The sequence below is a fragment of the Bombina bombina genome, chromosome 1 (assembly GCF_027579735.1).
Source record: "Bombina bombina isolate aBomBom1 chromosome 1, aBomBom1.pri, whole genome shotgun sequence".
In the NCBI taxonomy this organism is placed as follows: Eukaryota; Metazoa; Chordata; class Amphibia; order Anura; family Bombinatoridae; genus Bombina; species Bombina bombina.
The window spans coordinates 333,610,275-333,682,363 of NC_069499.1; positions in this window are offsets into that span (position 1 = coordinate 333,610,275).

The following is a 72,089-nucleotide window of genomic DNA, read 5'->3' on the forward strand; positions in this document are numbered from 1 at the left end:
GCTGCTTACCTGTTCTTCTGACACCCTGCCCTCCTGACTTTGATTACATACTTTTTTTTGTCACTGATGCTGATTTGTTTACCTGGCTTCCTGACGCCTGCTTGTTTCTTGGTTTCTTGTCCTTATTTGTGCACCTAACTTGATTCAGCTTTTCAGGACTCATATTTTGGATTTTTCTTCAAACTAGCTGCAGATCTGTTCTTCTGACTCCATAACCTCAGCTGTCTCCTAGATGTATTTGATTAAGAACTGTGTTTTCTACTTTATACTGATTCATTTTCCTGACTTCTGCTTTTTTTAGGGTTTATTTTCCTAGTTTGTGCACCTAAAATGATAAAGTTGTGTTTCTTAACCGTCCTTTGACTTGTGTTCCATGTTTGAGGCCAACACTTTACTGCTCCAATGCCTACACTAACAATACTGTATACTATTAACAATGGGTGTAAAGTTATGCTTTGCACAAAGGTGAGTATATATTTTAGAATCATTTTGTGCTACTGGAAAAAAGAAAGTTCAATATTTGCCTCATCAGACCAGAGAACCTTATTTTGACTCATTTGATTTGCTTCCCAAATGCCTTTCGGCAAAAAAGGGTTTTCCTTTTCATCATGTTTCCATGGAGACCACTTTCTAGAGTTCTCTGTTTATACTTTCTCCGATCTAACCTGTGGGTTACTCTAGATCCTTTAGCATTACCATCCTTTTCTTGGTTGCTTATCCTACAAATGCTTTTCATTACCAGGTTACAGAATTTTGGTGTATGACCATGTCTTATGCGAAATTGTAGCTGTTCCATTTTCTTTCAATTATAGGGCTAGATTATCTCCACTAGAAGTAAGCTTTTTAGCTAACCCAACACTTGTAAAAAGTCGACCTTTTGAACATCACATTAACGTATTCCTCCATAGAAGTCAATGCAGTGGGAAAAGTGGGAAAAAAACACCTTAAGCGCACGCAAACACGATTGCATTTTCTCAAGTACGCTAACCCAAAAAGAAAATATAAATATTTCACATTCCAATGTTCTTTACATGGTAGAATATGTTCTATTTATTCATAAATACATATTTCTACATATATCTGATAATATTTTGTACAATGTATATCTATATATCTTTACAATGTATATCTATGGATATATATATAGATCAGAGATCAAATAATCAATATAATATTCCAGATGGATCCCACACTCTCTACTAAAACACAGCCTCCGGGGTGCACTTAAAATAATGATATAACAAATTGAACAAGAAAGGCACTCTCCTTACAAAACAGACAGTGAAGGAACAATTTATGTGTTTTACCTGGTAGTGATCCTGCTAGTGCATGTGGCGCCCCTTCAGCGCAACTGCGCATGCGTGAGAGACCATACAGAGGCCCTAGAGGTTCAAAAGAGTCATCAAGGCAAAAAAATTAATAAAATTAAAAACATAAACACAATCGCACAACAGCAAGAGACTTAATACATAATGTATAAGATGCACAAAGTGAGTATAGTATATGCAATGTTAAGGGACTAAATTGAGTGATATAAGTGTTCTAAATATGTGTATTGCGCTGCTTTAGCAAGGGACGATGTGGTGGATATACATCACATACCATATATAAAATCACTATTTATCATGCCTGTATCAGCATTATTAATATTAGTATTATGGACCATACTCATCATCGAACAGGCCAGCCAGGAGCATGATATAATAAATATCCTATTTGCATTATTTATTGTGAGCGTGTGGTTGCCTAGCAACCATAAACAAAAAATGGCCACCAATCAGACATAGTTCCTATCAATAAACCACTCCCATAATGTTGTCAGGTATTACAATGATTATCACATCATACCAATACACCTACATCTGCTAAATATTCTGCTTAAGTGGTCAGAAAGACATTGTTACCATGACACGTAGAACGGACTTCTTAAAGAGGCTTCTCCACAGAGAAGATTTGTATACATTTCTGTTTTACAGCATAATCAAAAATGCATAATAACTTATCAGAAGTGACAGGGCATGTAAGTGACCCAACATATTATCCAAACGCTTACACATCAAATGCAATAGAATGCTGATATATGCATCAAAGGTCATTACCAACTGTATGGACATAGAACTAGTGGGGACAATGTCTATATTAAATCCTAGATATAACATATATCCTATTGAATACAGACCAATGAAACCAACTATATCATGTGATCTCAATTATATAGTGAGGTTAAATGCAATTATGTCACAAAATAAGTATGCTATCAGATATTTCAAATAAACTCATTAGTGTTAATAATATACCCAAACTACCATATGATAACATAACCCAACATCTTGGCTAATATAGCCCATATATGTCAGTGAAAGATGATAAATCATCTTATAAAACACTTGGCCACACCTCCATGTTAGATATATTTACAGAATATTTAACTACTATTCCATCATGCAATAGTTACCAAATATCAATCTAGGGACTGTCATAATAATGCTCATCAGATATACATCCAAAATAGGAACCATCATAATGTTACTCATCAGATATACACCAAAAAATACCAAAAAATAGGAATCAAGACACCCATAATGCTCTTCATATATACACCAAAAGTAGGAGTCAAGACACCCATACCCTGGGGGAAGTATTCGCAAAAAGCACTGCATGTCCAAGTTGACATTTAGTCCCTTAGGGACCAACGTGTCCAATGTGAAGATCCACCTGCTCTCCCTTTGCAACAGCAACCTACCTCTATCACCCCCTCTGGAGAGGGGTGGGATGTGGTCTATAATGATGAATCGTAGGTCAGTGTTTTTATGTTTAGCCTGAAGGAAATGCCTGGCCACAGGCTGGTCTGATTTACCACTGTTTAAGGCTGCCCTAATGGCTGACCTGTGATTGGCAATTCTAGTGCGGGCATCATCTTGCGTATTACCGACATAGAATTTGCCACATGGACAGTGAATCATGTATATGATGTAGTTGGTGGTGCATGTGACCCTATGCCTGATTGCTAATTTCTTGTTTGTCCAAGGGTGTGTGAAAAATTTGCTCTGGGTCATTCCACTGCATGTGGTACATCCACTACATCAGAAGCACCCATTTTTGGTGGTGTCTAACCATGTTTTAGACCTATAGCTTAGTCTATTGTCGGGTCGCATCAGATGATCTCTTAAGGAGGCCGCCCTCCTATAGCCAACAATCGGTAAGTCCATAGACTCACAGGACAGTGCTTTATCAGTTGAGACAATGTCCCAATGGTCTCGTAAAATCTTTGGCAAGGTTACTTTATCTGAAGTAAAAGTGGTTGTGAGTATCATCCGCTCCCTTGGTGGTGCCTCTGGTACCATCTTCCTCAATGCTTCCTTCTGTGTGGTGTTGATAGCCTCAGTATAGGCTAATGTAAGATGTTGTTTCTTATATCCTCGCTGCTTGAACTTGTTTCTCATCTCATCCAATTGCAGTTGTTTATTGGTTTGTTCGCTGTTATTTCTGGTGACCCGCTTAAACTGCGATTTTGGCATTGCCTTTTTCAGGAATGGTGGATGGCAGCTTGAACCTTGCAAGATAGAGTTTCTGTCCGTTGGTTTCTGATATCACATTGTACCCAAACCTGCACCAGATATATATATTCTTAGATCAAGAAAATCTATTGTCTGGTTGTCAAAGGTGATTTTGAACTTCAGGTTATTCACTTCATTCAATTTTTTAAACCAAGACTTCAATTCTTGCTGGTCACCCCTCCAGATCAGAAACAGATCGTCTATATATCTGCAAAACATCAGTATCCTCCGATCTTGAAAAAGAGTGGTACCCAGGGTTTCAAACTGTGCCATAAACAGATTGGCATAGGATGGGGACACATTGGACCCCATTGCTGTGCCCGAAATCTGTAAATAGAATTTGGATTTGAATTTGAAATAATTAATCTTCAAACAATACTCAAGCAACTGTAGTACCACGTCAACAGGTGGACCCACATATGGAGTACTGAGTAAAGTAGATCTGACTGCGGCCATCCCTCCATCATGTGGGATGACAGTATACATGCTGGTTACAGCTAAAGTAACCAGCAATTCATTCCCATCCAATTCATCCACTTATAGTAGTTTGACCATTTTGATGGAGTCAAGAAGGAATGATCCCATCTGTTTGACAAATGGTTGAAAGATGTCATCAACGTAAACCGCAAGGATTTGTAACATTGAGCCCCTCGCCGATACAATTGGGCATCCTGGGGGCCTGATGGGGTCCTTATGGACTTTCGGTAGAGTGTAGATGATTGGAACTATAGGAAAATCCACATCCAGAAATTCATAAGTTGCCTTAGTTAAAACATTAGATGAGAATATTGTTTCCAGATACTCATCGATGGTTTTCTTAAAGTCAGAGGTGGGAGCATGTGGTAGTGTGCGATATACTGTTATATCATTCAACTGTGTTATTATCTCATGTCTGTAGTCTTTGTAATCTTGCAAGACCAGTGCACCCCCCTTGACAGCATTACGTATAACCAGGCTGTGGCTTTCCTTCAGAGCCTTTAGTGCCTTCCACTCATCTTTAGAGAAATTGTTTCTTACAGGAGTTGTCATATTGATAGTAGTTTCAAAATCCTCCCTTACAATGCGTGTAAAGGTATTAATGCTGGCATTAGATGATTTGGGATCAAATTTGCTACGTCTTTTGAAAGTGTCCGTAGGATAGTCATTTTTCCCAAAATATTCTCTAAGGCATAGCTTTCTGTTAAGCTTATACAAGTCAACATGTAGATCGAATTTATCCAATCTTGCCGTGGGTACAAAGCTGAGCCCCTTCTCAAAGATCCCTTGTTCAACAGGTGTTAGTTGATAAGAACTGAGGTTGATGATGTTGCTTAATTCCAACCCCTGCGCCACTGTCGTGGTCGTCTCCCCCGGGCAGATCCTCTCACGCCTGTGACCACTCCTCCTGGGGTGTGGCCTCCCTTTAAGGCGTTTTTGACCGGGTGGTCATGGGTTGGGAGCCTGTGGTAGTGCCCAAATCTGAAAATTCACCCTGTTCAGGGTCTGAGCTGTTATCAGAGCTTTCAATGGTATTCAGGGTTCTTGGTTTAAACACCTGAGGTCTTCTGTTCCTGAAGGTAAATCTTCGCTCCTCAGGTCCCAGTAACCACTTGTATACCTTCTTCTCCCTGTAGTCACTAGTGACAGCTTCCCATTTGCGTTCTTTAAAGGAAATCATCTCATTTTCATATTATTCCACCTGATTTTTTATTTTACACAGCCAGTTCTCTTCACCATCACCCTCCAATTTATCCTGATGCATAGTTTCAAATGCTAGTACCTCATTCTCCACTTGCTTAAGTAGTGTAGTGACTTCATCAATAACCAGTAAGATTAAATCCAGGGAACATTTATTCAGGATCCCACACCATTTGATGCAAAAGATGGCATTGTTGCGACCAATGGTGGGGACATTTTTCACTCTAAAACCCTTTGGGATAAAAGACCTTCTATGATAGTCTGAAAGATAACACCCATGCATTTTCAGATCAATTTCTCTTTTTTTCAATTTAACAAGTTGATTGTATAACTGTTCAGGTTGTTCCCTCTTGGTTTTGATTGCCAGCTTGTCAAATCGTATCCTGTTAGCATCTGCTTCACTGAATTGAAACACAGAAGCCCCCTCAATTCCATCAGTCTCTGCTATTTGTTGGGGTTGTGTTTGTGACATGATAGATACCAAATCACCACACCGTGATGTAGAAAATTAAAACCAAAAATGTCCAGTATGACAGAATGTCAGCAGAACACACAAATTGTCCAAGAACAATATAGGGTGCAGAGATCAAATAATCAATATAATATTCCAGATGGATCCCACACTCTCTACTAAAACACAGCCTCCGGGGTGCACTTAAAATAATGATATAACAAATTGAACAAGAAAGGCACTCTCCGTCTTAAACACCAAACTTTTTACTTTAGGTGAACGTTTTCGGGGTTACCCCCGTCCTCAGATCTTACAAAACAGACAGTGAAGGAACAATTTATGTGTTTTACCTGGTAGTGATCCTGCTAGTGCGTGTGGCGCCCCTTCAGCGCAACTGCGCATGCGTGAGAGACCATACAGAGGCCCTAGAGGTTCAAAAGAGTCATCAAGGCAAAAAAATTAATAAAATTAAAAACATAAACACAATCGCACAACAGCAAGAGACTTAATACCTAATGTATAAGATGATAAGATGCACAAAGTGAGTATAGTATATGCAATGTTAAGGGACTAAATTGAGTGATATAAGTGTTCTAAATATGTGTATTGCGCTGCTTTAGCAAAGGACGATGCAGTGGATATACGTCACATACCACATAAAAAAGCACTATTTATCATGCCTGTATCAGCATTATTAATATTAGTATTATGGACCATACTCATCATCGAACAGGCCAGCCAGGAGCATGATATAATAAATATCCTATTTGCATTATTTGTTGTGAGCGTGTGGTTGCCTAGCAACCATAAACAAAACCTGGCCACCAATCAGACGTAGTTCCTATCAATAAACCACTCCCATAATGTTGTCAGGTATTACAATGATTATCACATCATACCAATACACCTACATCTGCTAAATATTCTGCTTAAGTGGTCAGAAAGACATTGTTACCATGACACGTAGAACGGACTTCTTAAAGAGACTACTTAAAGAGGCTTCTCCACAGAGAAGATTTGTATACATATTTGTATACATATATATATATATAAGCAAACTCCTAAGGAACAGCACTATCCGTTTTTAACTTACTTTATGTAGTACTAAATAAAGTAATTTAAAAATGGAGAGTGCTGTTCCTGAGGAGTTTGCTTGGATTGATCACTTTGAACCGCACCCCGGCTGCTGCACACTGCATTTAAGTGAGTGCTGGATCCCACATTGGAGCATATTTATATATATAAATAATTATATATAGGTATAGATATATAAAGATCTATATAGGAATATCTATTTATAAATACATAGAACATATTGCTCTATGTGAAGAAAATTGGAATGTGAAATATTTACATTACATACATTATTAAACACTTTATTAAATATTGCATAAATATGTTTTTTCATGTTTTCATCTACTTGACTGCAAAGGTCTCCAATGCAGTTTTATATATGTCTATATTTGTATACCTATGTATTTATATGTGTATATATGTCTGTAAATAGATATATACACATACAAATACATATGTATACATTTTTATATATACAGTACATATTCATCTAGAATACTTTGCAGTCCTTTTTTTTCTAACACCTGAGACTTCATATCTTTGAGCCCTTATAATATTTTTATGCAATATTTTTTAAAATATTTTTTTATTAGTCAAGCTCTCCCGATGCACGTTAAATTGAATTGCGCTCAAGCAATCGCATCTACTTTCAACTTGTAATACATGAGCTACATCTGATGCGCGCAAACAGCCTAGATAAACCCGATATCGCTTGCGCACTACTGTTAGCATGCCACTCATAATCTGGCCCTTAATATGTATTTAACAGTTTTCCAGAGTATGTTTAAGTCTGGTAATTTTTTTACCTACCTTGATTGGTGCTTCCTATACTACATACAAACAAAACCAAACTTTTAGCTAAAGGCTCAATTAAAGGGACAGGAAGCCCAAAATTTTCCTTTCATGATTCAGATAGAAAATATTATTTTAAACAGCTTTTAAATTTGCTTCCCTTATCAAAATGTCTTCATACTCTTTGTATATTTTCTTGAAAAGCAGTGATGTAAGGACAGGAACGCTTGTAAGGACAGGAACGCTTGTAAGGACAGGAACGCTTGTAAGGACAGGAATGCTTGTAAGGACAGGAACGCTTGTAAGGACAGGAACGCTTGTAAGGACAGGAACGCTTATAAGGACAGGAACGCTTGTAAGGACAGGAACGCTTGTAAGGACAGGAATGCTTGTAAGGACAGGTATGCTTGTAAGGACAGGAATGCTTGTAAGGACAGGAACGCTTGTAAGGACAGGAACGCTTGTAAGGACAGGAATGCTTACATGTCTGGAGCACTATATGGCAGCAGTTTTGCAAGAATGTTATCCATTTGCAAGTGCACTAGAGGGCAGCACTATTTCCTGCCATTTAGTGCTCCAGACACCTACCTAGGTATCTCTTCAACAAGGAATACCATGGGGAAAAAACTAATTTCATAATAGAAGTAAATCTGACTTTTTATTTTTTATTTTATTGTATGCACTGTTTGAATCCCAAAACAACCTTGTTGGGTTTCATATTAGTCTTGTTAGCCGAAACATGTAGGATTATATTTTGTTGTGTGAGATTGATTTTTATATTTCTAATAAAGTAGTACACATTTTAGATGTTCCCTGGTTTGTGGTTTATACTGCTTCTTATCCCAGGCTTGTAGGTTCTAAGTTGTAATGATGCTGTGTAGCTCTAACAATGCCTGTATTGTGCATGAACCCATAAAGATTAAATAAAGGTATTTTTTTTTTTATCTTTTCTCAGACTGTGTAACAATATTTTTAAATTTCTGAAAATATAATTCCAAACAAATGTTCGGGCCCTCCAGAAATAAGAGTTTTGAATTTTGAATAATTTTGAGATCACATATTTTTAATAGAATCTCACAACGTGTTTCTCGGTACATAAAAAAAAACGTTTTATCAAGAAAAATAAATAAACAACCACAGTAAAATGTATATAGGTTATTTCCAGCATCTGTGGGCCCATAGGCACAAATGAGCTATATAAGTTTTACTGCAACTCTTTCTTTTATTCACCTAAAGACGTTTTAAGTACTGAAAAACACGTTGTGAGATTATATTAAAAATATTGTTTTTATATCATCTGTAATATTTGAATTTAATTTTAATACATGTGCAGACTTATCCACGGAGGAGTAAATATACTGTACTCTGAAGTTTGATGTACTTCTAAAGACTTGTTGTGTTTGAGACCTGGTTGTATCATGTACACTTTACTGGACTGGACAGCTGCGAGTGTAGAGCTTACTTATTGGCTCCTAAAGGTTCAGAACACCTGTATATGTACCAATCGGTGCACAACTATATTGTAAATATGTATCGCTGTGGGGTGAGACACATTACAGACTTCACTATACCATTGGGGTGTCCTCATTGTATTTGGGTTTTTAAGACTGCGACCAAGTGTTTGTTTGTAGAGGAAGCTGCCTCAATCCTCACCTGCATTTTTGCTATACAATTGAAGAAATGGAATTGGAAACAATAAAAAGAATTAAAAGAAGGAGGCTTTTTTTAGGATTGTGTTATTTTGTCGATATAATCACTCAACTTTACTGGACAGGTTTATTTAAATATCATGGCCCCACTGTACTAAACATGATTTGAAAAGTAAAGAAACTTGGTACAGTGTGATGGTACTGAACTAACTTTAAAGTTGTGCAATTGCAGCTGCTAAAACAAAAAATACAATGTTAAAAGTGCTGTCTTCTTTTAAAAACCCACAACACCTATACTTTCCTATTAAAGGTGCCTTGCGAAATTTGTACAACAATGGTCAGCAAACTTTTTATGACATTTTGGCCAGTTGGAGATTTGCAAGGTGGAAATTATCTTTTCTCTGTTAATCTCATGATCCTTTTGTCTCATGGTGCTCTTAGGTCCCAATGATCAAAAATGCTGCTATTCGGCGATATATTCAAGGGGATCTGCAGTGATTTCAAGCAAGCAGGTGAAATATTCTAAGCTGCCGACATCTATATTAATTGGCGGTATCGCCAAGAGGCATTTTATTATACATCTCAATGGGCAGCGATGCTGGCGATAAATTACAGCCAATTTTGGTGCCAACATTGGCGATGTATAGTGAAGGATCCCTTTGGGATATATTATATTGAGTCTAACAACTATACCTATGTATCCCTAAACCGAAAAAAACCACCACTGCAAACTAACCCAACACTACTTAACCCATAAACCTCCATTAACCCATCACAATAAACCTTCTACCCTATTAAACCCTAAACCACCAATAACCCACCACAATAAAACTTCTACCCTATTAAACCCTAAACTGCCAATAGCCCACCGCAATAAACCTTCTACCCTATTAAACCCTAAAACACCAATAACCCACTTCAATAATTCTTCTACCCAATTACCCCTAAACCACCAATAGCTCAACACATTATCCCTTTACTCTACGTAGACTTCCCTAGCGCAGCAACGGTAGAGGATGGATGAACATAGACCACCACCACCAGGATGAAGACAGAAGAGGACTGGCGCCTCCATGAATATGGGCCCCAGTCACCGCCATGATGAAGATGGGCCCCACCATGAAGATGGGCACCGCAGTTGGCAATCACATAGGACCCAGAATCAAGTTGGAGATACAAACTTTGGGGTTTAGCGTTAGTTTTTCTTTGGGTTGGGCTTTTTTATTTTTAAGCTTAGAGGGTTTTTTTTATATAGGATTTTTTTAGAATAGGGCTTTAATTCTTTTTTAAATTCCAAAAAGAGCTTTTTTTAGAATAGGTTTTTATTTTGTTCGGGCAGCAAAAAAAATGTAATGCTTTAGGACACTGCCCTACCAAATGCCATTCTAAGGGCAATGCCCAACCAGGGCAATTTTTTTTAAGGATAGAGTTATTATTTTTTTGGGTGGTGGGGTTACTTTTAATGTAGCATGGGTTTGTAGTTTTGTGTAATTTTTTTCTATTTTGTGTACATTTAGTGTTATTTTTTGTAACTTAGTGGTGTTAGCTTTGAGGTGGGGGTAGTTGTTAGGTAGAAGTAGTTTAGGAGTAGTTTGTGTTGGGGAGTTGTGGCAGTGTAATGATTTAATTATTAACTGATAATAGGTTAGAGGGTTTATTGCATCTGTGGGTTGTGGCAGTTTTAGGGGTTAATAATATAATATTATTATTTTAAGTTTCTAATATAAAATGTAGTTATTTTTTATTCTTTTAAGCATAAATATATCATTTAAATAACATTAACAATGAAAAATAACAAAGTTTTAAATGATATACAATACTTAAAATAATATGCATTATAAATGATAAATATATATATATATATATATATATATATATATATACATGATATAATACATATACATGATATAATGGATATAAATGTAGCGACATAGCTCCTATACTTATAATAGGGCGTTGTTTTTTATATACTTTATTAGTCAGGTAAATTGCAGAAATTGAGGCCTACTTATCAAGCCATCAACTGTGCTGCATTCGACGGCACCAATACGCTCGCCTGACATCACCTAACATCGCAGCCGTGGACCTGAATATGCTCTGCATATTTATATAAAATGCTGTCAAAAAGCCGCGCACCAAGTATGGGGCGATGAGCAGCGGACTGTTGTTAACTAACAGTCAGTCGCTGCTCTTCTGCTTTTTCACAGCTTTATTTGTATACTGTCACTAAACACTGCCACTATACTAAACTGTTTAACCCCTATCTCGCCGCTCCCGGACACCGCTGCAACTAAATAAAGTTATTAACCCCTAAACCGCCGCCCCCGGAGCCCACTGCAATTCTAATAAACTTATTAACCCCTATCCCGCCACTCCCGGACCCCGCTGCAACTAAATAAAGTTATTAACCCCTAACCCAATGCTCCCGGACCCCGCTGCAACTAACTAAAGGTATTAACCCCTAAACCTCTGGCCTCCCACATCACTACCACTTACTAAACCTATTAACCCCTAAACTGCCAGCCTCCCACATCACCATAAAATAAATGAAACTATTAACCCCTAACCTAACAACCCGCTAACTTTATATTAAATATTAACTCATCCCTATCTTATAATAAATTTAAACTTACCTTTAGATTTAAATTAAACTATATTAAACTATTAATTAACCTACCCTAACTGTTATTCTAAAATTACATTAAACTATATTAAACTAATAATTAATCTACCCTAACTGTTATACTAAAATTACATTAAACTACAAATTAAATTAACTATATTATATATTTAAACACCTAACCCTACTCAAATAATTTAAATCTATAATAAAAAATTACAAAGTTACAAAAAACTAACAACTAAGTTACACAAAATAACAAACACTGTTACAACCCCCCCACTAAGTTACACAAAATAAAAAATAAATTATCAAATATTTAAACTAATTACACCTAATCTAAGAGCCCTATGAAAATAAAAAGCCCCCCCCCCCAAAACAACAAAAACCCTAACCTACAATAAACTACCAATGGCCTTTAAAAGGTCCTTTTGCAGGGCATTGCCCCAAAGAAATCAGCTCTTTTACCTGTAAATAAAAATAAAAACACCCCCCCAACAGTAAAACCACCCACACAACCAAACCCCCAAATAAACCTAACTAAAAAAACCTAAGCTCCCCATTGCCCTGAAAAGGGCATTTGGAAGATCTATTGCTGCCCAAACCCTAATCTAAAACTAAAACCCACCAAATAAACCCTTAAAACAACCTAACACTAAACCCTGAAGATCCACTTACAGTTTTGAAGATCCGATATCCATCCTCAACAAAGCCGGGAGACGTCCTCATCGAAGCAGGCCAAAGTCTTCATCCAAGCCTGCAGAAGTCCTTATCCAGATGGCATCTTCTATCTTCATCCATCCAGCGCGGAGCAGCTCCATCTTCAAGGCATCCGGCGTGGAGTATCCTCTTCTTACGACGTCTTCTGAACAATGAAGGTTCCTTTAAATGACGTCATCCAAGATTCCGATTGGCTGATAGAAAGCTATCAGCCAATCGGAATTAAGGATTAAAAAATCCTATTAGCTGTTGCAATCAGTCAATAGGATTGATCTTTCATCCAATTGGCTGATCCAATCAGCCAATAGGATTGAGCTCGCATTCTATTGGCTATTCCAATCAGCCAATAGAATAGACGTCATTTAAAGGAACCTTCATTGTTCAGAAGACGTCGTAAGAAGAGGATGCTCCGCGCCGGATGTCTTGAAGATGGAGCCACTATGCGCCGGATGGATGAAGATAGAAGATGCTGTCTGGATGAAGACTTCGGCCGCTTGGATGAAGACTTCTGCCAGCTTCGTTGAGGATGGATGTCGGATCTTCAAAACTGTAAGTGGATCTTTGGGGGTTAGTGTTAGGCTTTTTTTAAGGGTTTATTGGGTGGGTTTTAGTTTTAGATTAGGGTTTGGGCAGCAATAGAGCTAAATGCCCTTTTAAGGGCAATGCCCATCCAAATGCCCTTTTCAGGGCAATGGGGAACTTAGGTTTTTTTAGTTAGGTTTTTATTTGGGGCGTTTAGTTGTGTGGGTGGTGGGTTTTATACTGTTGTGGGTGTTTGTATTTTTTATTTACAGGTTCAAGAGCTGATTTCTTTGGGGCAGTGCCCTGCAAAAGGCCCTTTTAAGGACCATTGGTAGTTTATTGTAGGTTAGGGTTTTTTTTTATTTTGGGGGGCTCTTTTATTTTCATAGGGCTCTTAGATTAGGTGTTTTAGTTTAAATATTTAATATTAGTATTTAATATTAGTTTAAACATTTGATAATTTATTTTTTATTTTGTGTAACTTAGTGTTTATTTTTTTGTAACTCAGGCCTAGATTTAGAGTTCGGCGGTAAAAGGGCTGTTAACGCTCCGCGGGCTTTTTTCTGGCCGCACCATAAATTTAACTCTGGTATCGAGAGTTAAAACAAATGCTGCGTTAGGCTCCAAAAAAGGAGCGTAGGGCATTTTTACCGCAAATGCAACTCTCGATACCACAGTTGCTTACGGACGCGGCCGGCATCAAAAACGTGCTCGTGCACGATTCTCCCATAGGAAACAATGGGGCTGTTTGAGCTGAAAAAAAACCTAACACCTGCAAAAAAGCAGCGTTCAGCTCCTAACGCAGCCCCATTGTTTCCTATGGGGAAACACTTCCTATGTCTGCACCTAACAGCTTAACATGTACCCCGAGTCTAAACACCCCTAACCTTACACTTATTAACCCCTAATCTGCCGCCCCCGCTATCGCTGACCCCTGCATTACACTTTTAACCCCTAATCTGCCGCTCCGTAAACCGCCGCCACCTACGTTATCCCTATGTACCCCTAATCTGCTGCCCTAACATCGCCGACCCCTATGTTATATTTATTAACCCCTAATCTGCCCCCCACAACGTCGCCGACACCTACCTACACTTATTAACCCCTAATCTGCCGAGCGGACCTGAGCGCTACTATTATAAATGTATTAACCCCTAATCCGCCTCACTAACCCTATCATAAATAGTATTAACCCCTAATCTGCCCTCCCTAACATCGCCGACACCTACCTTCAATTATTAACCCCTAATCTGCCGACCGGAGCTCACCGCTATTCTAATAAATGTATTAACCCCTAAAGCTAAGTCTAACCCTAACACTAACACCCCCCTAAGTTAAATATAATTTTTATCTAACGAAATAAATTAACTCTTATTAAATAAATGATTCCTATTTAAAGCTAAATACTTACCTGTAAAATAAATCCTAATATAGCTACAATATAAATTATAATTATATTATAGCTATTTTAGGATTAATATTTATTTTACAGGCAACTTTGTAATTATTTTAACCAGGTACAATAGCTATTAAATAGTTAAGAACTATTTAATAGTTACCTAGTTAAAATAATTACAAATTTACCTGTAAAATAAATCCTAACCTAAGATATAATTAAACCTAACACTACCCTATCAATAAAATAATTAAATAAACTACCTACAATTACCTACAATTAACCTAACACTACACTATCAATAAATTAATTAAACACAATTGCTACAAATAAATACAATTAAATAAACTATCTAAAGTACAAAAAATAAAAAAGAACTAAGTTACAGAAAATAAAAAAATATTTACAAACATAAGAAAAATATTACAACAATTTTAAACTAATTACACCTACTCTAAGCCCCCTAATAAAATAACAAAGACCCACAAAATAAAAAATTCCCTACCCTATTCTAAAATACAAAAATTACAAGCTCTTTTACCTTACCAGCCCTGAACAGGGCCCTTTGCGGGGCATGCCCCAAGAATTTCAGCTCTTTTGCCTGTAAAAAAAAACATACAATACCCCCCCCCAACATTACAACCCACCACCCACATACCCCTAATCTAACCCAAACCCCCTTAAATAAACCTAACACTAATCCCCTGAAGATCTTCCTACCTTGTCTTCACCATCCAGGTATCACCGATCCGTCCTGGCTCCAAGATCTTCATCCAACCCAAGCGGGGGTTGGCGATCCATAATCCGGTGCTCCAAAGTCTTCCTCCTATCCGGCAAGAAGAGGACATCCGGACCGGCAAACATCTTCTCCAAGCGGCATCTTCTATGTTCTTCCATCCGATGACGACCGGCTCCATCTTGAAGACCTCCAGCGCGGATCCATCCTCTTCTTCCGACGACTAGACGACGAATGACGGTTCCTTTAAGGGACGTCATCCAAGATGGCGTCCCTCGAATTCCGATTGGCTGATAGGATTCTATCAGCCAATCGGAATTAAGGTAGGAATATTCTGATTGGCTGATGGAATCAGCCAATCAGAATCAAGTTCAATCCGATTGGCTGATCCAATCAGCCAATCAGATTGAGCTCGCATTCTATTGGCTGATCGGAACAGCCAATAGAATGCGAGCTCAATCTGATTGGCTGATTGGATCAGCCAATCGGATTGAACTTGATTCTGATTGGCTGATTCCATCAGCCAATCAGAAAATTCCTACCTTAATTCCGATTGGCTGATAGAATCCTATCAGCCAATCGGAATTCGAGGGACGCCATCTTGGATGACGTCCCTTAAAGGAACCGTCATTCGTCGTCTAGTCGTCGGAAGAAGAGGATGGATCCGCGCTGGAGGTCTTCAAGATGGAGCCGGTCGTCATCGGATGGAAGAACATAGAAGATGCCGCTTGGAGAAGATGTTTGCCGGTCCGGATGTCCTCTTCTTGCCGGATAGGAGGAAGACTTTGGAGCACCGGATTATGGATCGCCAACCCCCGCTTGGGTTGGATGAAGATCTTGGAGCCAGGACGGATCGGTGATACCTGGATGGTGAAGACAAGGTAGGAAGATCTTCAGGGGATTAGTGTTAGGTTTATTTAAGGGGGTTTGGGTTAGATTAGGGGTATGTGGGTGGTGGGTTGTAATGTTGGGGGGGGGGTATTGTATGTTTTTTTTTACAGGCAAAAGAGCTGAAATTCTTGGGGCATGCCCCGCAAAGGGCCCTGTTCAGGGCTGGTAAGGTAAAAGAGCTTGTAATTTTTGTATTTTAGAATAGGGTAGGGAATTTTTTATTTTGGGGGTCTTTGTTATTTTATTAGGGGGCTTAGAGTAGGTGTAATTAGTTTAAAATTGTTGTAATATTTTTATTATGTTTGTAAATATTTTTTTATTTTCTGTAACTTAGATCTTTTTTATTTTTTGTACTTTAGCTAGTTTATTTAATTGTATTTATTTGTAGGAATTGTGTTTAATTAATTTATTGATAGTGTAGTGTTAGGTTAATTGTAGGTAATTGTAGGTAGTTTATTTAATTATTTTATTGATAGGGTAGTGGTAGGTTTATTTATATCTTAGGTTAGGACTTATTTTACAGGTAATTTTGTTATTATTTTAACTAGGTAACTATTAAATAGTTCTTAACTATTTAATAGCTATTGTACCTGGTTAAAATAATTACAAAGTTACCTGTAAAATAAATATTAGTCCTAAAATAGCTATAATATAATTATAATTTATATTTTAGCTATATTAGGATGTATTTTACAGGTAAGTATTTAGCTTTAAATAGGAATCATTTATTTAACCCCTTAACGACCGAGGACGTGCAGGGTACGTCCTCAAAAAAAAGGCAGTTAATGCCTGAGAACGTACCCTGCACGTCCTCGGTGTGGAAAGCAGCTGGAAGCGATCCTGCTCGCTTCCAGCTGCTTTCCGGTTATTGCAGTGATGCCTCGATATGGAGGCATCCTGCAATAACCCCCCTTGGCCATCCGATGCAGAGAGAGCCACTCTGTGGCCCTCTCTGCACCGGACATCGATGGCCGGTATCGTTGGTGGGTGGGAGCTTACGTGGGAGGCGGGTGGCGGCCATCGGTGCGCTATGTGGAGTGGAGGGGGGCGGGATCGGGGGGGCGGGAGCTACGGGGGCGCGCACGGGAGCGCGCGCGTGCACGGGGGTGGTGGGCGGGCGCGTGCACGGGGCGGGAGCGGGTGGGAACCGCTACACTACAGAAAAAAAAAAGTTAAAAAGTAAAAAAAATCAAAACTTAAATGCAATCTAAGGGTTTTGGAAGGGGTTGGGGGTTGGTCTCGGTGGGGGGGGAAAGCTACACTACAGAAAAGGGAATTTAAAAAAAAAAAAGGCTCATTTTGTTACAAAACTGGGTACTGGCAGACAGCTGCCAGTACCCAAGATGGCGCCCATTATTGCAGAGGGGAAGGGTTAGAGAGCAGTATGGTGGGGGATCAGTGAGGTTGGGGTCTAAGGGGGGATCCTACACATCAGCATATGTAAATATGCTTTTTTTTTTTAAAAAAAAAGGGCCAAATACCTTTTATTTTAGTACTGGCAGAGTTTCTGCCAGTACTTAAGATGGCGGGGACAATTGTGGGGTGGGGGAGGGAAGAGAGCTGTTTGGGAGGGATCAGGGGGTCTGATGTTTCAGGTGGGAGGCTGAGCTCTACACTAAAGCTAAAATTAACCCTGCAAGCTCCCTACAAGCTACATAATTAACCCCTTCACTGCTAGCCATAATACACGTGTGATGCGCAGCGGCATTTAGAGGCCTTCTAATTACCAAAAAGCAATGCCAAAGCCATATATGTCTGCTATTTCTGAACAAAGGGGATCCCAGAGAAGCATTTACAACCATTTGTGCCATAATTGCAGAAGGTGTTTGTAAATAATTTCAGTGAGAAACCTAAAATTGAGAAAAAATTAACGTTTCTTTTAATTTGATCGCATTTAGCGGTGAAATGGTGGCATGAAATATACCAAAATTGGCCTAGATCAATACTTGGGGTTGTCTACTACACTACACTAAAGCTAAAACTACCCCAAAAAGCTCCCTACATGCTCCCTAATTAACCCCTTCACTGCTGGGCATAATACACGTGTGGTGCGCAGTGGCATTTAGCGGCCTTCTAATTACCAAAAAGCAACACCAAAGTCATATATGTCTGCTATTTCTGAACAAAGGGGATCCCAGAGAAGAATTTACAACCATTTATGCCATAATTGCACAAGCTGTTTGTAAATAATTTAAGTTAGAAACCAAAAGTTTGTGAAAAAATTTGTGAAAAGTGAACAATTTTTTCTATTTGATTGCATTTGGCGGTGAAATGGTGGCATGAAATATACCAAAATGGGCCTAGATCAATACTTTGGGTTGTCTACTAAAAAAAAATATATACATGTCAATGGATATTCAGAGATTCCTGAAAGATATCAGTGCTCTAATGTAACTATCGCTAATTTTGAAAAGAAATGGTTTGGAAATAGCAAAGTGCTACTTGTATTTATGGCCCTATAGTTTACAAAAAAAGCAAAGAACATGTAAACATTGGGTATTTCTAAACTCAGGACAAAATTTAGAAACTATTTAGCATGGGTGTTTTTTGGTGGTTGTAGATGTGTAACAGATTTTGGGGGTCAAAGTTAGAAAAAGTGTGTTTTTTTCCATTTTTTCCTCATATTTTATAATTTTTTTTATAGTAAATTATAAGATATGATGAAAATAATGGTATCTTTAGAAAGTCCATTTAATGGCGAGAAAAACAGTATATAATATGTGTGGGTACAGTAAATGAGTAAGAGGAAAATTACAGCTAAACACAAACACCTCAAAAATGTAAAAATAGCCTTGGTCCCAAACGGACAGAAAATGGAAAAGTGATGTGGTCATTAAGGGGTTAATAAGAGTTAATTTATTTCGTTAGATAAAAATTATATTTAACTTAGGGGGGTGTTAGTGTTAGGGTTAGACTTAGCTTTAGGGGTTAATACATTTATTAGAATAGCGGTGAGCTCCGGTCGGCAGATTAGGGGTTAATAATTGAAGGTAGGTGTCGGCGATGTTAGGGAGGGCAGATTAGGGGTTAATACTATTTATGATAGGGTTAGTGAGGCGGATTAGGGGTTAATACATTTATTATAGTAGTGCTCAGGTCCGCTCGGCAGATTAGGGGTTAATAAGTGTAGGTAGGTGTCGGCGACGTTGTGGGGGGCAGATTAGGGGTTAATAAATATAACATAGGGGTCGGCGATGTTAGGGGCAGCAGATTAGGGGTACATAGGGATAACGTAGGTGGCAGCGATTTGCGGTCGGAAGATTAGGGGTTAATTATTTTAAGTAGCTTGCGGCGACGTTGTGGGGGGCAAGTTAGGGGTTAATAAATATAATATAGGGGTCGGCGGGGTTAGGGGCAGCAGATTAGGGGTACATAAGTATAACGTAGGTGGCGGTCGGCAGATTAGGGGTTAAAAATTTTAATCGAGTGGCGGCGATGTGGGGGGACCTCGGTTTAGGGGTACATAGGTAGTTTATGGGTGTTAGTGTACTTTAGGGTACAGTAGTTAAGAGCTTTAGAAACCGGCGTTAGCCAGAAAGCTCTTAACTCCTGCTTTTTTCAGGCGGCTGGAATCTTGTCGTTAGAGCTCTAACGCTCACTGCAGAAACGACTCTAAATACCAGCGTTAGAAAGATCCCATTGAAAAGATAGGCTACGCAAATGGCGTAGGGGGATCTGCGGTATGGAAAAGTCGCGGCTGAAAAGTGAGCGTTAGACCCTTTAATCACTGACTCCAAATACCAGCGGGCGGCCAAAACCAGCGTTAGTAGCCTCTAACGCTGGTTTTGACGGCTACCGCCGAACTCTAAATCTAGGCCTTAGTGTTTGTTATTTTGTGTAACTTAGTTTTTTGTAACTTTGTAATTTTTTATTGTAGATTTAAATTATTTGAGTAGGGTTAGGTGTTTAAATATATAATATAGTTAATTTAATTTGTAGTTTAATGTAATTTTAGTATAATAGTATAACAGTTAGGGTAGATTAATTAATAGTTTAATATAGTTTAATTTAAATCTAAAGGTAAGTTTAAATTTATTATAAGATAGGGATAAGTTTCATATAAAGTTAGCGGGTTGTTAGGTTTAGGGGTTAATAGGTTTAGTAAGTGCTAGTGATGTGGGAGGCCAGGGCTTTAGGCGTTAATACATGTATTTAGTTGCAGTGGGCTCCGGGAGCGGCGGGATAGGGGTTAATAACTTTATGTAGGTGGCGGCGGTGGCGGGGTGGCAGATTAGGGGTTAATAAGTATAATGTAGGTGGTGGCGGTGTAGGGGGCGGTAGATTAGGGGATAATAAGTATAATGTAGGTGGTGGCGGTGGCGGGGGGCAGATTAGGGGTTAATAAGTATAATGTAGGTGGCAACAGTGTCGGGGCAGCAGATTAGGGGTTAATAAAATAATGTTGGTGGCGGCAGTGTTGGGGGGCAGATTAGGGGATAATAAGTATAATGTAGGTGGCGGCAGTGTAGGGGGCGGCAGATTAGGGGTGTTTAGACTCAGGGCTTATGTTAGGGTGTTAGGTGTAAACGTAACTTTTATTCTCCCATAGGGATCAATGGGATATCGGGCAGCAGCGAACATATGCTTTCGCTGCTTTAAGACTCCCATTGATTCCTATGGCATCCGCCACCTCCAGGGTGGCAGATTGAAAAGCAGATATGCTGGGCTGGAATAGTGGTGAGCGTACCTGGTAGAAAGTTGATAACAAGCAAAAGTAGTCAGATAGTGCCAAATTTGCATTCTGAACATCTGTAATGACGTAAGCATCGATCTGTGCCGGACTGAGACCGGCGAATCGCATGTTACGTCACAAATTTCTACTTTTGCCGGTCTGTAGGGTTTAATAACTAAGGGGAATCAGGCTCGCCACAATTACGCTGTGGAATTCCAGCGTATTTGCGGTTGACGGCTTGATAAGTAGGCCTCATTATATAGATGTAGGTGTTCTGTGGTAGTTAGCTAGGCATTCCAGGGGCAGTATAAGAAAGACATAATGTTGGTGAAGTTGGTATTAGAGAGCTAGCTAGGCATTCCAGGGGGAGTATAGCAAAAATATGATGTAAGTGTAGGCATTCTGTTGGCGCTCGCCAGGCATTCCAGGGGGAATAACCTGTACTTTAATTAGGACACATCTCCAGCAGTGCAATATATTTGTACAGGCTAAGAGTAGTGTGTCAGCCATGTTCGTCTTGCCACTATTTCAGTGTGAGGCAGGTAGTGCAGGTATAGTTAAAGTAAGGTCATACAGGCATTATTTGATGTGTCCCTACACAGAAACTGTGTTGAATTTCAGTGAGAGTACTGTCTGAGCTGGAGCACTTTAAATTTGCCCCTAATCCCGCAGAAAGTGCTGATGAGTGGTGATGTCAGCAAAGTTTTGCTGACGTAGTGCTCCCCATTATATCCTATGGGAGACACATCACCAATCACCGGCACTTCACAGGTCTGCCCCTTTTATTCAATTCTATTGGCAGACTACCGCACTGTGAGGCTGATGAGGCCAGAAAGGCAGTTTCTGTTGATGCTTTGAATATTGGAGCTTTAGTGAGCTGCATATAGCACACTATCATTTAATGACAGCAATAAGTAAGTTTGTTCAGGATGCTAAAATGGAGCTGACATTTTATTATAGAAAGGATCTAGGCAGGTAAACATACAATGTTGTTGCAATGTTCTTCTTATGGACTGGAGTGTTGCGCAAAGTACACTGCTGCAGATATGACATGATTAAGGGTTAACACCTAAAACGTTGTTGCTTTTTTGTCTAATGGAGATGTTCTAATACATTTTGAAATGGGAACTTTTTGGTGTGCTGCCATTATCACTTTCTGGAGCAGACATATAAATGGCCAATAGTTTATTTTTCATTTATACAAAAAACTACCTTTATTATATAAAATGCTATGAAGTGTTTCCATTTTATGGTTCTACCTGCTACTTATGTTTTAACAATGCAACCCAATATTCTATTTTACAGATCTTGCAAATCTCTAAATATCTTAACATGAGCTTCTACATTTATTAATCCTGTGTTTACTAGACAGCTCTAAAATACTTTGCTATGCAATGTGGTGCAGCCCTTTCTAGCAACCAAGTGGTTAAACATATGCAATTAATTAGAATATTGTTTCTGGCACTTTGGACAGCTCAGTTTAGAGCTGGGTGTGTCCTACACAGCCACATCACAATGTCATGGCCGGAAATTAATTTGTTAGTGCAGCCAGAAAATCAGACGTGAGAATTGCGCACAGATTGAAATATTTGCCTTTGGGTTTTCAAATGTGCTCTGCAACTCCTTCCAGCCTTATGGATCACTGCTGCTAGGAATTATTAGAGAAGACTACCATAAAAAATGAAGCCTTGCTGTCCAAACAAATCTAATAGAAAAAGAAAAATCTGCCTTTTTTATTGTTAAAAGTGTTATTATTCAGTTTATACTTTTCATAGTCTTAATAGTAATACAATAATTATTTATTGGTTTTAGAAAACAACAAACCATGCACATCTTTATTATACAAGGATTCCTGTTATTTTTATATTGTTGCATACAAGAAAAGGACAGTTTAAAGGGAAATTAAAAAAAAAAATTATTTCATGATTGAGATAGAGCATGACATTTTTTCTTTGTTCTCTTTATATCTTTTGTTGAAAAACAGGGACATAAGCTCAGGAGTGTGCACCTGTCTGGAGCTCTATTTGGCATCATCTTTGCAAAAAGGTTATCCATTTGCAAGAGCATTAGATGGCAGCACTATTTCCTGCCATATAGTTCTTCAGATACCTACCTAGGTATCTCTTCAACAAAGAATACCATTGGAATAAAGCAAATTTGATAAAAGAAGTAATACAAAAGGAAAGAGAAGCATTTTACCAGGAACCACATGGGAGCAGCATCTTTTTGCCCAATTGTGCTTTTCACAGAGGAGAACTTTCCTGAAGAATATTAGCCTGATCCTGCCTAGCAAGGTCAGCACAGTCCTGAAAAAACAGGCAATCCTCCTCTGAACAAGGAACATGGCAACACCAGATGATCATTTTGGGCTTATTTGGGCCTATGATAACAGAATTAAATAAGAAACTAAATTAGAAACTTTTTTAAAAATTGCTTTAAAACTACATTTTTGGGGTTTCATATCCCTTTAAAGGGCACTACAGTGGTAATTTATTTATTTATTTTTTGTATTTTGTGAGAGATGGGTTTTAGCAGTTTTAAAACGTTTTACCTTTTCTTTTTATGTCACAAACACTTTTTATCACAGTGACCTAGGGGCAAGTCCCTTACCTGCTCCTCTATGCCAGCTTCACTCTTGACATCCTCCATACAATGCTATGGCTGTTGAAACTTCTGGAAATAGCGTTCCAGCCTCTACCTCTGTTGCATTAAAATTGATGGAAGCATGTGCTAAGAGGGCATTGTTGCACCTGGCCATATTTATGAAGTTAGGTGACACTCCACCTCCAGGAAAAGACCATCCTTGTGAACAGGAAAATCCTATAAAAGCACTGAGCTCGCTCAGTCCAGTTGTTGATTATTCTGAATCTTTGACTTAGGTTAACTGACATTCTGTTTCTGTCCCTGGTGTTCTGTTCCTGGTATTGCTCCCTTTCTGGCCCTGCATACTTATACCCTGGTCCTTCCCTACTACCAGTGTCATTGGATTTCCAGGCTACTTGGACTTGGCTAGATTTATCCATTTATGAACCTTCACTGTCTGCCTTAACCTTAGACTGTCTCATTTTTACCTGCTCCTCTTGTAATTATCACTTTGACTTTGCTCATTTCATTAATAAAGCCCCATGCTCCATGACAGACCTTCTAGGATCCTGTCCTCGTGGGTATGCTGTCTCACTGGTATTGGGCCCCAGTTCCAGATTGACCTACCAGGTCAGTGACATAATAACTGAGCCAGAATGGAACCAACAGTGACAGCTGGATTTTTCTTAGCCTTTACCCAGCAAGTGGCAGCTTTGGCACCATCCACAGGGATCTTCTTAGTAGGAAAAAATACAGGGCCCTGAACATTACATTAAAAAACATATACCCACTTACATTGATTCCTGAAATGTTAGACCACCTTTGAAACTATACCATCTTCACTAAAATTGACCTGTGGGGGGCCTAGAATTTTGTCTGTGTTTGTAAGGGTGATGAATTATAGATGGCATTCATATCCTGTTATGGACACTTTGAATACCTGGTAACTCCTTTTAGTTTGGACAATGCCCCAGCCACTTTTCAGCACTTTCTAAATGATGTCCTTTGAGATCTACAAGATTCCTTCATAGTAATCTACCTTTATGACATCTTGATCTTTTCACCCTTACCAGCCCAACATACAGACCATGTGCTAACCGTACTAAAACGCCTACGACAACATGGAAATTATGGTAAGATTGATGAATTTATGTTTGATGCCAACACCATCAAATCCTGGACTATCTTCTCTCTTCTTGTCACATTCAGGTGGATCCCTGCAAGAAACAAGCAGTCCTGGATTGGCCTGTTCCCAAAGACAGGAAGGTAGTCCAGCATTTCATAGGATTCACCAACTTCATCCGGAACTTCTCGTATGTCTATGTCTCCATCACTACTCTAACCAAAAAACAGGATTGCTTCCTGTGGTCCTCACAGGTGCAAGAGACTTTAAACAAATAAAGAGCACTTTACCCAAGTGCTCATTCTGATCCAGTATGACTTCTCAAAGGCCTTCTTCTTGGAGTAGATGCCTCCAAAGCAGCCTTAGGAGCTATCCATTTTGAAGTGAAATGGAGAAAAAAAATTGTTACATCCTGTGGCTTTCTATACCAGGAAGCAAAATCCTGCAGAATGGAACCATTATTTGGATAAGAGTGGCTGGCCATCAAATGTGACCTTCAGTGGCATCTCCTTCTTGAGCGGTTATCTATCCAGTCACCATCTATACAGAATATTGAATATCTCTGCACCGCTAAAAGAGTAAAGGCTCTGGCAGGCTAGATGGGCTCTGTTCTTCTCCCATTTCTCATTCCAAGTGACTTATCAATCAGATTCTAAAAATGGGAAGGCAAATGCCTTACCTTGCAAGCATCAAGAACACCTAAGATCTCATATGTTTGAGCCCTTATAACTTTTTTCTGCAATATTTTTTAAATATTGGTTATTAGATGGTGTTATTATGAGTGCAACTGTACTTTGAAATGTTTTTGATGTGTTTTGTGACACTTTTTTGTTTCAAAAAACAGTTAACCACCGCTCTGAGGAGTGTTAATTTCAATTGCGCTCGAGTGATTGCGTTTGCTTTCAACTTGTAATACAAGCGCAATTTAACCTGCATGCAAACGAACGGGAAAATCTAATATCACTTGCGCAAACATTTGCGCTTCACTCATAATCTGGCCCTATGATCAGCTCAGTAGTGTTTATTGCCAATGTATTGTCATATCAGGTGCAAACTTCATTTTTTTTTTTTACTTTGGTAAATACATAGTTATATGGCATAGAGAGACAGGAGCAGCACACCTCTGTTTTCTACAGATCAGAACAGCTCTGTTTTTAATCCTTTCTCTAGTTATGCAAAAGGACTATTTAGCTTTTAGTTTGGAGCCTTATCTCTTCTATAGAGCTGATTGTATGGAGAAGATGGCTGGTATTCTAAGATGACCTACAGGTTTAAAATCAGACTATCAGAAGGCACTAATGGATGAGCAATCATAGGAAACTCCACCACAGTACTATGTACTATGTTCTGGCTGTTTGAAATAATGATAGAATATAGTGTCACCAGATTCTATGAAATTTAATAAAATGGGAGAATAGATAAGTCACATCTTCTGTTGTTTCTTTTATTTTTTTAGCAGCAAAATATCTTCATGTATCTCTTTTCTGTGTAAATTTAAGATACACTCCGGCTTAAAATTTTGTACATCACAATGGAGGAAACACATATTGTTAGAATGTTGCTACTAGTGCGTATCATATACATTACTTCTGTGGTAACTCTATGTTTTGAAAATATTTTTTGGTTTGTTCTCATTCTGAATGTATAGCAGAATATCATACATTTTGGAGAATACTGACATTTAATATGGAAACTCAAGTCAATGCTTGATGGACATATACTACTTTCAGAGCGTTGATACAAAGTGCTTATACTCTGAATGACTGAATTTATCTTGTATATGTTATTCTACACTGCTCAGTATGAAGAGAATCAATAAAGCATGAGAAGACTCCTAAGGCTCGTACATCTACTACCCATTCTATATCTTTAAAACTATAGCCAAGCCAGCTTCACGCTGCTTTGGCTTCCTTTAAAATAAGATTTTAAAAATCTCCTATTTTAGATGAAAGTTCTTAAAGATATTAATGATATTGGCTTTAGAGTAGAATCCGTAGAAAAAAAGACAAATGGATGTTTTGACCCAAAACATTATGGATCAACAAAATTAAGTTAGAGGATGGTGGATCTTGAAAACATGCTCATATGTTTCAGGATGTAAGTCCCCAAACATTGCAGAAGCATAATGGTTTTGTTCCTTTAACAAGTTTACTTTGCAAACATAGGCTAGATTACGAGTTTTGCGTTATGATTGAAAAAGCTTCATAACGCTGCTTTTTCACTACCGCTGCTATTACAAGTTTTGTAGGTATAGGTGTAGAGCACACTTTTTTGGCCGTCACGCAACATAACTACCGCACCTTTCAAAAAGTCCTTTTTCAATGGGACTTCCATAGTGCCGGTATTACGAGTTTTGCTTGGGAGGCCAAAAAGTGAGCGGTACAGCCTATAACTACAAGATCCGTACCTCCAGCTAAAGTCAGTAGTTATAGGTTTAACTAAAGTGTTACAAAGTACACTAACACCCATAAACTACCTATTAACCCCTAAACTGAGGCCCTCCTGCATCGCAAACACTATAATAAAATTATTAACCCCTAATCTGCTGCTCGGGACACCATCACCACTATAATAAACATATTAACCCCTAAACCGCCACATTCCCGCATCGCAAACACTAGTTAAATATTATTAACCCTAATCTGCTGCCCACAATCTCGCCGCCACCTACATAAATTTATTAACCCCTAATCTGCCGCACCCAAAGTCGCCACCACCTACCTACACTTAACCCCTAATCTGCCGCCCCCAATGTCGCCACCACCACTATACTAAAGTTATTAACCACTAAACCTCTGGCTTCCCACATCACTAACACTAAATAAATATATTAACCCCTAAACCTAACCCTAACCCTAAGTCTAACCCTAACCCTACCTAACTTTAATATAATTAAGATAAATCTAAATAAAAATTACTATCATTACCTAAATATTTCCTATTTAAAACTAAATACTTACTTATAAAATAAACCCTAAGCTAGCTACAATATAACTAATAGTTACATTGTAGCTATCCTAGGTTTTATTTTTATTTCACAGCTAAGTTTGTATGTATTATAACTATTAACTATTTACTAGTTAATACTATTTACTAACTACCTAGTTAAAATAAATACAAATGTACCTGTAAAATAAAACCTAACCTGAGTTACACTAACACCTAACATTACACTAAAATTAAATAAATTACATTAATTAAATACAATTAACTAAATTACAACAAAATAAACACTAAATTACACAAAATTAAAAAGAAATGATCAAATATACTAATAAACTAATTACACCTAATCCAATAGCCCTATAAAAATAAAAAAGCCCCCCCCCAAAAAAAAATAAAAAAAACCCTAGCCTACACTAAACTGCCAATAGCCCTCAAAAGAGCCTTTTGTGGGGCATTGCCCCAAAGAAATCAGCTCTTTTACTTGTAAAAAAATACAAACAACCCCCCAACAGTAAAACTCACCACCCACACAACCAAAACCCCCAAATAAAATCCTATCTAAAAAAACCTAAGCTCCCCATTGCCCTGAAAAGAAAAAACACTAAATTACACAAAATAAAAAAGAAATTATCAAATATTTAAACTAATTACACCTAATCTAATAGCCCTATCAAAATAAAAAAAGTCCCCCAAAATAAAAAAGCCCTAGCCTACACTAAACTGCCAATAGCACTTAAAAGGGCATTTTGCGGGACATTGCCCCAAAGAAATCAGCTCTTTTACCTGTAAAAAAAAAATACAAACAACCCCCCAACAGTAAAACTCACCACCCACACAACCAAACCCCCCAAATAAAATCATTTCTAAAAAACCTAAGCTACTCATTGCCCTGAAAAGGGAATTTGAATGGGCATTGCTCTTAAAAGGGAATTTAGCTCTTTTACTTTCCCCAAAGTCCCTAAGCTAAAAATAAAACCCACCCAATAAACATTTAAAAAAAACCTAACACTAACCCCCGAAGATCCACTTACAGTTTTTAAAGACCGGAAATCCATCCTCATACAGCCGGGAGAAGTCTTCATCCAAGCGGGCAGAAGTCCTCAACGAAGCCGAGAGAAGTCTTCATCTAGGCGGCACAAGTTGTTCCCCAGGCAGGCAAAAGTCTTCATCCAGACGACATCTTCTATCTTCATCCTTCCGACACGGAGCGGCTCCATCTTCAAGACATCCGGCGCAGAGCATCCTCTTCTTACAATGGCTCTTGAAGAATGAAGTTTCCTTTAAATAACATCATCCAAGTGCGTGTCCCTTGAATTCTGATTGGCTGATAGAATTATATCAGCCAATCGGAATTAAAGGGTAAAAAATTATATTGGCTGATGCAATCAGCCAATAGGATTGAGCTTTAATCCTATTGGCTGATCAAATCAGCCAATAGGATTGAGCTTGCATTCTATTGGCTGTTCCAAACAGCCAATAGAATGCAAACTCAATCCTATTGGCTGATTGGATCAGCCAATAGGATTTTTTACCCTTTAATTTCGATTGGCTGAAAGAATTCTATCAGCCAATCGGAATTCAAGGGACGCCATCTTGGAACGTCATTTAAAGGAAACTTTTTGCTTCAAGAGCCATGAAGATAGAAGATGTCGTCTGGATGAAGACTTCTGCCTGTCTAGAGGAAGACTTCTTGCCGCTTGGATGAAGACTTCTCCTGGCTGGATGAGGATGGATGTCCGGTCTTCAAAAACTGTAAGTGGATCTTCAAGGGTTAGTGTTAGATTTTTTAAGGGTTTATTGGGTGGGTTTTATTTTTAGATTAGGGACTTTGGGCAACGTAAAAGAGCTAAATGCCCTTTTAAGGGCAATGCCCATCCAAATGCCCTTTTCAGGGCAATGGAGAGCTTAGGTTTTTTTAGATAGGATTTTATTTGGGGGGTTTTACTGTTGGGGGGTTGTTTGTATTTTTTTACAAGTAAAAGAGCTGATTTCTTTGGGGCAATGCCCTGCAAAAGGCTCTTTTGAGGGCTATTGGCAGTTTAGTGTAGGCTAGGGTTTTTTTATTTTGGGGGGGCTTTTTTATTTTTATAGGGCTATTGGATTAGGTGTAATTAGTTTATTAGTATATTTGATCATTTCTTTTTTATTTTGTGTAATTTAGTGTTTATTTTTTTGTAATTTAGTTAATTCTATTTAATTAATGTAATTTATTTAATTTTAGTGTAATGTTAGGTGTTAGTGTAACTCAGGTTAGGTTTTATTTTACAGGTAAATTTGTATTTATTTTAACTAGGTAGCTAGTAAATAGTTAATAACTATTTACTACCTAGTTAAAATAAATACAAACTTAGCTGTGAAATAAAAATGAAACCTAAGATAGCTACAATATAACTATTAGTGTATATATTGTAGCTAGCTTAGGGTTTATTGTACAGGTAAGTATTTAGTCTTAAATAGGAATTATTAAGGTAATGATCCTAATTTTTATTTAGATTTATTTCAGTTATATTAAAGTTAGGGGTGTTAGGGTTAGGGTTAGACTTAGGGTTAGGTTTAGGGGTTAATAACTTTAGTATAGTGGCGGCATTGGCGATGTCATGGGCAGCAGATTTTCTTTCCCTATAGGAATCAATGGGGCTGCGTTACGGAGCTTTATGCTCTGTTATTGCAGGTGTTAGGCTTTTTTTTAGCCGGCTCTCCCCATTGATGTCTATGGGGAAATCGTGCACGAGCACGTAAAACCAGCTCAAAGCAGTATTTGTGTGCGGTATGGAGCTCAGCGCTGCCATATTGCCTGCAAACGCAGGTTTTTGGAAAACCTGTAATAGCAGCGCTATTAAAGTTGAGCAGTGGAAATAACTTGCAAGTTATTACCAAGCCACTCATAATGCAAAACTCGCAATCTAGCCGAGTGAATTGCATATTGATTGGGAATTTCTCTTCAACTTTGTTGTTGTTAAAGACAATAACAGACTTGTATCTAAATCTCTAGGGAAAATATGTGATCTTTCCATCTCATCTTAACAATGATTAAATGCTCTTAATGTGTTACAATTCATAAATCAACTTTATGAGCCTCAGCATTCACAATAGTCAGAAGTAAGATTTTTTTTTTAATTATGCTTACCTGATAAATTAATTTATTTCATGGTGGTTAGAGTCCATGATCCATTACACATGGGATTCACTTCCTAGCCACAAGGAGGAGGCAAAGTTTCCCAAAAAAATAAAAATCTAGGAAAAAACAAAGCAGGGGAATTAGAGATGCAAAATTGAAACTGTCACCAACAAAAATGTCTTTTCTTATCCCTACCAATTTGGGTGGCGCTCATGGACTCTCACCACTATGAAATAAATGTATTTATCAAGTAAGCATAAGTTTTGTTTTCTTATATAAGGTGGTGATAAGTTCCGCATGGGAACTTATACCAAAGCTGTGGAGCCCACAAGTCATGATGGGCAGGATAAAAATTGAATTAAAAGGGAAATAATTTATTTTCTCATAAACTGCAGCCTGGAGGACTTTACTACCAAAGGCTGCTTCAGCAGAAGCAAAAACATCAACATGATAGAATTTAGTAAAAGTATGTAAGGATGACCAAGTTGCTGCCTTGCAAATCTACCAAAGCTTCATTTTTGAAAGCTCGAGAAGTAGAGACAGATCTAGTAGGATTAACTGTAATGCATTTTCGAGGAGACTTACCTACCTCCAAGTAAGTCTTGTGAATCAAAAATTTAAGCCAAGCAGCTAAAGAAACAGCTAAGGCCTTTACCCCTTTCTGTGGTCTTGAAAAATGAACGAAAAGACTAGAAGACAGACTAAAGTCTTTGGTAGCTTGTAAGTAAAACTTTAAAGCCCTAACCACAACCAAATTATGAAGTCTTTCCTTTGAATTTTGAGGATTAGGACAAAGAAGGAACTACAATACCTTGATGTATATTATCAGCTAAATCAAATTTAGTTCCCAAATTGCCTTATCTTGGTAAAAAATAAAATAGGGAGGCTCACAAGAGCTGACAATTAAGATACTCTCCTAGCAGAAGAACATGCTAGTAAAAACAAAACCTTCCAAGAAAGAAATTTTATGTCCAAAGATGGAACCTGTAACATTTTCAGATCCAAATTCAAATTGGTTTAATCTCAGGATGGATTTTAGCTAAAGCCTGGACAAAATCCTTAATATCAGTTAGTTCAGCAATATTTTTGTGACAAAGCAAATAAACCTTTATCCAAAACCTCTTGTAAAAATTGAAGATTCCTAGGAATTTTAAAAGAATGCTAATTGAAGTTATTCTTTTCACACCACACTACAAAAGTTTTCCAAACCTTGTGATCAATTTTCTTGGTAACTGGTTTTCTGGCATCTTGATGATAGAAGGGACCTTGTGAAGATTTTGTCCTAGACGAAAAGGCTATGGATGACAACTGGATATCAGGATCAGATTGGGATACCAAGTTCTTTGAGGCCAAGCAGAAGCAATCAAAATTACTGACTATTGTTCCTGTTTTATCCAAGATATAACTCTGGACAGAAGAACTATTGTCAGAAAAATTAGGCCAGATTAAATGACCAATGAGCTGCTAGAGCATCCACTGACTGCCTTGAGGATCCCTGGGTCTTGCAAAATATCTGGGAAGTTTGTTGTTCTAGATGACCCCGCTGATCTACTATGTGTAATAACACTTCGGGGTGCAGAAATCTTTCTCTAGGATGAAGAGATTGATGACTCAAGTAAACTGCTTCCCAATTTTTGGGCCTGAATTACAGACAGGAGAGCTCCCAGAACCTTTGTAAAGATAATGGGAGTGGTAGCCAGATCAAATAGGATTGCAAAAAAATGGACATATAAACAAGGGGAAGGATATAACAAATTCTTTCCATTTTAGATGAAATTTTTTTTTTATTTATTAAAGTCTTCCAACTCAACAAGCAAATTAATAATCATACAGGCACCACAATACATTACAATGCAAAATAATAGCACATGAAACACAATATATAAAGTAGTGTTAAAGAATACCTTGCTTGCATCCGAGGGCAACACAGGTTGACTTATCTATTTCCTTAATTTTAATTAAAGGGAGACTTCCTTTATATCAGATTGGACTCATGACACAAAAGGAGATAGAAAGAATAAGAAGAGTACCTATCTTAAAGAGGAGAGAAAGAAGAAGAGAGAAAGAAGAAGAGAAGTATAAATTGAGCACTCGCAGGAATTTCTATTAATTGAGTCCAGCTTCCTAGCAGGCCCTAACTCCCATGGCCCTTCTCATTTGCATTCTTACAGAGTCTTCCCAGATTATCCAATCCTCCTAAACTTTTAGAAATTCTTGTCTCTTGTCTAACAGAGACGATGCGATGTTCTCCATTTGGTAATAGTACTTTATTTTGTTTAGTATAACATCATAGTGGGGAACTGATGTTTTCCAAAATTTAGCAATCACTTCCCTACAGCAGTACATATTATACCTACTAATTTTAATGCTTGTCTGTGTAGCCCCTCAATAGGGAAATGTAGGAGGGCCTGCTCCATATTTAGTTTGATCCTTTTGTTAAAGATTTTACTTAGTAGCTCGGAGGTGGCGTCACAAATGTTAGTGCTTTTGTGGCAATCCCACCACATGTGAGTGTAGGTACCTTATACCTGACAACCCCCGGTAACACTGGGGTGGCCTAACCATGTCAGTATCTAGCTCACAGTATTTAAACCTACATGGATAATGATACCACCTATATATTACTTTAATATAGTTTTCCTTTAAGTTTCCGCTAATGGAGCAAGTTAGGCCTTTCTGAATTATGGTCACCCACTCTGTTATATCCCTAGAGAGGTTAACCTCACTTTCCCACTTTTTAATAAAGTATAACTTCTCTGGATGTTGCCTTACGGACAAAAACTTATATAGACTAGAAATTGTACCCCTGATTCTGGAGGTGGAGTTACATAATTTTTCAAATAGTGTGGGACTTTTCGAAAATTCTTTCCATTTTAAAGGTAGGAACTTTGAGAAATATGTTTTTAAATCCTGAATTGGCTTAAAAGTTCTGTCCTTCTTTGGAACTATGGACAGATTGGAATAAAAACACTGGCCTAGTTATGGTATCAGAACTGGAATTATAACTCCCAGTTCTAGTTCCTGAGGACAATGAAAAAAAGCTGGAGCCTTTACAGGGGTCTTTGAAAGACAGGACAGAAGAAACCTTTCCCTGGGAGACCTTGATCTGAAACCCATTTTGTACCCCTGAGAAACTGGGTCTTGGGGCATACCTTCATTGTGATTTGGCAGAGGAAGAAGAGTTTTTGGACTGTTTATACTTGTTCCGGGAAGTAAGAGGTTTCCAGGAAGGTCTAGAAAAGTTTTGTTTTTTGTTGGAGGAGGAAGATTGTTGTTTCCTTGATTGACGAAAGGAATGAAAATGATTTGAAGATATACTTTTTCCCTTAAACTCATGTGAGAAAGAATCCCTTACCTCCAATAACATTAGCAATTAAATTGTATAGCTCAGGTCCATATAAAATCTTCCCTTTAAAAGGAAGAAATAGAAGTCTAGACTTTGATACCATGTCTGCTTACCATGATTTGAGTCACAAAGCTCTCCTTGTCGAAACAGACAAAGGATGGATTCAATTTGATGATATCAATAATAGCATCATAAATAAAAGCATTTGCAAAACGAATATGCTTCAGACAAGATTGAAGATCTTCCTCAACAGAATTTTCTTAAAGCTGTTCATATAAATTGTCACACCAAAGTGACAACACTGTTGCCACACAACCAATGCCAATTGCTGGTTTGAATAAATATCCTGCTTGTATATAGGCCCTCCTGGGGAAATACTCCAATTTCCTATCTATAGTATCTTCGAAAAAGGTACTATCCTCTAGGGCAATAGTAGTCCTTGAAGCAAGAGTAGAAATTGCACAATTCAATTTAAGAACTGTTTGGCAATGCTCCACAATTGTAGTAAGCAAAGTGAACATTTTTTTTTAAATGCAGAAGTTAAACTGAGAGGAAGAACAGGCCAATGCTTAAACATTATTTCAGTTACAGCATCATGGACGTAACTAAAAACCACAGGGCCCAGGTGCAAGAATCTAAGAAGGCCCCCACACCCAAAAAATGTTAATTTGATACATATCTTTTTTTTTTTTTTTTTTTACTTTTAACACAGAAAAAAATGTGAATCAGATTACATGTCTGCCAAAGGAGGTACCCTGTGCCCATAGTCTGTGAGATGGTCTGACCCTCTATTACTGTATATAGTGACACTGTTTAACCCACCAGTACTGTATATAGTGAGTCAGTGACACAGTCTGTAATCTGTCGGTGAGATGGCTGGCCTGACCCTACCCGCCCCAGTACTTTATAAAGTGATCACAGTAGTCTGTGACATGGTCCAGCCCCCCGTACTGTATATAGTGGTACTGTATAGACTGACACTGTTTACCCCCTGCCCCCCCATGCTGCAATAACAAGGTCTGTAATTTGCTGGTTCCACAAACATACACACACAGTAACATACATATATACACACACACACACACATAAACACCAATGGGTAAAACAGAAACACTGACCCCTGTAGTCAGAGACACTAGTGAAGCATCATGTCACACTCACATGATATCAGTGCAGGTAGTGGCAGGTCAACATTTTTTATTGTAAAAAAAACAAAAACATTTTTTTTTTTAAGCTGGGCCCCCCATTCGCAATTGCGACCTCTGCACCCCCTGTAGTTTTGCCCCTGCATGGACTACAAAAACTTTTTTGGGTCTTAACAGGAAGCTTGAAAATAAAATCCAACTTTTTAATTGATTTCTCTTCAGTAAAATTAGAATCCTGATCCCATAGAATACTCAATACCTCCTTTAAAAGAGGTCTAAGATGCTCAACCTTAAAGGGACAGCCAACACTAAAATTGTTATTGTTTAAAAAGATAGATAATGCCGTTACTACCCATTCCACCAGCTTTGCACAACCAACATTGCTAGACTAATATACTTTATAACATTTAAACCTCTAAATGTCTGCCTGTTTCAAATACTCTATAGACAGCCTCTTAACAACATACTTTTTTATTTGCTTTACACAACAGGAAATTGATAGTTCGTGTGGGCCATATAAATAACAATGTGTTCACTCCCAAAGAGTTATTTAAGATTTAGCACAACACAGTACTAAATGCAACTTAAAAGATAATTAATAAATAGTCGTGATCAGGGGGCTGTCAGAAGATGCTGAGATACAAGGTAATCACAGAGGTAAAAAGTATATTAATATAACTGTGTTGGTTATGCAAAACTGGGGAGTGGGTAATAGAGGGATTATCTATATTTTAAAACAATACAAATGATATTGAAGACTGTCCCTTTAAACATAAAGGAAAAAGATTCAGTATCTTGATCAGAGAACTGATCATCAGATAGAACTTCACCTTTAAAATGTATGGGAAAACTTACTCTCAGCAGATGCTGGAATACCACAGAGATAACGCACACTAACCAAAGGTGGTCCGTTAGTGAAGCCCAAAAATGTAACCATGTCAGCTCCAAACAAAAAGCGCAGATACATAGGACTTCAATAGTGTGCTGTCAGGGACTGGGAGCGTGATAACAATAATGCACATCTGCAATTTCAAATGTGCAACAAGACCAGAGTGTGCAAACAATGAAAAGCCCAGCAAAAATATAAGTAACTATAAAACCTGGAAGTGAGCAAATTAAAGTGACCTCGCTACATAAAAAAACAAAACAAAAATATATGCTTAAAGTATCAAAAGTTCCTTACTGTCTCCTTAGTCTCCATAACACAAATGGCCATAAAACCTAACACAAGTAATACATGTAATGCCAAATAATGTGCCAGTAAGCATGTCTGCTAAGTCCCCTGGCTATGATGTCCCATGACTCATATACCTACTAATAGCCTGTGGGCTATATGAGTGCAGGTGTAATAAACAATTAACTGACTAGCACCAAACCCACTGTGCTTACTGCTTCAGAAGGACTGCTATCAGTGGGTAGCCCATCCAATGCTGAGCACATTACAGCAGAGGCTATAAATCAATGAACCAACAGGAGGAGGCTAGAGACCTCTCCTTGCAACACATGCTGTAGGCCTGTGATTAACTCCCTCACTGAGAGTAATAGTGTCACTACCCCATACTCCAGTCTCCTCTCTGTATCTCAGTAGAAGCTTTCTGAGGGGGAAATTCAGGCCTTAACTTAAGTCGGAGAGCCCCTCTCAAAAGACATTTTAAGAGCACCTCAATTCTTCACCAACCTCTTGGGTTTTGAGAAGCTTTTCTGGTCCCTAGTGGTTAGGAAGTGAATCCCATGCTAAATGGACCGTGGACTCTCACCACGTTATGAAAGAAAAAGCCACATAAGTCTCTTCTAAACTCAGAAAATAATTGTATAGGAGGTATCTCAAGAGCCTTGACTTCTTACATGAGCTGTCAGTTGCAGTTTCATGATTTGTAGTGTAATGTAAATTTATAGTTAACTAGTTGGTGATGTTTTCTGCTAGTATTTATGTGTTAGTATTTAGCTTTTTTTTTACATGGTTTACTTACCATTTATGAAATATTGCAAATGCCAGATTAGAAATTTTCTGCCTTATTTTTTTCATCATTTATAAGAATTGTACTTTTCTCTTGCATTGTTAGACATAGATCAGACTTGGGGAGTGAATACCACCTCCTTCTTCCCTGAAAGGGCACTCTACTTGTGTTGATTTTATCTTTTCCTTGTTGTTAACACTTTTTAACTGCTCTTAGGCTCTTGGTTGCGCTAGAAGTAAGCTATTTTGTGTGCGTCGGGTTGCGCTCATATAATGAGTTGAAAGTAAACTGTTTTTGCTCGTGCACTAACCCAATGTACTTAGAATATCACGTGTGAGAAAACTTATTCCCCCATAGAAGTCGATGGAGCAAAAAAGTGGAAAAAACACCCTACTTGCGTGCAAACCTTATTCTCTAGGGCACCAAACTGACATGAAAGTATGAATATTTCACATTACAATGTTCTTCACAATGTTCTTCACATAGTACAATATGTTCTAGGTATTCATAAATACATTTTTCTACATATATCTGATATTTTTGGTAAAATATATATCTATATCTAAATATATACATGACAAAGAAGATACAGCACTGAATAAAGGGACACTGAACCCAAATTTTTTTCTTTTGTGATTCAGATAGAGCAAACTAAATTAGAGCAACTTTCTAATTTACTCCTATTATCAAATTTTCTTCGTTCTTTTGCTATCTTTATTTGCATCTAAGTTATTTTTTTGGTTCAGCACTTGTTTATTGGTCGGTTAAATCAATCCACCAATCAGCAAGAACAACCCAGGTTGTTGACCAAAAATGGGCCGGCATCTAAACTTACATTCTTGCTTTTCAATTAAAGATACCAAGAGAATGAAGAACATTTGATAATAGGAGTAAATTAGAAAGTTGCTTAAAATTGCATGCTCTATCTGAATCACAAAAGAAAAAAATATGGGTTCAGTGTCCCTTTAAGAATAGTGCAAAGTTATTTTGCTAGTGCACGGTAACTAACAGGGTCCTGCAAACCCCACAATTATTTAATACGAAAAATAGAAGTCCCAGCACTGTTTCATCAAGGTAAATCCTTTATTGAGGTTTAAAAGGAAGACAGCAGACAGCGACATTTTAGACCTACATAGCCCTTACTCATGCTGTGGTATACAGGTAACATCCTCTTTTTTATAGCACCTGTGCATAAGTAAATTAACCCTTCAATTTGCAAAGATTTACATTATACTGCTATCTAGTGACCATGGTGATTAACATATTACAGACTTTTTATATACCTGTTAGATTACAATTTATATTAAAAACAATGATAAATAATATTACGTATAAGATAACATCTTATTATACAGTATTAAAATAGTTTGTAATATGTTAATCACCATGGCCACTCGATATCAGTATTATATAAAAAATATTCGCTTCTTTGCCAATTGAAGGGTTAATTTACCTATGCACAGGTGCTATAAATAAGAGAATGTTACCTGTATACCACAGCATGAGTAAGGGCTATGTAGGCCGAAACATCGCTGTCTGCTGTCTTCCTTTTAAACCTCAACAAAGGATTTACCTTGATGAAACAGTGCTGGGGCTTCTATTTTTCGTATTATATATAGGTATAGATATATACATATATAGGAATATCTATAAATACATAGAACACATTCCTCTATGTGAAGAACATTGGAATGTGAAATGTTTGCAGTACATACACAGTATAATACTTGTTTTAAAAATGAATATTGCATAAATATGCTTTTACACGTTTTCATCTACTTAACTGTAAAGTTCTTCAATGCACATTTGTCCAATGTACACATATACATACATAAATACATTTGTGCACATATATAGACATATACACACATACCCACACACACACACACACATATATATATATATATATATATACGTACATACATATACATCTTTAGAGATGTATATGTGTATTCATCTTAATGTTAAAGCTGTTAGCCTGCCTATGAGATCTCATATCTTAAAGCCCTTATAACTGTATTTTGTTGTGTATTTCTGACGTGTTTTTTGACATTTTTTAGTTTCACTAAACAGTTAACCAGAGTTCTGAGAACTCGGTAATTATTCTAGCGTAAATCACGATTGTGCTCAAGCAGAAAAAAACGACGCAGGCAAGCACCAGCGATAAACCTTATTGCTTGCGTGTAACTGTTAATGCGCAACTCGTAGTCTGGCCCCGAATTTCTACATTAAGAGGTGCTACAAAAAATGTAAATTGGCTTAGTACTAATCTTTTTACAGAGGATGAGGTTTTAATGGCATTATAAAAAATAAATATAAAAAAGTCAGTGGGTCCTGATAATATTTATCCAACAATTTTAAAGGAACTTTGATCTGTGCTAGCTGCCGCATTAACTGATCTGTTTAATCAGTCACTATTGACAGGAGTTTTTCCGGATAATTAGAGAATAGTTAATGTAGTAGCTCTTTATAAAACAGGCAGTAGGAAAGAATTCCGATTATCCTAACTTTAGTGTAGATATAATCTAGATTTTATTAAAGACACAGAGACGGATATTTTGCTAAATCCTTCTCTTTACTGCTCAGGACAGCATTTAAAAGCATCAGTAATACATACATAAGACATTAAAAAATAAAACAGAGAACAAACTGGCAGAAAGATGGTGACCAATGAGAAAACATTTTGAGTGGACAGTGACAAAAAAGACCAATCAGAGTCCTTAACATATCCAAGTAATGATGACCAGTAAAATCCAAACTGTCCTCTTTCTGTATTGATGCGAAAGAAAAACATAAAGTTAATCTAACAAAGGAACAAATAGGAAAAACAAAGTAGCCATTGTTGAATGGAAAAGTTTATATTTCTTTGAAACAGGAACTTGAAGAAACTTGAAAACTCGGAAATCCAAAACTGAAAGATTCTAACAGGAAAATAATTTTGATTGAGATTGGAGGTCCTTGAAGATCTGCATGGAGCGATGATTCAGGATTCTGTTGAGGAAGGGGTTGGAGCTGAAAAGATAACAAGATATTAAAAAAATATATCAGAATATATATATGAAAATGTATAAAATAACAGGGTGGGAAGAAAAATGGGAAAGAAAATATTTGGCTCTGTGTCTTTAATAAAATCTAGATTATATGTACACTAAAGTTAGGATAATCAGAATTTTATTACAAAACCAGAGACTCATACGGCTAGATTACGAGTTGTGTGTTAGGCTGAAAAAGCAGCTTTAAGAGGTCCTAACGCTGCTTTTTTACGTCCGCTGCTATTACGAGTCTTGAAGGTTTAGGGTCACCGCACACTTCTTTGGCCTTACCGCAAAATGACTTACGTAAACTTTGTAAAGTCTTTTTTCTATGGGACTTCCATAGCGCCGGTTTTACGAGTCTGTCCTGGGAGGTCAAAAAGTGAGCGGTACACCCGACCCCATCAAGAGTCCTAATGCATTTAAAAGTCAGTAGTTAAGAGTTTTATGATACAACGCTGTAACATAAAACTAATAACTAAAGTGCTAAAAAGTACATTAACACCCATAAACTACCTATTAACAACTAAACCGAGGCCCTCCCGCATCGCAAACACTATAATAACATTTTTAACCCCTAATCTGCCGCTCCGGACTCCGCCATCACCTACATTATATTTATGAACCCCTAATCTGCTGCCCCTAACATCGCAGGCACCTCCATTATATTTATTAACCCCTAATCTGCTGCCCCCAATGTCGCCTCCACCTACCTACACTTATTAATCCCTAATCTGTCGCCCCCAATGTCGCAGCCACTATAATGAACATATTAACCCCTAAACTGCCGCACTCCCGCCTCGCAAACATTAGTTGGATATTATTAACCCCTAATCTGTGCCACCTACCTACATTTATTAACCCCTAATCTGCCGCCCCTAAAGTCGCCGCCACTATATTAAAGTTATTAACCCCTAAATCTAAGTTTAACCCTAAACCTAACACCCCCTAACATAAATATAATTTAAATAAGTCTAAATAAAATTCCTATCATTAACTACATTATTCCTATTGAAAACGAAATACTTACCGATAAAACAAACCCTAAGATAGCTACAATATAACTATTTTTATTTTACAGGCAAGTTTGTATTTATTTTAACTAGGTACAATAATTATTAAATAGTTATTAACTATTTAATAACTACCTAGCTAAAATAAATACAAAAGAACCTAAGTTACAATAAAACCTAACACTAAACTATAATTAAATAAATTAACTAAATTAACAACAATTAAATCAATTAAATTAAATTAGCTAAAGTACAAAAAACAAACACTACATTACAGAAAATAATAAACAAATTACAAGATATTTAAACTAATTAACCTAATCTAATCCTATCAAAATAAAAAAGCCCTCCCAAAATAAATAAAAAACTTCTAGATTAAACTAAACTACCAATAGCCCTTAAAAGGGCCTTTTGGGGGGCATTGCCCAAAAGTAATCAGTTCTTTTACCTGAAAAAAAAATACAAACAACCCCCAACAGTAAAACCCACCACCCACACAACCAACCACCCAAATAAAATACTATCTAAAAAAACCTAAGCTCCCCATTGCCCTGAAAAGGGCATTTGTATGGGCATTTCCCTTAAAAGTGCAGTTAGCTCTCTTGCAAGCCCAAAGTCCCTAACCTAAAAATAAAACCCACCCAATACACCCTTAAAAAAACCTAACACTAACTCCTTGAAGATCGACTTACTGGGAGAAGTCTTCATCCAGGCCGGGCTGAAGTCCTCAACGAAGCCAGGAGAAGTCTTCATCCAAGCCGGGCGAAGTGGTCCTCCAGACGGGCAGAAGTCTTCATCCAGACGGCATCTTCTATCTTCATCCATCCGACGCGGAGCGGGTCCATCTTCAAAACATCCGGCGCGGAGCATCCTCTTTAATCAATGTCTTCTTACTAAATGACGGTTCCTTTAAGTGACGTCATCCAAGATGGTGTCCCTTAGATTCCGATTGGGTGATAGAATTCTATCAGCTAATCGGAATTAAGGTAGAAAAAATCCTATTGGCTGATGCTATCAGCCAATAGGATTGAGCTCGCATTCTATTGGCTGTTCCAATCAGCCAATAGGATTTTTTCTACCTTAATTCCGATTGGCTGAGAATTATATCAGCCAATCGGAATCTAAGGGACGCCATCTTGGATGACATCACTTAAAGGAACCCTCATTTAGTAAGAAGACATTGATTGAAGAGGATGCTCCGCGCAGGATATCTTGAAGATGGACCCGCTCCGCGTCGGATGGGTGAAGATAGAAGATGCCATCTGGATGAAGTCTTCTGCCTGTCTGGAGGACCACTTCGCCCGGCTTGGATGAAGACTTCTCCCGGCTTCGTTGAGGATTTCGGCCAGGCTTGGATGAAGACTTCTCCCGGTAAGTGTAAGGTTTTTTTAAGGGTGTATTGGGTGGTTTTTATTTTTAGGTTAGGGACTTTGGGCTTGCAAAATAACTAACTGCCCTTTTAATGGCATCCAAATGCCCTTTTCAGGGCAATGGGGAAATTAGGTTTTTTAGTTAGTATTTTATTTGGGGGTTGGTTGTGTGGGTGGTGGGTTTTACTGTTGGGGGTTGTTTGTATTTTTTTTTTCAGGTAAAAGAGCTGATTACTTTGGGGCAATGCCCCGCAAAAGGCCCTTTTAAGGGCTATTGGTAGTTTAGCTTAGGCTAGGTTTTTTTTTTTTTTGGGGGGGGGGCTTTTTTATTTTGATAGGGCTCTTAGATTAGGTGTAATTAGTTTAAATATCTTGTAATTTGTTTATTATTTTCTGTAATGTAGTGTTTTCTTTTTTTGTACTTTTGCTAATTTAATTTAATTGATTTAATTGTTGTTAATTTAGTTAATTTATTCAATTATAGTGTAGTGTTAGGTGTTAGTGTAACTTAGGTTAGGTTTTACAGGTACTTTTGTATTTATTTTAGCTAGGTAGTTATTACATAGTTAATAACTATTTAATAGCTATTCTACCTAGTTAAAATAAATACAAACTTGCCTGTAAAATAAAAATAAACCCTAAGCTAGACACAATGTAACTATTAGTTATATTGTAGCTAGCTTAGGGTTTATTTTACAGGTAAGTTTTTAGTTTTAAATAGGAATAATGTAGTTAACGATAGGAATTTTATTTAGACTTATTTAAATTATATTTAAGTTAGTGGGTATTAGGGTTAGGGTTAGACTTAGATTTAGGGGTTAATAACTTTAATATAGTGGTGGCGACATTGGGGGCGGCAGATTAGGGGTTAATAAGTGTAAATAGGTGGCGGCGACATTGGGGGCAGCAGATTACGGGTTAAGAAATATAATGTAGGTGGCGGCGATGTTGGGGGCAGCAGATTAGGGGTTCATAAATATAATGTAGGTGATGGCATGTCCGGAGCAACAGATTAGGGGTTAAAAACTTTATTATAGTGTTTGCGATGTGGCAGGGCCTCGGTTTAGTTGTTATATGTTTCCTGTTTATATGTATATGTTTCCTATGGAGAAATTGTGCACGAGCACGTACGACTAGCTCACCACTGACTTAAGCAGCGCTGGTATTGGAGTGTGGTAATGAGCAAAATTTTGCTCAACGCTCACTTCTTGTCTTTTAAAGACGGGTTTCTGAAAACTTGTAATACCAGCGCTGCAGGTAAGTGAGCGGTGAGGGAAAACTGCTTGTTAGCGCAGCACGGCCTCTAACGCAAAACTCATAATCTAGGTGATAGTTTGCTAGTTTAAAGCAAAAAATTGATCAATTAATAAGGCTATGAGGAATAGAGGAAATAGGTTTAAAATAAAATTGTCTGAAAGTAGAATCAGAAGACCAATCAGCTGCATTTAAAATATCTTGTAAAGAACATGATTTTAAAAATGCTTTAGATGCAGTGGCTCCTTAAATAGAATGAGAAGAAAATTATTTATCTACTCCATCTTCCGTCATTATCCATCTAACCCATCTAGCTATAGTGGTAGAGGTAACAGGTTTATTAGGAGGAATAAAAGAAAGTAGAAGTTGATTAGATAAAGATGATCTCAATTGAGAGGTTCTTAATTCATATTCTTTAAAACAAAGAACAATGCATCATTTGGGTTGTTCATAAAAATATGGATAGAAAATAGTGGAAGTATTAGTTTTGGTTCTGCGAATAATGTTAAATACAATACCTTGAGGAGAGAAAATTTGTGAATTAAAATCAATGGTCTGAAAGAAGAAGAGGATGGAGAGGGAGGAGAAGAGAAGGTAAGTAAGACATCTCTAGAAGAGAAGGGTACCAAGGTTGAGAGGGCCAAAGTGGGGTTATCAGGAGGAGTGAATTGAGATTTTTGCGAATGTAAGTTAAGGTTCTGGAGATCATAGAGAAATGGCGGAAGGCATAAGCTTTGAGAATGGGCCATGTTTGGAGAAAAGCATCTATTGCTATAGCTTCTGGATCCAGACGCCAGCTGAAGAAAAGGTTTATCTGGAAATTCAAGCAAGAGGAAAACAGGACTATCATAAACAGACCTCTTAAGGATTGAATCTGAAAAAAAATCTTCCTGTGGAGTTTCCAATCGCTTGAATCTCTGAGATATCGAAAACCCCCAATGTATTCTGCTAGGACTGAAATGTTGTGATTGCGACATTGGTGATTAATGGAAGAGGTTAAGTCTGACATTTTATTTTTATTTGGTACCTCCTAAACAATTTATGTAATGGACTGCAGAAACATTGTCCATTTTTAAAAGAATGGTAATAGGGGGATAATTTTTTATGGCAAAAGACCCTGCTATAAGTTCTGAACAGTTGATGTGGATTTTTTGTTCTGAAGGGGACCATTTCCCTCCAGTTACAACATTTACAAAATGGGCTCCCCAACCAGTCCTACTAGCATCTGATTCTATAATCAGATCTGGTGAAATTCTAAAAATCGCTTTTCCATTCTAAGCATCTATGTTGAATAACCACCAGAGGAGTTCCTCCTTCGCTTCTGAAGATAGAGATATTCTGTGGGAGTATCTGAAACCTTTGTTTAAACTGGAAATTTTGAGACGTTGAAGGACATGATAGTGAAGAGGGGCAGGAAATTTGGCTTGAATCGAGGATGAAAGTAGCCCTATAATCTGAGCCAAATTCCTGATAGGATAAGAAGTTAGTTTTAAAAGATAATAAATTTCCTTTTTTATATTTTTATCTTGTCTTTCAGGAGACTGATGGTGGAAGAAATTCTGTCTATAGGAAAACCAAGGAAAGTTACATTTTGAGTAGAAGATAGGATGGATTTTTCTTTGTTTACAAAAAAAAAACAAGATTCTCTAATAGAAGAATAGAAGTAGAAAGGTGTTTGGATAAAATGTGTGGGTCCTGATGCATTATTAATATATCATGTAGATAAATAATTAGACAAATTCCTCTTAATCTTAACCAAGTAACTACTTTTTTCAATACTTTTGTAAAGACCCAGGGAGCAGATGATAAGCCAAAAGGTAAACAAGAAAACTGCCATAAAGAATTTTCCCAAATAAAACAAAGGAATTTCCTGAAGGTGTGATGAATGGGAATGATGAGATAATCATATGTGAGAGCTAACAGAACCAGCCAATCCTTGTCTCTCTGACAATCTCTTAAAAGGTAGATACCTTCTAGTTTGAAGTGATTGTAAGAAACAAAATAATTCAGATTTCTTAAATTTATAACTTGACAAAAAAGGTTGTTTTTCTTTTTTTACAAAAAACATATTGCTTATTAAATTGTGTGAGGAAGAAGTGGCTGGTTCTATTGCAGATTTGTTTAAAAGGTTTTGTAGTTCTGTGTTCAGAAGAAGAAGTAAATAAATCCCTGGGTATACCCAGGGCAGAGTGGGGTTTGTAGATCTAAACTCAGAACAGATGTCCCCCTAAGGTAAGCCTGTGTAGCCTTATGTTTAATAGATTAGAAACAAACAAAGAGGTATAGGAAAGAAGCATTATTAGCACACTTTTAGATTAATAACAAATTATTGGGGATGAGGGCTGTATATAAAATATAACTTTTATTAGTAAATCATTTTAAAAATGATGATGGACTATGCCATCTGTACATAACACACATTGAAAAACATGGAGATCTTAATCAATAACTAACCTCTCATGTTTCCAGCTATAATTATCTATAGTAGGAAGCTTACAGTAACTATTAGTGAAGGCTAGGGATAAGAGCCATTTCCACAAATAAAGGTTTGGATATCAGGTTTGAGCCGGACCCTCTAGGGAGTATAAGGGAGTATAAGCAATCACCCACTCCATGTAACCTTCGTGTGTGAGGACCGCAGAGAACCAATTATTCCCCATTAGCCAAATACCTAACTAAGCCCCTATATGCCAATTAAGGCCAACAATATTATAATAGCTGGTATAGAGAGGCAGTGAGAATGCTGGACACGCATTTCTCCACTGCTTTGTCAAAGGCACCGATCGCCCTCACCGCCACCTATTTTAAGAGAGCTTGGCCAATCAGAAGGGAGGTGTGTCTGGACCGCCATGTGATTTTAGCCACCAATCAGATTGTGGTAGTGATGTCCGGAATTTCTCTATTTCAATGTGCTTATTATCGTCAGAAGGGTGTGTGTGTGGATATATCTAATCTACTTTATCAAAGTTTTATAGCAGAGCAGTCTCTAATTTAAACTCTCATATAGTAAAGCATTCCTTCAGAAGGAGAAGGTCTGATTTTGAAAAATGTATAGAGTAGGGGGTTGAGATTGGAAAGGAGTGTTTGTGAAAGATAAGTGTAGACCTGAAATGGTCTGGAGAATCTACGGGTCTTATGTTCCAATTTTTTATGAACAGAGATAGTCTGCCACCTATTTTTTATGGGGAAAAAGGAATGAAATGTGGATTGAAAAATATTACCTGAGAAGGGTTTTGAGCGAGGTCTTGATCTAAAAGGTCTGTATTGCTATTGTCTTGTTAGATAGAAGGTAGTGAGTGAGGGATTTTAGAATTGTGGTCTGTTATGAAAATGGGACCTATCTTTCCTGGCCATTTTTGAGGGTAAAAATGTTTCTTGGTTGAAGTTTTAACCTTGTTTAAGGAAATAAAAGTGCTAATGTAATTCCCAAGTTCTTTTAAACCTAGATCACCAAACAGCAGGCCTTCATCCTTAGGTCCCATTTCAGTGGGAGCAAAATCTACCAATTTAGGACCTAGTTTTCTTAAGATTAATCTGCATCTTTGAGTGGCTAAGGCAGTGTTAGCATTACCAATTAAATATATTGTTCTTTGAATCCATTCTCTGAGAATTAGAGGCTCCACTAAATAATTAAATGTAATAGCTTTTTATGCCAATTCAATTTTGTTTAAATAGGACCAAGGGAATCCAATAGTTTGTCCTGACAAGATATAAGAAATCTGTCAGGACCATGACGAATATTCAATTCTGGGGAACTAATACATTTGAGTAAATTTGCGTCAATATCGGGGTAACTGAAGATTTGTGGGGAAGTTCAGGACTTGGACATTATGAACATAAGGTGTTTCAAGGCTGTTGGTCTAAAGGTTTTGTAATATAAAGTCTAAGAATTTGGTAACTCTTTTTGAGGGACGCCATTGAGTAGAACGAGGGTGTTGGAGATCCTCAGGTTTTAGATAAGGATTTCCTAAATGATCAATTACGACATGTTTATGTGTTTTTGAAACTTTTTTAGATTTTGTAAATTTTGGAGAGGAATCTGAATCATGAGAAAATTCTGGGTAATAAATACACTGCCATGAATTTGAATTATTATCATAATCAGAAAAGAAGTCAGATGATTATTCGTTTTTGATTTAAAATAAAATTATCTTCTGAATAAGAAGAATTAGAAATATATTTTGACTTTGAGGGTATAGCTTTATTTCTGTTGTCTGAACGTTGCAGACGTGATACCCCTTTAATAATATTTTTGGCAGATAATGTATGTGCAAGTTTATGGGAAATATGTTTCCTTTTTTGTAGGGTTAAATTGATTTCTATTAAAATATTTTACAGCAGAGGAAATTTGTTTTCTAAAATTTTCCATAGAGAAATTTATCATTTGTTGAATGGACTTCTCAGAAACTTGATTATGTTCCTGAGACATAATGTAAAATAATATATATATTTTAAAACATAAGTAAAAATAATATAATATAATTTCAATATGGTAGACAGGAAAAATATTATAATACATTCTATAATATCCTGAGAGGATTTGAACCTGGATCATTCAGGTGTGAGGTTAAAGCAAAATCCTTAAAGCTATGAAGGCTCACTGAAAAAAGGTATGCTCTAGAAATAATGATATAGTAAATATTTTAACACTTTCTAGAGAAAAAAATAACTATAGTAACAAAATATATATAATAACAATGTTGCCACCTAAAATATGTTATTTGATGATCGAAATTATATGTTGTCTAATGCAGTGTGAGGGAAGAAACAGTGAGGACAATGGAGTCGTTGGTGGGAGTGTTTAGTGATATCACGCGGTAAGACTAGCGTTGTCACGAGACGAGACAGAGGTCTTGAAGCAGAGGTAAGGCAGGAAGGAGAGGGAAGTGCAGGAAAAGGGGAGGAAGAATGAGTGTGAGACTCCAAAATGGAAGTAGTTTGAGAAAGAAGGGTGAAACAAGATAGATAAGGAGATAAAGAAAAAACAAGGATTTCTTATAAAAAATAAACAACATAAAAAACAGAAATATTTTTTTTTATATTGAAATAAGAAAAAACAATAGATATAAATAAAAATATATAAAATATATAAATATATAGTAAATTGAAAAGAAAAAAGAAAGGAATAAAAAAAGAGAATAGAGAATGTATAGGAAAAAAAGAAAACAGAATATTTTAAATGAAAATACACAATTAGAGTAATACAAATTATTATACTAACAGAGCAAAATAACATGTACTTAAAGGAACACTGAACCCACGTTTTTTTCTTTCATGATTCAGATAGAGCATGAAATTTTAAGCAACTTTCTAATGTTCTCCTATTATCAATTTTTCTTTGTTCTCTTGTTTTCTTTTTTTTTAAAAGCAAGAATATAAATCTTAGCAGCCAGCCCATTTTAGGTTAAGCACCATGGATAGCACTTGCTTATTAGAGGCTGACATTTACCCACCAATAAGCAAGCATAACCCAGGTTCTCAACCAAAAATGGGCCGGCTCCTATGCATCACATTCCTGCTTTTTAAATAAAGATAGCAAGAGAACAAAGAAAATTTGATAATATGAGTATATAAGAAAGTTGCTTAAAATTGCATGCTCTATTTGAATCATGAAAGAAATTTTTTTGGGTTTAGTGTCCCTTTAACTTCTTTAGTAGCAAAAAGAAAGAGGACAGTTTGGATTTTACTGGTCATTATTTGGATATGTTAATGTCACTGTCCACTCAAAATGTTTTCTCATTGGTCACCATTTTTCTGCCAGTTTGTTTTCTGTTTTATTTTTAATGTGTTATGCATGTATTACTGATGCTTTTAAATGCTGTCCTGAGTCCCTGGTCTTTTAATAAAATCTGTAAAACTACATGCCAGTGAATTTAACTTCAGTAGTAGGCAAATGAATGCAAAGTCTATTAAAAGAAAGAATTATGACTTAAATAAAGACAAACAATTTATTTAGGACAACATCAGCATGGTTTTACTTCAGGGAGATCATGCCAGACTAATCCAATGGAGAGCTTTGGTTTTGTAACAAAAGTATTAGACCAAGGAACAGTTGCTGTATCATATCTAGACGTCATCAAAGAATTTGAAACCATCCCACACAACAAACTAATTCACAAATTATATCTCATTGGTCTATACTCAAAAATTGTGAACTGGGTAGAATGCTGACTTAAGGATAGAAAACAGAGTAAATTTAGTACATTTAGCAGAGGGGGCAGTTACTAGTGGTGTTCCTCCGGGGTCAGTTCTGGGGCCTATTTTGTATTAGGAAATCCTTACCCATTCCCCAGTTTGCATAACCAACACAGTTATAATAATACACATTTTACCCCTGTGATTACCTTGTATCTAAGCCTCTGCAGAATGCCCCCTTATTTCAGTTATTTTGACAGACTTGCATTTTAGCCAATCTGTGCTCACTCCTCGGTAAATTCACATGCACAAGCTCAGTGTTATCTATATGAAACACATGAACTAACGCCCTCTAGTGGTGAAAAACTGTGAAATGCAGAGGCCGCCTTCAAGGTCTAAGAAATTAGCATATGAACCTTGTAGGTTTAGCTTTCAACTATGAATACCAAGAGAACAAAGCAAAATTGGTGATGAAAGTAAATTGGAAAGTTGTTTAAATTTTGCATACTCTATCTAAATCATGAAAGTTTTTTTGGACTTGACTGTCACTTTAAACACTCTAACTAAACAGATATAACAAATATCTATCACCCCCCCCCCCAATTTAGTATATAATATCTCTGTAATTATGTTATATCTAACAAATCAACAGACTGATCATACCTAAACTAACAAATATCTATCAAATTAAATAACTTTTCATCCAATTTTTGGTAAGGGTAGGGGAGCTGATGACGGGTTAGCCCCCTCCAAATAATTGTTAAAACAGCTTTAGTTTGTTAGATCTAACATTATAAACACTTGATCAAACTTGATCTAACAAATATCTATTAGCCTGAATGATTTTTTGACTGAAATTTTGATTTGGGGGATCAGTACCCCCTAATTTAATACATATTATCTCTGTAATTATGTTAGATCTAATGAAACAAATAGCTGATCATACCTGATCTAACAAATATCTTTCAAATTAAATAAAATGTTGTCCAATTTTTTGATAAGGGGGGTTAGCCCCCCTCCAAATAATTTTTAATGCCACTCCTTGTATGTTAGATCTATCGAAAACAACAATTGATCAAACCTGATCTAACAAAGATCTAACCAATTGAATAATATTTGTTTTAAAATTTTAATTTGGGAGGGCTAACCCGACTTAGGTCCATTACTACCATTCAATTTTTCAGGGATCATATCTATTTATAATATAGATAAGGGTGTCCAGCTCTTATGTGGTGAATGTAATTTACGAATATGACAAACACCTAGATTTAGAGTTTTGCGGCCAAAGGGGTGCATTAGCTACGTGTGTGTTTTTCTAGCGCTGCTTCTAAACAACGCTGGTATTTAGAGTTCTCTGAAGGGCTGCGTTAGGCTCCAAAAAGGGAGCGTACAGGCATATTTACAGCCACTTCAACTCTCAATACCAGCGTTGCTTACGGTAGCGGCTAGCTGGAAAAATGTGCTCGTGAACGATATCCCCATAGGAAACAATGGGGCAGTTTGGGCTGGAAAAAAACCTAACACCTGCAAAAAAGCAGCGTTAAGCTCCTAACGCAGCCCCATTGTTTTCTATGGGGAAACACTTTCTAAGTCTGCACCTAACACCCTAACATGTACCCCGAGTCTAAACACCCCTAACCTTATACTTATTAACCCCTAATTTGCCACCCCACTATCGCTGACCCCTGCATTATATTATTAACCCCTAATCTGCCGCTCCGTACACCGCCGCAACCTACATTATACCTATGTACCCCTAATCTGCTGCCCCTAACATCGCCGACCCCTATATTATATTTATTAACCCCTAATCTGCCGCCCCCAACGTCGCCGCTACCGACCTACACTTATTAACCCCTAATCTGCCGACCGGACCTCGCCGCCACACTAATAAATGTATTAACCCCTAAACCGCTGCACTCCCGCCTCGCAAACCCTATAATAAATAGTATTAACCCCTAATCTGCCCTCCCTAACATCGCCGACACCTAACTTCAAGTATAAACCCCTAATCTGCCGACCGGACCTCGCCTCTACTCTAATAAATGTATTAACCCCTAAAGCTAAGTCTAACCCTAACACCCCTCTAAATTAAATATAATTTTAATCTAACTAAATAAATTAAATATTATTAACTAATGTCTTCCTATTTAAAACTAAATACTTACCTGTAAAATAAACCCTAATATAGCTACAATATAACAAATAATTATATTGTAGCTATTTTAGGATTTATATTTATTTTACAGGCAACTTTGTATTTATTTTAACTAGGTACAATAGCTATTAAATAGTTATTTACTATTTAATAGCTACCTAGTTAAAATAATTACAAAATTACCTGTAAAATAAATCCTAACCTAAGTTACAATTAAACCTAACACTACACTATCAATAAATAAATTAAATCAATTAACTACAAGTACCTACAATTAAATAAACTAAACTAAATTACAAAAAAACAAACACTAAATTACAAAAAATAAAAAAAGATTACAAGAATTTTAAGCTAATTACACCTACTCTAAGCCCCTTAATAAAATAACAAAGCCCCCCAAAATAAAAAAATTCCCTACCCTAATCTAAATTAAAATAGTTAACAGCTCTATTACCTTACCAGCCCTTAAAAGGGATTTTTGCGGGGCATGCCCCAAAGAAATCAGCTCTTTTGCCTGTAAATAAAACACAATACCACCCCCAACATTACAACCCACCACCCACATACCCCTACTCTAACCCAAACCCCCCTTAAATAAACCTAACACTACCCCCCTGAAGATCTCCCTACCTTGAGTCGTCTTCATTCAGCCGAGCACCGATAGACCAAAAGAAGACATCCGGAGCGGCAGAAGTCTTCATCCTATCCGGGCAGATGAGGACTTCCGGACCGGCAGACATCTTCATCCAAGCGGCATCTTCTATCTTCATCCATCCAACGAGGAGCGGCTCCATCTTCAAGACCTCCGGCGCGGAACATCCTCTTCCTATCGATGACTACCGACAAATGAAGGTTCCTTTAAGTGATGTCATCCAAGATGGCATCCCTCGAATTCCGATTGGCTGATAGGATTCTATCAGCCAATCGGAATTAAGGTAGGAAAAATCTGATTTACTGATTGAATCAGCCAATCAGATTCAAGTTCAATACGATTGGCTGATCCAATTAGCCAATCAGATTGAGCTCGCATTCTATTGGCTGTTCCGATCAGCCAATAGAATGCAAGCTCAATCTGATTGGCTGATTGGATCAGTCAATTCGATTGAACTTGAATCTGATTGGCTGATTCAATCAGCCAATCAGATTTTTCCTACCTTAATTCCGATTGGCTGATAGAATCCTATCAGCCAATCGGAATTTGAGGGACGATTCAAGTTCAATCCGATTGGCTGATCCAATTAGATTGAGCTCGCATTCTATTGGCTGTTCCGATCAGCAAATAGAATGCAAGCTCAATCTGATTGGCTGATTGGATCAGCCAATCAGATTGAACTTGAATCTGATTGGCTGATTCAATCAGCCAATCAGATTTTTCCTATCTTAATTTTTCCTACATTAATTCCGATTGGCTGATTGAATCCTATCAGCCAATCGGAATTTGAGGGACACCATCTTGGATGACATCACTTAAAGGAACCTTCATTCGTCAGTAGTCGTTGGTAGGAAGAGGATGTTTGGCGCCGGAGATCTTGAAGATGGAGCCGCTCCTCGTCGGATGGATGAAGATAGAAGATGCCGCTTGGATGAAGATGTCTGCCAGTCCGGATGTCCTCTTCTGCCCAGATAGGATGAATACTTCTGCCGCTCCGGATGTCTTCTTTTGGTCCATCAGTGCTCGGCTGAGTGAAGACGACTCAAGGTAGGGAGATCTTCAGGGGGGTAGTGTTAGGTTTATTTAAGGGGGGTTTGGGTTAGAGTAGGGGTATGTGGGTGGTGGGTTGTAATGTTGGGGGGTGGTATTGTGTTTTTTTTACAGGCAAAAGAGCTGATTTCTTTGGGGCATGCCCCGCAAAAAGCCCTTTTTAAGGGCTGGTAAGGTAATAAAGCTGTTAACTTTTTTAATTTAGATTAGGGTAGGGAATTTTTTTATTTTGTGGGGCTTTGTTATTTTATTAGGGGGCTTAGAGTAGGTGTAATTAGCTTAAAATTCTTGTAATCTTTTTTTATTTTTTGTAATTTAGTGTTTGTTTTTTTAGTAATTTAGTTTAGTTTATTTAATTGTAGGTACTTGTAGTTAATTGATTTAATTTATTTATTGATAGTGTAGTGTTAGGTTTAATCTTAACTTAGGTTAGGATTTATTTTACAGGTAATTATGTAATTATTTTAACTAGGTAGCTATTAAATAGTAAATAACTATTTAATAGCTATTGTACCTAGTTAAAATAAATACAAAGTTGCCTGTAAAATAAATATAAATCCTAAAATAGCTACACTATAATTATTAGTTATATTGTAGCTATATTAGGGTTTATTTTAAAGGTATGTATTTAGTTTTAAATAGGAAGACTTTAGTTAATAATATTAAATTTATTTCGTTAGATAAAAATTATATTTAATTTAGGGGGGTGTTAGGGTTAGGGTTAGACTTAGCTTTAGGGGTTAATACATTTATTAGAGTAGTGGCGAGGGCCGGCTCGGCAGATTAGGGGTTAATACTTGAAGTTAGGTGGCGGCGATGTTAGGGAGGGTAGACTAGGGGTTAATACTATTTATTATAGTGTTTGTGAGACGGGAGTGCGGCGGTTTAGGGGTTAATAACTTTATTAGAGTAGCGGCGAGGTCCGGTCGGCAGATTAGGGGTTAATAAGTGTAGTTAGGTAGCGGCGACGTTGGGGGCGGCAGATTAGGGGTTAATAAATATTATGTAGGTGTCGGTGATGTTAGGGGCAGCAGATTAGAGGTACATAGGGATAATGTAGGTGGCGGCGGTGTGCGGTCGGCAGTTTAGGGGTTAAAATTTTTTATTAGAGTGGCGGCGATGTGGGGGGACCTCGGTTTAGGGGTACATAGGTAGTTTATGGGTGTTAGTGTACTTCAGAGCACAGTAGTTAAGAAGTTTATAAACTGGTGTTAGCCCAGAAAGCTCTTAACTACTGACTTTTTTCTGCGGCTGGAGTCTTGTCGGTAGAGGCTCTACCGCTCACTTCAGCCAAGACTCTAAATACCAGCGTTAGGAAGATCCCATTGAAAATATAGGATACGCAATTGGCATAAGGGGATCTGCGGTATGGAAAAGTCGCGGCTTGGAAGTGAGCGTTAGACCCTTTCCTGGCTGACTCTAAATACCAGCGGGCGGTAAAAAGCAGCGTTAGGACCCCTTAACGCTGCTTTTGACGGCTACCACAGAACTCTAAATCTAGGCGATAGTTATTAATAATACGAGATTCAAATAGATTCACCGAATGAGGAATTACTAATCTGAGGGGGGAGGTAAAGTAAAAATAATGGGTGGCCTCACAGTAGAAAAATAAAAAAGCACACGTTATTTTAGATTTCTATAAAATAAAATATATAGATATATACAGCAAATATAGGCATATGGGCAACATTTATCAAGGTCCTGCTCACTTCTCTTTTAGCTAATCTTTCTGCTTTGACTCACTAGACACAGAAGTTGAATCAGCAAAAAAACATCAAACTATATTGCGCCGTATTCAACGAGAAGATTAGTTAATGAAATGATAACTATTTGAATTTAGGAAACTGAAAACAAATGTCTTTCTGTCTCTCTCCGTAAAAAGAACCATCTCTCTTTTTATTTATACTGTGTATGTATTGTCGAACCTTTATTGTATGCATTTTCAAAAAAAAGTTTGTTTTGTTTTGTTTTTGCTTTTTTGTTTTGTAAAGAAACACAAGTGTAGTTTTTACATACAGCTCTTAGAATAAGGAATTATATAAAGTAAGGTGTAATTTTCATTTAAAATTTCACTTTACAGTTTAAATTTATATTTCAATACATTTATGTATTGATATGTGTATGTCAGAGGAGGACTGTCAGCTTAGGCCCAGGCAGCAAATGCAACACATACTAATTATTGTTCAAAATGTATGCTATGTCACAACACTGTTCTGTTGTGCCTTTTATGCGTGATTTGTCTCCAACACCTATTTATTCTCATTGTATACGCCACCTAAGCACCGGCGAAAATTAATTTCGGAAATTGATTAGAATTGAGTCAAACATGTTTACATGATAAATGACGGGTGATCGAAAATCTGCACAAGAATTAATTGTGAACGATTTTATGTGGATATATATATACAGTATATAGACACACACACTCATATATACATATATAGTATATATACACATAAATAATGTGTGTGTATATATATATATATATACTGTATATATATATATATATATATATATATATATACAGTATATATATGTGTATATACTGTATATATATATATATATATATATATATATATATATATATATATATATATATATATATATATATATATATATATAAATCTTCAAGTCAAAAGCACTCTCACCAAACTGGTCGGTCAGATAGGCACCAGGGTGCAGATAATGATAATAAGCTGTCAAGAAAAAAGCACTCTCTGGTTTTGAAAACAAATAGTATTTTTACTCGTGTGACGTCACAAGGTATTCACCCCTTCCTCAGACTTGTCTGAGGAAGGGGTGCATACCCCAAAACGTCACGCTATTAAAAATACTATTTGTTTTCAAAACCAGAGAGTGCGTTTTTCTTGACAGCTTACATATGACAGCTGCATAATATATATATATATATATATATATATATATATATAAATATATATGTCACTCTATCTATATTTAAGTGCTTTATCATCATACCTTATTTGATCTTTGAAGTGTCAGCTGACTGTTGATCTCCCAAAGTCCCTCACTGACAGTCAGGCTGCGTGACTAACTCCCTTGTAGGTTTTCTTAACACAGCACCCACACTGCACTGGATGGTCACATTACAGCTTACTGAAGCCTGACGTCACTGACATGTCACAGCCAGGCTAGGAAAGGTCTGCTTCTCTACTTGGATTTCCACTGCCACTGTAATCTTTCAGTGATTCATTACATATACACAGGCAGCTCAGCCAGGAAGAAAGTAAGTCTTTAGGGTGAGTGGCACAGGGGCATAATGATAACAAAGTTAAGGACTCAAAAAAAAAAAAGGCATGTTTGGTTTTGTTCAATACATAATACCGGACAGCAAATAGAAATTCCTGACTGGTCAAATACCGGAAACCTGGCAACTCTAAAAAGTTACTTACTTGACTTAAAGGGGCAGTCTACTCCAGAATGTGTGTTTAAAAAAAAAAAATCCCTTTATTACCCATTCCCAAGTTATTTTTCTCTGGGATTACATTGTATCTAAGCCTCTGCAGACTGCCACCTTATTTAAGTATTTTTGACAGACATGCAATAACTCCATGTGAAAGAGCACAATATTATCTATATGGCCTACATGAACTAGTGCTATCTAGCTGTGAAATGCATTGAAACAAGAGGCAGCCTTCAAAGGCTTAGAAATTAACATAGGAGCCTACCTAGCATTAACTTTCAAATAAGAATACCAAGTGAACAAAGCAAACTTTATTATAAAAGTAAAATGGAAAGTTGTTTAAAATTGCATACCCTATCTGAATCATGGGCGCGATCTGATATAGATCGTAGTTTGCGGCGCAAGCGAGGGAACCCGCGTCGCCCGCAGTTTCAGCTCGCAACTCTAGCTATCCAATATTCAGCGCCGTCAGATGCTAAACTGGCGTAAGTAGGAAAAACCGGCGAGCAGGCAAAATGTGCGCAAATACACATTTTAGTCGTCGCAAGTACCTGCGCCAGTATTTTGTTCACGTAAACTCTCAATAAAGGGTAGTTTTATGCAAATTAGCCTACGACTTGTAAAAAATAATGCCAGTTCTAAGAGATGCGCCACGTAATGACGAGATTCAAAATTCATACTTAAACCCTTGTGCAGCCGCCATTTTCTTCAGTGTGTTTGGTTGGTGGGCCTCACTATGAGGCGGAATACAACGAGTGGCAGGAGCTGATTTGTAGGTCCCTGAGCGTCACAGCAGTCCGTGGACTTCCAGGGGCTCGTGACTCAGGGATTGCAACATCAGCACAGCATGCTGGTGAGTAACATCCCACACACCAGTATTATATGTATTTGAGATATAACATCCTATAATGTCACACATTCATGTACACAATGAGGAGCATGGTATTTTGCCTACTAACAACAAAATCTACAATGAGATTTAACATTAAAGGGACATGAAACCAAATAATTTTAGTTCATTATTCAGATAGAGAATACAGTTTTCAACAACATCCCAATTTACTTCTATTATCTATTTTTCATCATTAGTTTCATAATGTTAGTTTATTAAATATCAATGCACATGGGTGAGGCAATCACATGAGGCATTGATATGCAGCCACCAATCATCAGCTTATGAGCCTATCTAGAAATGCTTTTCAGCTGAGAATATCAAGAGAAATTAGTTAATGGAAGTGAATTACAAAGTTGTTTAAAATTGCATGCTCGTCTAGCTGAATCATAAAAGAATAAAAATGGGTTGCATGTCCATTTAATGCTACTTAACACATTGAAATTCATGATATGAGGTGGAATAGTGAAATACTAACATGTCTCAGAGTAACACAGGCCACAAGCCACATGTAGAGTTTTCAGTAAATGGACACTATAGTCATCACAACCATAGTGTCACTTAAAGAACACATTTTCGCCATCACTGACATGTACACAGAACTATTGTATGAAGCACATACATGTATACTTTGCATATTAAAACCCATCATATCACAAATCTCAATGTGCACATGCATGTTATAGAGTTTGACATGAGAATGTGGATAGGCCCTAGCATGTACATTGTATGCCCACATGGATATATATCTGACTGTACTAATCCCTCTCATCATTTGACTCCTCCACAGAACCTCCAGTCACCAGGGTGCCAACGCCCATGCATCCCCCTCCAACACCGGAACAAAGTATTTCTCCACCTCGACCACCGGTCCGGAGAGTCCAGCAGGAGTATGCCAGGCATGACCTGGGTTGGACTGCCTCAATTGAGAATCCCAATGTTATGCCGCCAGCATTACAGGAGGATACCTGGCAGGAGCCCTGGCCGGAGGAATATTCCTTTGGCTTGGAGGGGGAGCCAAGCCAGCCCCGAAGGGTAGATGTCTTTACCCCCCCCCCCAAGAATATCATACCACTCAGGGATTCTACCAGCAGGCTGAGTGGATGCACACCAGCAGTCAATGGGACAATCAGTCCATCCGGACATCTGCACCATCGGCAGCAGTTGGAAGAGCTCCACCAGCTGAAATTCCTGGGCCTGCACCCCCAGCTGAGATTCCTCGCCCTGCACCCCCAGCTGAAATTCCGGGGCCTGCACCCCCAGCTGAGATTCCTCGACCTGCACCCCCAGCTGAGATTCCGAGGCCTGCAGCCCCAGCTGAGATTCCGGGGCCTGCACCCCCAGCTGAGATTACACAGCCTGCACCCCCAGCTGAGATTCCGGGGCCTTCACCCCCAGCTGAGATTACACAGCCTGCGTCACCAGCTGAGGATCGAGAAATGGAACCGGTGCCTATAGTCCCTGCTGGGGAAGAGCCATGGGCGAAGAATACATTTCCCTACAGAGGAGGCAAACATTGACCTGCGAGAGTCTCACGTCAACCTGTGAGAGAATGCAGAGGGACCAACGCAGGTTCTATAGGAGCCAACAGAGATTACAACAGCGTTCCATTGAGCTGCAAAGGGACATGGCAGCATCTGTAACTGCTATGGTACAAAACCAATCGCAAATGCTGAGAGTCATTTCTGACATGCAAATCCAGAGTGACAACAGATGGAGGGAACAGAACCAACTGTTGGGTGTGTTGGTGGAGCATTTCACCCACCAGCAGGACATCGCCTCAAGCATCTCATCTGTGACCAGCACTCCTACTGGATTCACACAACCCAGGAGAGGCAGGATACCCACTCCAGGCCCCTCAGCCCCCTCATCTAAGAGGCCTAAAAGAAAATAAATCTTGTTATATTTCATCCTAAATATTGTCCTCTGTTATTTACCATATAATTGTCATCCACATCCATGTGAGGTGTGTTTTAGTACAGTAATATTGTTAAAACATATAATAATACCTGTGTTGAAATGGGCCAAAAAGGTATTATTATCATGTTTCTGACATATTCCTGTTCGATAAACCACATCACATAGTTGTGTATGAATGGTACATATAGTAATATTCACTTCTAAGATGTAAATCAAGGTTTCTCACATCCAATATAAATTGACACGTGGGTATATATAACTAATAATGTATTTACAGAAGGTGTGATCATAAGGTATAAATATCCATTATCCTCATTCTTAATGATAGTCAATAAATCATAGTGAACTAAACATGAATGAAACAAATGAGAAATATACAGTAATTAGGGTTATTAAAGGGACATGAAAGCAAAATGTTTTCTTTCATGATTTGTAAAGAGCAGACAATTATAAACAACTTTCTAATTTTCTTCTATTATTTATGTTGCTTCATTCTATTGATATTCTTTGCTGAAAAGCATATCTAGATATGATTGGTAGCTGCTGATTAGTAGCTTGATATAGATGCCTCCTGTGATTGTTTCACTGTGTGCATTGCTATGTCTTCATTAAAGTATATCTAAAGAATAAATCAAAATAGGTAATAGAAGTAAATTGGAAGGTTTTTTAAAATTATATTCTCTATCCTTAATCATGAAAGAAAATGTTTGGGTATAGTGTCCCTTTAAGGGAAGGGGGTTGGGATGTAGTAGTTTCACTTACATGCAGTGGAAATCCGAAGTGTGTAATTCTGCAAGACATGATATATACACATGCAATGGTTGGTGAGGTACTGTCAAACATCATGATACATGTGAATGTTACGGTTTACTGTACTTATGAATAAGTAACTTACAGGTGAAGAATTCCCGGATGACATAATCCCTCACTTCATTCCCCCTCAGTGTCCCCCTGTCCACATCCTCAGGTACAGGAACCAGCTGCTGCTGCTGCTCTGGGTCAATGTCCCCCAACAAACGTGTGTCCACAGCAATGTTGTGTAGAATACAGCAAGCATTGACAATGGAACACACTTTTTTGGGGTTATACTGTAGTGCTCCGCCTGTAACATCCAGACACCTGAACCTGGTTTTTAATAGGCCAAAGCTCCTTTCAATGACATTCCTTGTTCTTATGTGTGCCTCCTGGTACCTGAGTTGTGGCTCTGTAATGGGGTGCACCAAGGGGGTTAATAGCCATGGTCTGCAGCCGTACCCTGCGTCACCTGTCATGTAACATATGTATTTGGATTACTACAGGTACATCATGTGCTTTAAAGGGACATAACATGAATTTCATATAAAAGATAGATTTAATAAAAACATTAGATTTGTGCATTATAAGCAATCTAATTTTATGCCAGTATTAGTCTAGACCAAAAATCTATTTTAAAGGACCAGTCAACACAGTAGATTTTCATTATCAAAAAATGCAAGATAACAAGACAATGAAATAGCACTTAGTCTAAAATCAAAGTTATTTTTTATGACAATTTAAAAAGTTATGTATTTTGAAACTCCCCCTGTACCATATGACATCCATCAGCCAGTAAGAGCTGGTGACTCAAAAATATAAAAGATACAAATACTGTGCACATTTTGTTAATGGAAGTAATTTGGAGAGTTGATTAAAATTAAAAGTCCTATCTGAATAATGAAAGTGCAATTTATACTAGACTGTCCCTTTAATAAGAACCTGCAATTTTTATCAGCTTTATAATTTACTTCTATTAGATCATTTTCTCCATTCTATAGATAACTTTTGATGACAAGCATATTAGATATGCTCATTAGCTGCTGATTGGTGGCTGCACATAGAAGCCTCATATGATTGGCTCATCTATGTGCATTGCTATTTTTTCAAAAAAAGATATCTAAAGAATAAATAAAATGAGATAATAGAAGTGAATTGTAATGCTGTTTAACATTGTATTTTCTATCTGAAACATGAGATTATAATTTGTGTTTAGTGTCCCTTTAGTAGAAATATACAGACAGAATTAAGGTACTCACCAAGCAGCCATCCTCCAGAGAGTGTTCCATTTTCAAACATATTGAATAAGGAGGTCTGGCGCAGGATGTAGGAATCATGTGCACTCCCCGGGAAGCCTGCATACACATGTAAGAATTTCAGATTGGTATCGCAGACCATCTGGCAATTCAATGAGTGAAACCCTTTCCTGTTAATATAGAGGATTGTCTCCTCATGTGGGGCCACGATACGCACATGTGTGCAATCAATTGTCCCCATGACATTGGGAATACCCCCCAGTCGATAGAAGCCTTGTTTAAGACGGTTCCATTCCTGGGGGGTAGGGGGGAAATGAATGTATTGTTGTGTCTGGTTATCTAGAGCAGTCAAAACCTCCCCTAGAATCCTGGAGAAGGTAGACTGCGCTAGGCCAGACACAAGCCCCTCTGTTGACTGGTATGAGCCGGTTGCCAGGAAGTGTACAACACACAACAGCTTCTGCATACCAGTCAGAGCTTGGTTCCTATACGCTTGAGGGTCAATATCATCCTTCAAGACCTCATATAGGTTAATGAGGCTTGCAGAAGTCAAGCGATACTTTTCCCTGACCTCCACTTCTGTCATCCCAAACAGGGTGACCCTAACCCTGTGTACCCTTGGTGCTCTTCCCCTCTGCTGATGCCTTTGTCTTATAGGCCCTACTGGCCTATGGCCAGCTGCAGCAACAGCAGCATGGGGAGCACCAGGAACAGGGACAACAGCAGGAGGAGCAGGGAGGGCAGCAGCAGCAGCTGGAGCAGGGACAGCTACAGCACCATGACCAGGGACCTCAGCAGCAGGAATACCATCCAAAACAGGGGCTTGTAGGGTTTCCAGCACCCCTTGTGCCCCACGACACTGTCTCACTCTAAATGCAATATACTGCAAGGGAAACATGGTGGCTAATGAGGGTGTGCATTTGCAGGTGTTTTAAGGCTGCAGGTGAGAGGTTGTGCTGTTTGTGATTGGTTTGACACACTTGCAGGGGCAGGAATAATAAATGCTTTTTAGAGGTTAACTATTTGTGATCAAGCTGCTGCTATGTATATTGTTAAGCATGCATTTGTTAGGCCTTCAGAGAGTTACGTTGGTTTCTAAGTCAGTGCAAGGGTTCCTGCGCCTTCAATTTGTGGCGAGCTGAGAATGGAGTAGATTTTCTGAAATCTGCGCGCGTAAGTCCTTACGCCGTATGTTGGATAGCAAATTGCACGTGTTTTGTATGTCAGTCTATGGGCCAAAAAACTACGGGCGACGCCATTAAATCTACGCGCGTAACTTCTAGCTTACGCCGTATATAGGATACCAAACCCGCGCAAATATTGGCGTCGCCAACTTTTGCGGGCGACGATTTTTATCGGATCGACCCCCATGAGTTTAATTTTGACTAGACTGTCCCTTTAAAGGGACATAAAATACTTAACTTTAATTCAATAAGGTTTTAATGCTTATATTGTAGATAATAATGTTTTATTTCAAACTGCATTGCCCCCCCAATTATTAGCCTCCCTTCTAATAATTCATTTTACACTCCTGTTTTCCCATTCTTTTGATCATCTGTCCAAACGCTGCTAATGTGCTGGGGACTATTCCGGATGTGGCTAAGCTTATGCCTGTGAGCGCGCACGCTTTAAACTGTTGTAATGTCCAGTAACACCAGAGGCACACTTTGCTGTTAATAACCACAGTGGCAGCAGCGATCGTGAGTGTACCTCTGGCTCAGAAGAACTGAAAGCGCCAGCTACAGTATCTTCATAAAATACTAAACTATCAATGACAATCCACTCCTCTAACATATCTGTCATACAAACCTCTATGAAGATCGCTCTCTGCAACAGAGTGAGCGAGCTTCATAGATGCGGTGGACACATTTACTTATTATTATACATTATATGCATGCGCAATAATATTCACGAGAGCGTGCATCACGTGACTCGACCTCCGATAGTAACGTACGTTACAATATGATGGCACACACTGTGTTATGCAGGTGGTAGTAAAATAGAGTATTTCAGAAGCAGATAAAGCTTCATATAAAGGTGAAATTCAAGTAGCATAACAATAAAAAGGTTAATCTTCAAGTTATATCCTTAATCAAATGTATAGCTATTAAATATAGCAGGTGTTTAATGTCCCTTTAAGACAAGTGTTTATTGTGTTTAGACTGACAGACAGACAGATAGACAGATAGATGATAGATAGATAGATAGATAGATATTTTTAGATAGATGTAACTCCTAATGCAGACAAACCATTTAATTAAAGAACAAACTGACTGAAGAAAAATGTGCACTTACAATATTATGTCAAAACTGCACGAGAATGCCCACAACTCAGCCATCAAAGTTCTGAGTAATGAGTTACCATGACAACTTATCTAAAGCAATGAAGCACAAAACAGTTTGTGTACATGTTTGTTTTATGAATTATAATATCTTATAGCATTAGTAATGTTTAGTAATGTTCAGCAAACACATTCTCCATAAGATGGTCGGAAAGTTTGCTGTTGTGATTTAAACTATATTTGTGGTAAGCTATAATGCTCATAACATATTATAAGCTCAAATTATATCAAATATCGACTGGGACAATCTTGAAAATGTCTTAGCTATGCTTTTCATACAGGCATATTTATCTGACAAAAGCAGTGTGTTTCATGGGTACTTATATGATAGGATTTGCCAACAATCTTTTTTTAGCTCTCATTTAACTTAATAAACCTTTCTAAAATGAGTAACGCTCAATTACTTCTTATTCCCAATCATCAAATTGTTGTAGAATAATACTGATAAGGCCTGTGGGTGGATAACAATCTTGAGTGAAATAACTGGAGCGATGCCATGATGTCTAATTGCAAACAAACTTAGCATTAGACAAAAGAAGACATCTTGGCAGAACATGCAGGCAAATAATACTTAACCTTTATTAATATGAGATTAAAGAAAGGCAAACAAAATGAATATATATATATATAATTTAGTACAACTGTGGTACTGGCAAGGATATGTAAAAAAAACGACATCCTTCCTGAATTAAACAAGAGGGGCACGCTAATTAGCACTTTAACTCATGCACAAACACCGCCAGAAGTAAACTTTTAATGCATGCATATTACAAGTTAAAAGTAACTTCAAGACTTTGGATAACGGGTTTAGCACGGCTCTTTGTGCGCGTCCGAAATGGTGCGTGTATTACAAGTTTAAACACGTACACTCAAACTCAATGGAATTTAGCATGCATCGGGATAGTGCAACTTCAGAGCCCTGGTAAATTGTTACACTCAACTAAAAAGGGGCTCAAAACACATCAAAATAAATGTAAAAGTTACACTTATAATAACACTATCTAATAAAAATATTTTTCAAAAATGCTTATAAAAGTTCTAAGGGCTCAAAGATTTGTGGTCCCAGGTGTTAGAAAAAAAAAGTCTGAAAGGGCTTTATCATAGAGATACATACATACTGTACACATGTCTAAATATGTATATGCAAGTTTATATATATATATATATATATATATATATATATATATATATATATATATATATATATATATATATATATCGCAAAAAGGAAGACACTCGCCGGGTTTAATAAGGATAAAGTTTTATTCCTTATGAAGTAACGTTTCGGAGTTTTACCTCCGTTTTCAAACTTATAACAAGAATCAATGCTATCTATACACAGCCTTAAATACCCCTTCACCTTAATCACCTAGTGCAGGTGTTGCACAACACTTAGCATGCATCATCAGACAGTGCCCTTATCTTAGCAACCAACAACAAACAACCTTAAGTGAACACCTTTCACTACAACTAATAATGAACATGTAAAACTAACTTATTTAAAAATAATTTAATTGCTGCAATATTACACCTATTAGCGCTAATAAGGTAACTAAATACAATATTATATGTCTCGAGCACAGCAAATTCTACAGTACTTTGTATACTAAACTGCATTACTAACTCAGGACTAATATGTACAGGATATAACCTCCATAATATACCGAAAACATCCACACATTTCCTAAGTCCAGTATTCTAATTTCTAGAAACAGATACATACGGCACTCAAAGGATTGCTAATCTCAGCTGTCCTGCATCAAAGGATGACATGAAATCTCTTTGTCATGCCAAACCTCAGTCCCACAGCCTTAACTCATCCTGGTATCATACATATAACAAAACAAACAGAAAACTACCTGACAATACAACAAATCATAAACCAGACTAAAAACATAAAATAAACAAAGCACAAAAAACAATAAAAACAAACCAATGAAAGACAGCCACAAAAAAGGACACACAAAGAACAAAGTCTTTAAGGATATGATGGCACAGAGAATAGGGTACAAAAAAGGTAAATCCCTTAAGGACAATCTGCAATTGATGGACCCTGCACACTGTTATTCTAAAAACTGGCTAAGCAGACAGGCACTGAAACCAGGATGTTTTAAGTGTAGCGGCTGTACCACCTGCAATGGGAAGTCAGCAGGGAAATACTTTAACCACCCAAGGTATAATAAGAAATATTTTCATAAATACAGAGTGACCTGCATAACCCCTTATATAGTGTATATGCTCCACTGTCCTTGCAGCCTATTCTATGTAGGTAAGACCTGTGACAACCTGAGGGTTAGGGTGGCTAACCATAGGAGCGCCATTAGACAAGCCATCAAAAATGGAGAATCAAATCATCCAGTGGCTAGGCACTTCCAACAACAAGGGCATAGTGTGGCTGACCTGCGATACACGATAATTAATCATATTCCTGAGATGAGCAGAGGTGGCGACAGGAACAGGTTGTTACTTCAAAGAGAGACAAGGTGGACCTACGAGCTGGACACTATAATCCCTAAAGGACTGAACACTAAACTTGAGTGGCATATTTTCCTATAATTTCTGCATGAGATAGTTATACCCAGTATCTTGTATCTGTATTTTATGTTTATTTGGTGATGTGTTGTCTTTTTATGATTTTTTTGATATTTTTTTTTTTGGCTTTGTTCTTTGTGTGTCCTTTTTCTGTGGCTGTCTTTCATTGGTTTGTTTTTTATTTTTATTGTTTTTTGTTTATTTTATGTTTTTATTCTGGTTTATGTGATGTCTTTTCATGGTGTTTTATTTATTTTTTTGATATTTTTGATATTTGACTTTGTTCTTTGTTTTTTTTTGTGGCTGTCTTTCGTTGGTTTGTTTTTATTGTTTTTTGTGCTTTGTTTATTTTATGTTTTTAGTCTGGTTTATGATTTGTTGTATTGTCAGGTAGTTTTCTGTTTGTTTTGTTATATGTATGATAGGGATGAGTTAAGGCTGTGGGACTGAGGTTTGGCATGACAAAGAGATTTCATGTCATCCTTTGATGCAGGACAGCTGAGATTAGCAATCCTTTGAGTGCCGTATGTATCTGTTTCTAGAAATTAGAATACTGGATTTAGGAAATGTGTGGATGTTTTCGGTATATTATGGAGGTTATATCCTGTACATATTAGTCCTGAGTTAGTAATGCAGTTTAGTATACAAAGTACTGTAGAATTTGCTGTGCTCGAGACATATAATATTGTATTTAGTTACCTTATTAGCGCTAATAGGTGTAATATTGCAGCAATTAAATTGTTTTTAAATAAGTGTAGTTTTACACGTTCAAAAAAGGTGTTCACTTAAGGTTGTTTGTTGTTTTTGTTGCTAAGATAAGGGCACTGTCTGATGATGCATGCTAAGTGTTGTGCAACACCTGCACTAGGTGATTAAGGTGAAGGGGTATTTAAGGCTGTGTATAGCATTGATTCTTGTTATGTTATTCTTGTTAAGTTTGAAAACGGATGTAAAATTCCGAAACGTTACTTCATAAGGAATAAAACTTTATCCTTATTAAACCCGGCGAGTGCCTTCCTTTTTGCGATATGTTGGATCTGTGAATTATGCAGGATCTCTTTGATGTGCACCCCGGTGGTTCAAATGTTACTGTGAGTACTAGGCCATGCTATAAAGACTATATATATATATATATATATATATATATATATATATATATATATATATATATATATTTATATCTATATCTATATATCTATATATCTATATATATATATATATATATATATATATATATATATTATGGGTAAAGTGAAATATTGTCATGATCTGCAAGGGAGCAGGTTCAGGAGTTGGGAGCTGTCGTGCAGAGGTGTCAGGTTTTGGGGTTAAAGTTGTGTTTTGTCTGTGTGAGTCTTTCCTTTTTGGCATAATTTAACAGGTACAAGGTTTTAGCAAATAAAGGTGATGGTTTTATTGATAGGATAATTAGAAATGCAGAGATATGCAAATTAGATAAGGCAAAGTATATAGGCTGTAGACTGGAACTCTGTAGCTGTAGTATCAGGCAGGAATGCAGATCCTTGTAATAACAGGCAGGATACTTGCAAATGCTGTAGACTGGAACTCTGTAATAATAGGCAGGATACTTGCATATGCTGTAGACTGGAACTCTGTAATAACAGGCAGGAATGCAAATCTTTGTAATAACAGGCAGGATACTTGCATATGCCGTAGACTGGAACTCTGTAATAACAGGCTGGAATGCAGATCCTTTTAATAACAGGCTGGATACTTGCATATGCTGTAGACTGTTACTCTGTAATAACAGGCAGGATACTTGCATATGCTGTAGACTGGAACTCTGTAATGACAGGCAGGAATGCAGATCTTTGTAATAACAGGCAGGATACTTGCATATGCCGTAGACTGGAACTCTGTAATAACAGGCTGGAATGCAGATCCTTGTAATAACAGGCTGGATACTTGCATATGCTGTAGACTGGAACTCTGTAGTAACAGACATGAAGGCAGATCTTTGTAATAACAGGCAGGATTACAGATATGCTGTGAAGCAGTCCTTAGGAAATAACAGAGACCTAGCCAAGGTCAATTGCCAGGAAATCAGTCCAGAAACAAACACAGTGCCAATGGAATATCCAGATGAGTAGTCACAAAATGAAGCATAAATCAGGCACCAGGAAATCCAACAAATCTGTATTTCACTCAGGAAACAGGACCAGAGGGTCTGTCAGAGTATAACACTCAATGTCAAGGCCCATAACTGCAAGCAAACCTCCCAAATATAGCAGGCTACTGATTATATGATTAGTTTCAGCTGGTAAGCAGGTGAAGCCAGAGAGCCAAAGTTGCAGCAAACAGAAAACCCCAATATTCTTAGCCTGTGATCAAGCCATCTGGTGGCAAAGAGGTAAGACAACAGGCTGGGAAAGAACAGCAGCAGAAATAGAAAGAGTTCCCAGGTTCAATTCTAGACTGGATCATGACAAATATTGGGTAATCCTAGGATTACCCTGGGTAAAACGGACATTACCCAAGCGGCTGTGGGTAAAGCCTCATGTAAGATCATAAATGCCCTCAGAGTGCATGTGCTTCATCGAGTTACTACATCAAACATATATACAATGTGGGGTGGAGCCAACAGCCAGCATGGTCAGATGCACGAGCTCAGGCTATTAATTCTATTATTTGAAACAAATTGATAATTTGATATATTAATCAAGATTCATGTTTTAGACTCTATTAAGACTAACTTACTGCTAGCACAACTGATCAATATTTAGAGCCTAAGAGGTGAATTTTGCCCGGATCCATATACTTCCAAGCTGCCACGAGGTTACCATCTACTACTGCTAATAATTAGATCTTAGAAGCCGATATAATCTATATTGCAGCTCCCTGTGCCTAAACGGCCACATAAACCCTTACCCAGCTTCGTGGGACACGTTGATTGAGCCACTCTGGGCTGATCACTACATTTGGGATAGTGCAACTCAAAAGAGAATATAGCAGCTATAGACGGCTGGGGAACAAAAGTCCAGCAACTTTTGGAGACCTCCTTCCAGCAACTGGAGTCGTAGATGATTAGAGCTCTAATCGACACAATACCTAGCCAACTACCTTATACCAAAGCTACCCAAGAGCGAGGGGAACCTAGAATCTCAGATGCTACAATTGCCGCAACCTCTAACATGCATACAAGCGTGGCAGAAGACTCATCTCACGCTACAGAGGAGAACCAACTGATAGTTGCACAGATATTGTCATGAACTGGACATGAGAGCTCCTTCCCGATGCCAATCCAGGGGAACTCCCACTCATCTGGCAGCAGCGGTATTGGTTTGAAGACATCGACTTCCAAGTTGGGACAAAACCTACAGCTACAACCCCTGAGCACCCTGGAAGGCAACCCATATGCGACCCGACAGGATAGCAGAAGCATGTTAAACCAATGTGCAGTCAGGCACCCCCTGGAACTCAAGCCACTGTTTACCTTAGGCTTAGCCTCCGATCAGATCCTGAAGATAGTATATCAGTGGCTGCTGACAGATATACCCGACGCTTCCATCAATCATACTCCACAGGACCTGACAGATATACCCGACGCTTACATCAATCCTACTCCACAGGACCTACTAAAACCTGTGATCATCCAGCTGTGGAAAGTGAGTACTCAACCTCACAGACTTGCAGACAGTGAAGCCTACCAAGGTATTGCAAGCTGAGCATCTGTGAATATAAATATTCAATCTTATAGATCCGGAATTGGTTAAATTCATCCCTCTTTCAGGTACAACTATTTTATATACTTGATACTGCCCTTTTATAAAATATTGAGTGCTTAAAAATATGATGGACTATCTCCAGAACCCAATTTTAGGACTTTAGTTCTAAAGATATTATACCCAGGGAATTTGCTCTAGCCTACTAGTCATATATGTTAGTTTGCATAAAATAGCTGAAAAGGTATATAATTTGGCGCATCTTTTGTTAATAGCATGTATTACTGTTTTATATGTCCAGTATATAAGACCCACTATACTATATACTACTTATAGATTTTCTGTTAGTCCAGTTGGAAATCATATTTATCCTCAGCATACTCTATGATAATTTACTGTTTAATAGGTCAGTATGGGATATGATGTTTGTACATGGGACATTTCCACTGCTCTTTTAGTCAGAAAGCCTATATATATCATTAATCATATGTCAACATCCATGTATAGATATGATATTCAATAGCACACATATAGTTTACAATGTGGTTTATATAGACTATGCAAAGCCAAGGGTAACTTTTTCTTAGTTTGATATACGATTATAATGTATTGCTTTTTAATTTGTTAATATATATGTTAGGGGGTGATAAAGTGTTATGTGAAACCCTAAAGGAATTTAGTATTGTTCTGAACCCATTTGGTATTAGACTTAAAAATGTATTAGCCATATCATATACTAAAATGAATTGGTAGAACTTAAGCTTTTTGCAACAGGTTATAGGGCCCATGCTCATGTGGCAGCTTTACATTTTTCTTAACATCCTTACAACAAAGCTGTGTTCTGCAGAGCATATAAATGAGACTAGATACAGACTAATTCATGTTCAAACACAATATATTTATATTTTGTTGATTTAGCAAATATTTACCCCCAGTGACTACCTTCACACTTAACCCCACTAGAATAGCTATAGTCAAATTTATCTAGAATTTAGCCTATGGGTTTAGCCGGAATCTGGACAGCCACATATTAATATATGTATCTTACTAAGATCTTTCAGATACCCTTTAACCTATGCTATTTCCTCTATTAAGAGATACATATATAGATACCTCTGATCATTTCGTCTTAGCTCTTATAGTATTGTACTGCCATTCCCGCTCCACCACCCTTACTGGGTAAGCATAGGAAAATGCATCCCTAGCAAACCCTAATCTTTCCTAATCCCCCTGAAAATCCCCATAGCTGATAACATTTGAGAGGCCCGCGTGAGGCCCATATATACTACATGGAGATTACATTTTACTAGCTGTCCAATTATCTTCAAGGGGATATAGAATTATTTATATGGTTTAAATAAAAAAACTAAGGTGTGACATTGTTTACTTAAAGCTTTCAATCTGTATATTTTACTTCATGATAAGCTTGAAGAATGTAATATATCAAATGATTGTACTTCTTTATCACCTCAATAAAAATGATTAAAAAAAAACCCAAAAACATATATACAATGCACTGTAATTCCCTCATCTTCGCTATCTTTTTTGCCTCTGCCTGGGGTTTCAAAGGGGGCCAACAGTGTAGATGGGGGAATTACAGTACATCGGGCT